The sequence below is a fragment of the Copadichromis virginalis genome, linkage group LG14 (assembly GCF_057382275.1).
Source record: "Copadichromis virginalis isolate Kocher_CV1m ecotype Utaka linkage group LG14, C_Virginalis_male_GT1.1, whole genome shotgun sequence".
NCBI classification, from domain to species: domain Eukaryota; kingdom Metazoa; phylum Chordata; class Actinopteri; order Cichliformes; family Cichlidae; genus Copadichromis; species Copadichromis virginalis.
The window spans coordinates 38,351,273-38,407,598 of record NC_140631.1 but is presented as its reverse complement, the minus strand read 5'-3'; the positions used below and the strand labels follow the sequence as shown (position 1 = coordinate 38,407,598).

The window sequence follows — 56,326 nt, the reverse complement described above, 5'->3', positions numbered from 1 at the left end:
GTGCGAGTTAAAAAAAAAACCATGGAGACGTGCTGAAGAGGATTTAAAAGTTTTTGATAAAATGTCAAATATAAAGAAAATGTAAAAGAAAGAGAGAAGGCAGGCAGAGGGGACAGCGGTGGAGTTAAAGACAGCAGCATCCTGTCAAGGAGCATGTCTGCACTTGTTGTGGAGGAGGAGAGGGAGGGAGGGACCGGAAGTTAGACAAACCCATCAAAATAAAAGCTAAAGCAAGAACAATGCAAACGCAAAAGTAAATTAAGCACAAATCATTGGATAGGTGACTCAGTCTGCACATAAAGTGAGCCCACATGTGGTGATTTCTATTATATGCACTAACTTTTGCTTTAATGTGTTTTTTTTACACAGACATTAATTTTTTTTTGAATCATTAATGATATTTGTTAAAATAAGTGTTAAAATACATCTTAGTGATTTTATTTTTATGCAAGTCAACTAGAAAGTTTTAGAGTCCAATTTTGCTTAACTTAGTTACTGAATGCGAAAGAGGCATGACACTCACAGATCCTTGGATTGAAATAGGAAAATTCTGTCACAGAAAAGATGGGAAATCTTTTTAAAATATCATATTTGGCAAACAGATAAGGGGGCTTTCTATTAGATTTGAGTGGTGATTGTACACCAGTGTCCAAGAGGGAAGGTGTGTGTTTGGAGGCGGTGATTGGGACTATACAGGTGAGAGGGGGGATATTAAATGTAGGGACTATGATTGGGAAAAGGAAAGCAGATATATTGTGTGTCTGAGATGGTTTAGACAATTGCAGAGGAGGGATGGTGGATATATTGGACAAAAGATGTTGAAGATGAAGTGAAGGAAGACATGCAGAGATGGAAGTAAGCTCCCTGACAGGAGAAGCCGAAAGAGAAAGATGTGTTTATTTTGGTTGTATTGTGTGGAGTTTATTGTGAAAGGCTAGACCGGATGTTTGACCGATCGCGTTTTAAACGCCGAGACGGACCAGCTCAGACGGAAAACCCTGACAGACAGCAAGCCAGGCAGAACGTAGTCCCGCTACCTGCCCGCTTCACCTCATCTTCATCAATATTATTGTTTTGACGACGTAACCCGAGACAAAAAGAGATTTAAAAAAATTCACCGACTCCATTCACAGCGGGACACCTGGGATGGAGTGACACGGCTTCCTCCGGGCGGACTTTAAACATCTCCGGAGCCTTCTCACCGGCGCATCCACGGTTTCTTTCGGCAGCTTTTATTCCGTCTTATGGCCACCTGTTACCGTCAGGTTCAGACCTGCAGACAGCCTCGCCGCGGATCTTCAGAAAACCTCCACCAAGTAAGCGCTTTCCGCCGGATTTCTCTCTGCAGAAGTTGGCAGCGCAAAGTTGCATCATCTGCCCAGCTGTGGGGATCAGGAGTGCGCTTTAGACTTCACCTGAACGAGCCCGTTTACTTCAAGCTCCTTTCAGATTTTATACTCAAACAGTGCATTTTACACAGAGTTTTATTTTCTTGTGCAGTGAGCTGATGTTCGCGTTGCTCTGACAGAGACAAGCCCCGACATGTCAGAGCACGAAAAGCTAACAACGTGGCGGTAAAAACATAAATATAAGCTAATTTTGTTTCGCGGTAGTGCGGACAGGTTCGTAAAGTCAACGCTGTTTTTTTTGTTTCTGTGTTTTTTTCCTCTCGTGGATTTTATTTTTAAATTGTCAGTGTTGACTCTGTGCCCGGAAATGAACAACATTGGGTGCATTTGTGGCGACAAAATATTAAATAAACGGTTTTGTTGAGTTTTGTTCGTGCCCCGCTTTCTGCTCGGTGACAGCGAACATCGAAGTGTTCCGCCGTTAAATCAGCGCGCGCGTCCCTGTTCTTCGCTGTGTGAGTTCGCGAGCGCGCTTCCTCGTGCACGGGCGGCACGGATTTGTTTACAAACACAGGTCTCGTGCTCCGAAAATGGAGCCGCTGGTGCCTCCTAGCGGCCTACAGCAGAATATACCGGAGGAAAAATCAGAGGCGCCAAAAATAGATCTGTGGTTTTTTATTTTATTTTTTTTAAATCTTCAGTTTACTTGTTTTTACACCGTCCAGCTGCCTCTGTGCGCTCAACAAACTAAAATGATTATTGTCTGACGTATTTTTAGTTGTTATAATAAATTAATTTACACAGTCTTGTATATTTGCACCTTTAAAAACAACGTAACCTCTAAAAACCAGTAAAAACCTTTTAAAACAATGAAAACTAAAATAACTTTGGATATTTATAAAAATGGGCAAAATAATAAAAAATCTATATATAGGAGAGGTCTTAATTTTGAGTTAAGCTTTAGTGCCTGTGTTTATGGAGACTGGGGTGTGTGTTATACTTTCTGATGAATGGCAGCCATAACAAAAACCAAAACCAACGCTGAAACCAATAAAAACAGAACTAAAACTTTAAACTGTAAAAACACAACTGAATTGAAAATTAACACAAAATTTTAAAACTTCTGTCTTCCTTAATTAGGCTACAACTGATATGGCCAGAGCACAGACCATACAGAGCGCTGGAGAAACCCCTGCTGGAGGAAACTCCTCTCTTCCGTGTCACAACACCTGCCGAGTGGAGCTGCCTTGCCCCCTCCACACCTGGCCTGGGATGCTCAATAGTACGACCACCACCCCCTCCTCCTCCGGGACCAGCACTGGTGCCATACACATCCACCACTATCACCATCACCACCATCACCTGCAGCCCATGCAGGCTCTCTATGTGTCGTACCCGCTGTCGTACTCCCACCCAGACGACAACGACGACCCCCGAGTTCACCAGCAGTTACCCGCAGCATCGCCTCCCAACCGGAGGGATTTGAGGTGCAGAGGTGCACCTGCACCCGGTGACGTCTCAGGAGAGCGTTCAGGTAATATTGAATATTTACAGTTTTGCACACAGTGAGTTGTAGCATGGTGTAATATTAAAACTACGTGGGGTAGTTCTACTTGTTTTGACAGGCTGGCAGAAAAGAAGGTTAATGTAACACCAAGCCCGAGTGCGGTGTTAATCATTACCCTTTCAGCCACAGCCAGAGTGATTCCAACAGAGTAAATGTGGAACATAGTATGTTTGTGTGAAGCCATGTGGGGCACATTCTGTCAGGGATATAGCACAAATACAACAACTCTTGTTCAACAACTCAGGGAAGCTAAACTTTGTCTTGTGCAGTACACTTGCAGCTTTAATTGAAGCTTTATTTCTTTTAATTTGTGGTAGTTTTTAACATATTCCAGAAAAGAAAAAGTCTCTGTCTTACAGTGTAACAGATCAAAATGTCAGAATCTGTCTCAGTTTGTCTCGGCTGGTCAGGTGAGCCTTAGCAAATCTGATTTTAAAAGCCGCTGCAGCAGGAAGCAAGCTGCATGTATACACAACGAGCAGTAGCGGTTGTGATCAGATGTGACTCAGCCACAACCACACGCAAGTGTTTGCCTTCCAGACCCCCACCCTTAAGTAAACACCAGCGTTATCAGTTAGCAGGAGAGTATCGGTTGGTTGTGTTTACTGGAGCCGTGGCTTTATTTACTTGACATGAGTTCGTTTGGGCAGCGCTGATGAGTGGGGACAGGTGGAGGGTAGAGATGAGATGTGCTCCAGCTGTCGCAGGGATCAACATGTGGTCCCTCTTTGGCAGAGTGACCTTGAGGCCAGCTGGCCTTTATGCTGATCTTTCAAGAAGCTGCCCAAGGCGCCACAGACGCCTCAAACTGCTCAGAGTTTATGGCGCAAGGCCGGATTCATTCCAGGGGACATTAGAGTCGCTGCCACTTTGTAATATTAGTAAAAAGGGCTCTGAAAGCTCATTGTGCTGCTGTCGCTCTGAATAAGGTGTCTGTGATAAGATGTTGATTTGTGCCTGAGGCTGTTTAAGACATTCAGCCCTCCGCTTCAGAAAGAAAATTACCTCTCCGGGCGATTCAGGAATCAGGTGAAGTAAGCCCAAGAGTCTGTATCCTGGAGGATAATTTATCAGAAAGGTGAATTCAGGTGAGGTTGCAGAAGTGGCTCAGCAGGTTTGACTTTAACCCATGCTGTTGTGACAGGGCTGTAGCAATGTAAACAAATATCTTACCATCCTCCTCCTCCTCCTCTCTCAGCTGTAGTTCAGCTGTGCATGCAGGCATGTTGAGACATGTCCCCGCCTGCAATAAAGAAACAATCTGCAGTTTCCTCCTCATGAGAGGCTCAGCCCGGCAGCACAGAGTCAGGTCAGCCTGTCAGTGTGTCACCAGCAGGAAATGAGGCCAAAGAGTCAAAGCTGCAGGGATTTATTCAGTTAGGTTTTTTTTTATTATTATTTTAAAAAAACAGCTTTACAAAAGTCGGTTTATCAGATTAAAAGTTTGCTAAGCAGGCTTATGAGTCAATCACTAAGCCAGTTAATGGGCAAGTGGATTTGTTATTCAGTGAGTGGGTAAGTTGATTATTCAGCTATCTGCACAGAAACCGAGTTAATCAATTAGTCGTAAAGCTGTAATAATTATTGAGCCACCATCAGTCAGCCAATTATTTAATAAACCAGAGGGTCAGACTGTTTTCACACATGAACGTTGGATGATTCCTGGTCAGGATGCTTTACAGCAGGAAGTAGTCCGCTTCAAATGTTCTGTCGCTGCAGGAAGTACTTTAGGTGAGAGAGACACCTGAATAGCTGCTATTCACACATCACCGCAATCAAACATTACACAGATTTTTTTTCTTTATCTTTTACCAGGAAGCTGACAGGTTAAAGACCGGACAATGTGCCAGATTTTTATGCTTTCAGGTGATGTCTAGGAAAGTTTGTGGCCGCGAGTCTTAAAATGGTTTACTCATTAGTTAATTGCTCCAAAGCTCGCAGCGAGTCATCAAGGTGAGATAGTTTGCTTTGCCGTACAATGCGCTCCTTTGCGGTCACGTCATTCGCGGGCTCGTGTGCAGCGCATTTGCTTAGGTTGTGTATTTGTTAAGGAAACAATGTTTCAGAGCTTCCAGCGCAGTCAGCGGAAATTCAGTAAACTAGATAGTTCCCAGTTCCCTGTTTTGCTCTTCTCTGTTTCGGTTCATCTGCAGGTATCTGTTTCTTATACGGGTGTTATAAAAGTAAAGACACTGCATTACAGACGTCCACGGTATCATGTCACGGGACATCCTCCCATAACGTTATGGCCATATTAGCCTGATGAGTGCTGTACTGCTTAAAGATCATTAGAAATGGTGGTTTTGGAGGCTTGTTGCATCCCAAGTTTATAGATATTAGTGAAATATTAATAACAGAACTAAAGTAGGTAGAGTTATCCAGCTCACCATTAAGCCTTCTGCCTCCCCCGTCGGTGTGTCTTTAGGTTTAGTCTGAGGTTTTTAATGCCACCCCCTCTTCACCTCACCCACCCCTTCTGTCTCTAGTGGCTCCCACACTTAACTGGTCAAGGGGGTCTCTCTGTCACCTTGTCACCCCGTCAGCCTATCAGACGGACAGGTTCATCTAGAAACCCGCCCCCTTTCCTCTAGGTCATCCTATCACAGCTCAGCCCCCTGTGCTGTCTTCCAATCACACGCAGATGTCTCCAGGAGTGCTGCCTCAGAGTTACCTTGGCAACAAGCCAGGGTTTTCCTGTTTGTGTTTTTTTTTTTTTTTTTTTTTCTCCTCGCCGCTCTCTCTTTTCTCTCTTCCTCTCTCTCTCTCTCTCTCGCCGTCTCACTCCGTCTCTCTCTGTCTAGTCACCTGCATCTTTAAAGGATAAGTTATAATCCTCCTAGCAAAGTGGATGCTTCGGTTGCCGGGGGCGCCACTGGCGCTCGGCGTTGTGCCGGTGACAGGGTTGTTTCAAAGAAGCTGTGTGATTGGACAAAGTAGAAAACAAGCCGGGGAACCAAAGGTGTGCCGTAGGGAGGTCACAGAGGGCATCTGTTCAGCTTTTAGAGACGAGTTATTCAAATTAAAGAGGCTGAAATCTAAAATCGAAGCCAGCAGATGATTAACTTTTAATTAGTTCATCTGCATCAAAATTAAAAGACTGAGGTAGTTAAAGTATTTATCCGGTTACGATGCTTTCCACACTATGAAAAAGGATTTAAGAAACACTTAAACCAAAATGCACAAAGTAAGTACAGATATGTAAATGAAAAGAATAAGATGATATATATCGAGTTTTCTTAAAGTCATAATATCTCAAACAGATTCAGGTCTGATTTTAGTTTGGATTGTCACGACGGAGGAATCAGACTGGAGGCTCAGGTATCTGCTTGTCCAAGAAAACAAAACAAAAATCATTCTGTAAACACAACAAACACACAAAAGCTCTCTATGCCAGACTTATTAAGCAGATTAAGAGATTACTCTCCCAAGTTCCATGAAGAGGAAGATAAGTCACTCCATCAGCCTCCTCCTTAAGAAATTTGTATGTTTGTCGGTCTGTGTGAGAAAACGAAACATTTCTTTTTAGCCTGATTTACTCTCGGAGGTCAAGAAAATCCACCTCCTCGGCCTCTTTTCCCACTGAAATGCATAAAATTTAAATTATTATGATTCCCCTGTATGTAATTTTTAATCCGGTTTTCCTCTGTGGAGGAGTTCAGTGTCTGTGTGGGCACACATCCCCTCTGACTTAACCTGTCTGCACAAGGAGGCCATTAATGTATGCTGCTTGTTGACAATCAATTGATGATAATCAGAAACTCTGCAGGAGCTTCTGGCCGTTCACACGTGAACATTTCTTCTCACTTGAGAGGCAGATGGAGTTCATGGGGAAGGTAAAAATAAATTCTTATATGCAGTTTTCTTTTCTTCTGCAGACTCGAGCAGACAGGAGCTCCAGCAGCCCTCCAGCCGGCTGCGACCTCAGTCTAACATGTTGCCCCGAAATGAGCGGCCATCCTGGGCTTCGCCTCGCCGCAGAGCTCCTGGGGGAGAAGCAGTGCAGGAGCAGGAGATCAGGAGGGTGGCGAACCAGCTGAGGACAATTGGAGATGAGCTGAACGTCACGCTCCTCCGCAGAGCGGTAAGGAGGGTGACGGGAAATAACTGGGCTCAGTTTTAACCTTTAACCCTAAAGTCGCTGAGCTGTTTTGGCGACTGCAATGGGTTTTTTTTTTCAGTGTGGAGTTGATGGTGACGTAAGTGCGAAGTGCTTTCTAGTCCTTGAAAGCAGCGCAGTTACATTGATTCTTTCCCCCGCCCTGCTCTTTCATTGTTATCAGGTTTATAAGTGGATGTGAGTTCAATGAGTAATTGCACGTGTGCATGAGAGCGAAGAGAGATCGATATTTGTGAGTGCGAACGAGTGGATCAATTACAACTGTGTGCGCTCCTATCTCCATCTTTTATTCATTGTTTGCTCCTGTTCATTAGTTATCTGTTTTCTATCTGGGCAGCAGGGAAGGACCCAAAGTTAGTCGCTGTTAGCAGATCATGTCAGATTTTAAAAGTAAAAGCCCTTAGTTGTTTCAATACATTTTTGCCATGAAGGAGCATCCACACAGGAAGTGACTTAGAGCAACCTGGTGCCCAAAGACTCTGTAGTGACGGAGTTTCAGCAACTACAAGGGAGCAGGTGTAAAATAATGAATGCTGCGAGGCCATAGTTAAACTTTTCTCACCTTTTGAAGCGAGTGAGGCGAGGGAAGCAGTTGTAGCAAAGGATACTGTTGATACATGAGGGTGTGGCAGGTACGTTAGATGGTAGCCTAGGCAACAGCTGCTCCATAAGAAGTTGCTTTATGTGTGCACTAAATGCCACTGTTAGTTGAAGTTAGGGGGGCAGGGATACCTCAGTAGGTAGAGTGGTTGCACCATGATCGGAAGGTTGGGGGTTCAACTCCACTGAATGGCTACCCTGAGGTACGCCGGGCGCTGCCCACTGCTTCACTGGGTGAATGGGTTTAATGCAGAGGAGTAATTTCCCTACGGGGACTAACACATACACATTACACATTACATTACACGTTACAATGTGCTTTAAAATATGCAATTTTTTCAAAATAAAAGCCACTGTTAGTTGAAGAAAGTAATGAGAAAGATCAGGTATTTCATATTTTCAAAATAAAATCCATTATTTTGTTAAACTGTTGTTGTTTTCAAAATAAAAGCCTTCAGTTATATATGGGAAGTTATTAGGATGCTTTAATTCTGCTGGATTTTTCAAATTACAAGTCCCTTGTAGATATCAAACCCTCGGAATGGTCATAATTATGTCAGATTTTCACAATAAGAGCCCCAAGTTAGTTATAAATGAAGAATAAAAGCACAATAAAGGCCTTGTGTCTAGTATTTGTTTTTTTCAGCTGCAGGTAAGAAACTAAGACCTGCAATAGCAGCAATCCTGAGGTTTCTCCAGAATTTGCATCATCTAGCTCTTTCTTCTTTCGCTCCTTTCATTCAGAAATTAGGTCACACATGGAGCTCTTTAATCCTTTTTTTTCTTCCTTTTGTCTGAATGACAGCGTTCTCCTCCCTTTACTGTCTGTTTCTTTTGATTGTTATTTCTTTATCTCGCTCCCTCTCCGGCCCCGCCCTGCCTCTGTGCTCTACATCGCGTGAGGAGTCGGCAGTGACCTCCTCCTCCTCCCTCCCACCTCCTCTCCCCTCTCACTCCCTCACCATCCCGCCTTTTGCACACAAACAAAGATGACGTCACCTCCTCCTGGCTCGCACTCAGACATGAGTTGCTCACTTTATGAGGATGTAGCCACCCACCCGCCTCCCCGCGTACTCCTCCTTGCAGACAAGTGCAGCAGGTTTCAGGGTTTGCTTCTCGTGTAACTGTCTGCCGCTCTGTCTTCACACTGAGAGAGATACTTCAGTCTCTGGGGGAAACTGAGGAAACTGTGCGTGTTGTTTATGATCTAGTCAGTTTTTCTGAACGAGCACTTTGAAACAAAAGCAATGAGGAAAGGGAGGAAGGAGGGATGGAGGTTGCAAAGGAAGCATATAGGGAGGTGTAACCACAACCACAGCCACAGAGGTTCATCGTCCTCCACACAGGAACACTCTTGTTTTCCTCGTGTTCGGGCTCAGCGCTCCTCATTATTAGTCTTTCTCTCCATTTATCTCTTTCTGGCCACTTCTTGTTTCAGAAGCATATATTTATTAATATTTTAAAAACATGAAAAACAAATCAAAAAGCAGGAAAAGGCACCTTTCATAGCTCAACATGGAAACATCTAAATGCATCTATATTTTTTTTTTTTGTCCATTCAAGAATTAATAAGAGATATTTTTCCTTTAGTAGATGTTATTCTTTGTCACAGTGGGGTTGACGTATGTGTCTTTTCTGGTTACTTCTCTTCCTAGGAGTAAGACAATGGCACATTTATGTTCAATCATGTGACATTTGTGTCCAATAACACGGTGACTTTGTCAGATTAGGCGATTACAGCGTCACGAGTACTTGCCATGTCACGACGGGGCTACCTGTGCAGGATAAGCGGTTTCTGAGCAGCATCCACTGAGCCTGAGTTAACCTTTGCACCTAAGAAGTTAAAAATGGGATTAAATAACTGGGCAGATGTTTGCAGCTGATATGATTTGAGTAAATCAAGGTTAAACATGATTCTGGTATATAAACGTTCTCTTCATTCAGAGAGGTGTCTGCACAGTTTTCTTCATAATCTTCAACCAATGTAGCATCTCTGAAAGTTCATAAATGATCAGCTGACATCGTTTATATAGTTTCAATCACTTTGTTGTTGCTGCTGCTCCTCCGTGTGTCAACAAGGGCATCTGGAGACAACATTGACTTGCATGAAGCTGCAGCCATGTGATTAAGTGTCTTCTATGAGCTGTTTCGGGGTCATTTTGTCAATGCATGCGCATTTTTAGCATCTAAAAAGGTCAGTTGTTGAATAATGAAATGTTGTTGAATCTTATTTGGACTTCATTTGGTCTTTTCCTTCTCCCTCCAGCACGGCGGCCCTCACTGGCACGACTTCAGAGACGTCTGCCGAGGCCTCCTCAGCTTCATCACCCAGACTCTCAGCACTCTCTACAGGCTCACATAGACTTGCTGTAGCGAACAAGACAACCCGGACTGGCTGCTGCTCTTCATCGTCACTCACACCTGGAGGTGCGACTGAAAACATCCGTTGAACAAAAGAGGCGTTGGGAAGATGAAAGCGGCAGCTGGATCGGGCTGCTTCCTGTGGAAACTGGATCCTGCCTGTCCGTCTGACTGCCTGTCAGTCAGCCCGTCTGCTGGTACGGACCGCTGCTGATGGACTGACCTGTATATTTTGTAAAATTGTTATTATTATTTTTTCTCAATGTCGTGTCTCGGGGCTCAGCTCTTTATGTAGCAGGTGTGACTCAGCTCGTGTGAGTCGGAGTGTATGTGTGTGTGCACACATGGAAGATGTGGGTCAAACAGAAGCTGTGAGGTCCTTAGAAAAGTTTAAAGCCACTAGAAGTGTATGAGGTATGTGAACCTCTGAGCCTTAGCCCTAATTCCAACCCCGTGCTGTCAGAGTTTGGGATTTGTGATGCTCTTCCAGGGTTAAAGTACAGAAATGATATTTAAAATTAGGATGGTAAATCTTTTGATTTTAATATCAGCTGGAGGATGCAAAATCATTTCAGTTTCAATAGACTGCATCTCTCCAGCTCTTCCCTCTGAATATATAAAAAATTGTGTTTTTCTGCTGCGGTGTTCAGCATTACAGGACTGTCAAAGGCACGATTTGACCCTCGTCTGATGTGTGCGTGTTGCCGTTGTGTCTTTATCGTGCAACCTGTGTCCCTCTTCTTATAAACTGTGAAAACTGGGCGCTGTGGTTGCATCGCAGGGAAAAACAAAACGGAGCGGAGCACAGACCGAACCTTTCTCTCAATCTGCTTCATGTCAGTGTACAATGTGCCTTTCTGCTTGGCGCTCTGTTGAGGTCTAATCTCCAACACCAGGACAATCAGCCCCCCCCCCCACACACACACACACAGAGTGAATAAAACACACTTAATGTTGGAGTGGCTTGTTTGCAGTCACTGGATTCGAGCGTTCACATTACATTCAAACGTTCCAGCTTCACTCGCTCGCCCGCCTGTGTTGACAGTGTTCATAGTTACTTGATCAACTGTAAATATTCTTTTGGAAGATGAAACTTATCCCAATCCAAAGGTTTGGATGGAGAGTTGGAAGATGTTTTGTTTTTTATGTTGTAACTGTAGAGTCTGAATTTAAATCCAGTGGATTTGGGAAGATATCAGCAAAAGAGAAATATATGATTTGGATCTTTATGATTGTTGGAAAGTATTCGATGATGTTTGTCAGGTGAGCCCTCTGGTTGTGGGATTATTTTCATTGTAGTTTAAAAAGCGGGGGGAGGGGGGGGGGTCGATTGCTCGTATTAAGAGCATAATTTATTTTGAAAAGTAGCCTAGCTGTAGCATGGTTTTTGTTTGGGGTTTTTTATGTTATTGTTTTTGTTTTTTTTCACACATTCCTGATCAAAAACTTTAATTTAAGCGCTACTTGAGTTGAAACAGTTAAAAAACGGACTGATTTAGAAATCACCCACAGTGAAAACACTCATTCATGCAGAAACACTCTCAGCAGTACTGTGTTAGAAAGCATTACAAACGGCCTCACTCACACTCTGTTCTCTGCTGTCTTTGGCCACGAAGCAAATGTGAAAAATGAGACGTGAGGAGCATTACTGAACCATGTGAAAGCCACATTTGTGAATATGAAATGAGATGGGGAAGAAATGGTACCAAAAAGTTTCCCTTTAGCCTCTTTTAAAGCACAAAGAAGAAGAAATCTGCCGTCGCAGGCTCATAGCAATACTCAGTGTTTAGCAGCTTGAATCGACTGGGGCGAACCAAACGGACGCCGAGTCGTCTGTGACGATTTTCTTTGTAAATTTATTTCCAAAACCGTGTGATTTCTGTTTTTATTCGACAGCTGTAGTGCTGCTGGTGCTACACATGCTCAAGAATGCAGATTGATGTACTGTAACGTACTTTGGATTAAAGTGCCCACTTATCGGTTTTCCTTTTATTTCAGGAAACGTGGGGCCTTTCAGCCTGTCTGAAACGCCGCTCTCACTCGGCCGTTTTCTACGTTTTTAGCACGGGGCCTTGTTTTTAAGACTTTTGAAAGCCTTTGTGTATAAAGTCGTAATGATACCACAGCCTGTAGAAGTTCAGCTGACTCTGAGCTGAGCAGAGGTTAAACCGCTCGCTCCGTAGACTCTCCTTCACAGCCTGTATATTTATATTTGTTCGGCCTTTTGCTCGCAGTGCTTTTAGCCGTGTTTGCCGTCATCAGAGCGGCCGGTGAACTCTGCGAGCTCGTAGCTGATGTTTCTCCTGGTTTAGCGCTCGCCTCTTTCCTACCAGCAAAGCTCAGTGTCGGTCGGCCAGTCACATGCAGTTTGTATTTGCTGTTTTCAACTTTTTTTCTATTGTAAAATTTCTACATGAATTTTGTACTTTTTTTGTTTTTATACAATAAAGATAAGAATAAATATTTTTCCGTGTTTGGAGTTTGATTTCTAAGTTTTATCAGGAAAGTGGGATGAATGATGTGTCCTTCAGGTCCTATGCTGTTTTCTAGTTTCACATTTTTACTCTTTGACTCTGCTAGAGTAGCTTTGCATGATTCAGTTCAAAATAATCCACATTTGTGTTATACTACACCTTTCCTCAGGCCTTTAGTTCATTACCTGTTTCACACAAGTGATTTTAACTCCAGGAGCTCCAGAGCTAAAAGTAAAAACATAAAATTCTCTTGAGTCTAAAGCCTGAGCTTCTAACTCACAGGGTTTACTTCTTTATGCAGTACTGTGCAAAAGTCTTTAGCCCCCTGTAGTTTCTTAATACTTTAGTATGAAAATCGAAATAATGTGCAGGGATTTTTTTTTTGAAACATCTGCAAACATACACAAAAGTACAGTTTATGAGACAAAAACACAAAAGTACATTTCCAACAAGCCTGAAAGCCGATACTTGGTATGACCCTCTTTATTCTCCAGGCATCTTTCTCTACATTTATTTAATTATTCTGCAGAAATAGGTCTCCAGGATTCTTAAAGGACATTCAAAGCTCTTTGGCTGCCTTTTGTTCTGCTCTTTGTCAGGATGATCTCACACTTTTTATAATAACGATGAGGTCCGGGCTCTGGGGAGGCCAAATAATGGCTGACCATTCTGTTTTCTTCTATCCTCACATGCTTTTACTCCCCTGGCAGTGTGTTTGGGATAACTATCATACTGAAATATGATTACGTTTCCAATCAGATGCTTTTCCAGAGGATCCTGCATCTGATTTTACAGTCAAATTTGATGCTACTTTTCTTTATTCATATTTCCATCAGTTTTGATAGAGGTTTGGCTGCATGTAGACAGTCACTGTTGTACCTCTCACCTGACCTCCCAAATTACTTGAATCAAAAATTTGCAATGTGGATTCATAACTCCAGAAGACCTGTTGGCACTGAGCCTCAAGCCTATCCCAGCTGCCGTAGGGTGAGAGGTGGCATACACACCACCAGATAAACCTACCTCACTAACTGTATGTCTTTATACTGTGGGAGGAAACCAGAGTACTCACCCACGCAGACAACATGTAAACTCTCCACAGGAAGGACCTGTTGACCACTGCACCACCGTGCTTGGGGGTGGGAAGAGTTTTAAATGATTTCTTTGCGAAGTTGACTGTCACATGTAGACACAACACAGGCTCATCGCTGGAGTTTGGTTCTTGTAAAAATGTTTTAATGATTCATTGGTTAGTGTGCATTGGCTTAACAAACAAAACAACATCCCCCTGGAAATTGTCAGGTACAAGGACTGGACTGAAAATGAGTGAACAAGCAGCCAAATGTCTAAACAACTATTATTCAAGAACAGTTTAAGACTGAGGAGAAAGTCTGGCCCCTTGGAGGCAAAATGTAAAGAAATGAGGGGTGGCTTGAGAACTTTGTTCATATCTGTTCCCAGATTTTAGGATTTGTCTGTTTTCATGCAACTGACAGATTATTAAGCTGCTGTTTGTTCAGCTTTAATTATCACCTTACAATGATTTCATACTGCCTTTAAGGTCTAAAGATAAAGACTGTCTGCAGGCTTATTAGCTTAAAGCTAATACATAAAGGGTGCCGAGGTGTGTACGTTGGCAGATGCTCACTTAATTCTCTCTCGTGGTGATGTAATGTAAGAAAATACATTTAAAGCTAATAATAAATCCGTTTAAATAACCAGCGTCGCACTAATATTAGCAGGAAGCCCAGCTGGAAGCTTGTAGTTTCATTTTGATTTGTGGGATGACATCACTCTGGTGATACAGGCGAGGACAGCAGCACCGTTTTAGGATGTTGTTCATCAGATGTTTACAGATGTTGGTGCTCTGTGGCAGCGGGTGGTGGACATCTGGAGCAGATTAGCAGACATGAGGTCGAGACCCTCGCTGCTCACAGACACACCACAAGTGTTTACAGCGATTATCAATGCAACAATCTGACACCAGATCAGGACTGAAATACGTACGCAGGCACATGTTTGGGGGCTTCTAAAGAGGCCATGTGTGACTCCTCTGTCATTTAATGTTTACTCTGAGATATTGATATTAAATTTACTTCATCAGTTAACAGTTTTAGGATTGTTTGCTGTGTGGTTGATTCATTTTTTAAAGATGTAATAGAGTGCAATTTTTCTTTAGACTTCCTCTTAGCAGTGCACTGTTGATGTAACAGGCTAGCTTTAGTTAAAGAACAGTGTGTAAACTCAGTGCATGAGAAAAATAAAAGCCATTTTATTTATAGAAACCTTATTTTATTTAACCATTATTTAAGTCATATTTAAAGACAAAGGAAAAATAAAATAAGAGACAACACATCCATCTGATTTCTGGGCGCTGGAGCCTCTCCTGGCTCTCTGTATGTTAGCCCTTGTGATTGGCTGGCGGCCTGTCCAGGCTGCATTCACCTGGACTGGGATAGCTCATGTGGTAGGTGCTACATTAGGGCTGTTGGCTTCAGATCCACTGTTCAGTTTGTTTGTTTGTTCCCTGCGTGCACTCCAGCTTCCTCCCACAGTCCAAAGACATGCAATTAACTGCTAAAAGAGTTCTGGTGAGCCTTTACACTGTTCAGCCACACTAACACTGGAAGCCACGATGACTGAAACAATGTTTATGACACTCCTAATTATTGATTTAAGCATAGTTCTTTATATTTCCGTGAATCTTATGACGTAGCACATTTTTCTGTTAAATCAAGATATTTTAAGGTTGTTAAGCCGACCTGTGGAACATCAGGACATGTTTTACGAATTTATGAGACTAAATGGATAAAGAAAAAATATTTGGGCGATCAACTAGAATTAGAAATGACTGTTAGTTGGAGTCTTGATACATTTTACATAATCCACAAAAGACACAACTTTATCAGAGACAGACCTGCTGCTGAGCCCACACACACACACACACACACACACACACACACACACACACACACACACACACACACACTGTCTGTTACTGAGTCAACAGGCAGCACTGGAACTAGATAGCCTCACTAAAAACTGCTCAGCACAAAGAGCCAATCACTTAGCTCTGAGAGTAAAACTCGGGATGTGATTGGCTGCCACAATAGGCACTTGGTTTTTGCTGCTAAGTGGAGGCCGAAACGGAGAGAGTGACCACACAGCAGGAGCACCGGGCTGGGATTTAACTGTGTGTGTGGGGGGAGAAGAAGAAAAAGAAGAAGGAGGAGGAGAGGACAGAAAGAAGGAGGCTGAGAGAAGAAGGGGATGGAGAGAAAGAGATAAAGTGCAGTGGAGTCAGCATGTAGTCCTGAGAGCACGGAGAGTGAAATGAATGTGTGTGTTGGTAGATAAGAGTTTAGGTTTAATTAAAGGGGCAGAATGAGCTTAAAGGGACCTTCCATAATTAATCTGCTTTGCTAATCCCGGGAAAAGAGCAGCACCCGTGCTGCCTAATCGCCCCTCTGGTTTCATCACAAGGGTCGGCTTGTTTTGGTGCTCTATAGCCCTCAATCAGACAAAAACACGACACCACTCAAAAGTACACGGAGTTACTCCATACGTGGGTATTTTTCCGCACCCGGACTCAACCTCGTTCTCTTTTCATTCTCCTCGTTCTGCGTTGAACTTGCAGTGAACCCCGTGTGTGAATAGATCCGGTCCCATCTTAATTTAAAAATATGTTCATTTCTGCAGCAGGAGCCAAGAACAAGTGTGAGTCAAGGGATAGAAATATCCCCGTCTTGAGTTCTGACAGAATCAGACTAATACCAATTTGACATGACGGCTTTTATGTGGGGCAAGTTACAGCTGCCCGAGATTCTTGTTTACTTTTTCATAAAACCCCTTGAATGAGTTAGAGCTGTTCTACAAACGCAGATACAAGTCCCACATTAGTCTTACTGTAAAATACCTTAAAAATACACTTTCCTTTACAGGATTTGTGTACATTTTACACAACAAATTACAGTGAACTCAGTGGTTTAAAAGTTTGGATGTTGAGCCACAACATTAACTCTTTACCCATTGAAGCTTTCCTTTAAGACCTTCTTATAGACAAAATGACTGGGTTCACATCAGACGTTAGTGAGGCCGATCTCTACTATTCTAATAGTCACCAAACCACAACTTCAATGATATAGGATAAGGTATCAAAACTCATCTTTAAGGGTACAACAGAGGTTGTCAGATGTCGTCTTTATGTGTGAAAGAGTATTTTGGGTATTTTACAGGAAAGGAGACACAAATGATACTGTAAATAATTTTAAGTAGTGTTTTGCAGAAAAACACTTTCCAATCTTACATCATAAGTGTGCTATGCTTTTTGGGGTGCAGGCCATATTGAGTGAATTACCCTTTTATTGTTTTTAAACCTTTATTTTTTTACACAATAGATTTTCTATTATTTAGTTGAGGTTAGACAAGGGGAAGCCACTCCATAACACAACCCACGTCTCAAAAAGTACTTTACAGCGTACTGCAAGATGAGAAAATATTGTTTGTTTTTCCTGCTAAATTACCAGGAAATTAGGCAGTACTAATATTTAAGATATAGTTATTTGTTTGTTTTCTGTAAAAACCTGACTTGTTATTCCCTTGTTCTAATGTACCTACCTTTAGGTATTTGTATGCAATTTCAAATAAAATACACTGGAATTCTTTTTAATTACTGAGGAATTATGGCCTTTAGTCAGAGGCTGTATTAGAAAGTGTTACCAAAGGAAAAAGGCAACCAAAACGAGGACGAGCCTGAGGTAACTTTCACTCTTTATGATTTAAACAAGACTTCACATTATATTTGCTTTAAAATAAGAAAGGTCATTTATCGCAGACCATGTCTGACAGCCTCATTTGCATGCAAAGGTTCACAGTATCATGATGATGTGCACTTATCTGGTGAACGTGCTGCATCAGTTATAATCTGCACTGCTTTCAGAGATCACCGACATGCAGCAGTCAGCACTCACCGAGGTGAGCCAGGATCAAAACATAAGTCACTTTTTCCACTGAGCATCAGGTTTCACAGGTATGAGGGCAGCAGCATAAACACCACACCTAGGGGCTGATGTAATGATGCTGCCTGTCTGTGCTAATGCTGTTGTTGCTGCCCTGTTTTGGGGCATAAGAGAGGAAATGCTGCGACTTTATGTCACGTCTCATTTGAATGGCAGCCACCGCCCTTTCCTATTTCTTTGCTGTGCTGTGACATACTCACTACACCACCATGTTTGGCTGGATGAGTCACATGTCAGGCGATGGGAGGCTATGACCAAATACAGTCATACACTCTGCGAGACATCATGTGTTATTGGTGTTGTCGGTTGTCTCTCCCCTTCAGATAAACCACACTGATATCAGCCCTGAATGTAGCCTGCGTGTGATTTCTCTCTCATGCCGATGCAACGCTGCAGCTCAAGTCCTGGACTTTAAAATGTCCCCAGCAGCAAAGGAAGGAGAATCATCAGTACAGTTTGGTGGAAGATTTAATAAAAAGCAGACACGAGAAGCTGAAACATTTTACTACACAATGTTTTATTAACAAATGTAAAAAAACAAAAAATCTTCCTGCTGTTCGTGTATCAGATTTTGGGGTGAAATGGATCCAACTGTGAAAAAAATAAAAAGAAAGAAAAGAAACTGAACGAGTAGAACAAGCGCTGCCATAAATAATCAGACAGGACAAACTGAAGTTTGCCTGTAAGCCGGCGTAGCCTGACACGTTCAGTTTGGTCCAAAGTAGTCCACCACGCCGTTGCCTTTACGACCGTCGAAGAAGAAGAAGTTGCGGTGAGGAGCGTCTCTCTGAGAGAGAGCCTGAAGACAAAGAGGGGAGAAAAATGTTATGTTATGTTATTTAAAGAGGAACTACAGTGGCTGCTTGCAAAAGTTCGGCCTCTCGTCGAATCTGCGAGAAATAAAACCTCCACGTGCTTCGTCGGCAGGATGAAATACTCTACTGCAGCTAACCAAGTTTCAATGCCGGGGTTTAACTTGACTAGAGCCTGTCACACTTCTGTCAGTTCATAAATGGACTTAATGTTTCTGTGTACAAGAGAAATCAGTCAGATTCACTGTGAGAGACATCAGTCTGGCTGTTGCAGCAGGTTTCATCATCATCATCATCATCATCCAGACAGCAGGTTGGCCTTGTGCCAATATAACGCAGCCTGATTCTGAACTGTCTGTCCTCTCCCCCCCCCGGCCTGTCTAACACACTCACCCTGAAATGAACTCGCCCATTTGTGTCGCCCTGCGCTCACCCCAGAAAGAAAAACAGGTTTCTAATCTTAACTGCGCCTATCTGAAATGTTTTTAAGTAAAAAAAAACAAACAGGCAACATGTTGACTGTTGGGTTTAACCACAAGAGTCGCTGGTAAGCAAAAATCACACTAAAGACTTAGAAAGCTCCCTGACTTCACTTATAAAAAATAAAATACAATATCAATTTAAATCCAGCTGATCTTCCCTTAAAGACTGTCGCTTTGAGCAGCCCTGCAACTCTTTCGGCTGTCCTTCCCTTCATGCCCCGGATTTGCTTTTTGCGTTTGATCTCCTCCCAGGCGTTGAGTTTGGGAATAGGACAAAGTCACAGAGAGTCAAATCTGGCAACTAGGGCATCTGACGAGTGGAGACTGACACAGTTCAGGAGCTTTAGCCTGAACGTCTCCATCGGGATGTGACAGCAGAGCTTCCTGATTCTGATCTGGATGTTATATTAGAAACATGCAGGCATCAAATCACTATAGCATCATTGACTATAACATTATTCCCATAATCCCTCCAAATTCTGGAGGAAGTATGGGAGTTTGACCATCTAATCTACACATTCTTTGGGAACTTCAGGAATGCTGAAAACTGGGCGACCCCTGGGACACCTGTGGGCTGTGGTGTACGAAGTTTGAGAGCTGATCCAAATTTGTTACGAGCTGTTGGGTCCCTGTATACTCAAAGTGAGAACTGAGAACATCTGGTGCACAGTCAAGCACATTTTCAGTGAGTTTTGGACTCCTTGAGCTGCCCTTTGTCCTCAGATCTGTTCATTATATTTATGGACAGGACCTTAAGGCGTAGCTCGAGTGATCAGTGTGTGTCAGAGAGTGGGTAACAGAGCAAGGTGGACCGGGGTGATGTCAGCAGAGAAACATGAAAGTCAGGTCAGTTTCCAATATTCCATAAATTTTTTCCACATATGCAATTCTGGGGCAGGAGGACTAGATCCTATCCCAGCTGCCATAGGGCGAGAAGCAGGGTACACCCTGGACAGGTGGCCAGGCTGACCCAGGGCGAACACAGAGAGACAGACAACCATTCCCAGCTCTGGGCAATTTAGAATCACCTATGAACCTAACCTCACCAACTGCATGTCTTTGGACTGTGGATGGGAGCCAGAGCACCTCAGTGCTGCAGTTTGAGGTTCACGGTGAAGTCTGAGAGTTCACAGAACAAGACTTCCACAGAGGGATCTAAACATGGAGGCTGTGCTGCCCAAGGAGGAGGGGTTGAAGAGGAGATCAGCTGAATTTAAGTATTGTTGATTATCAGCAAACTGATTCATGTAGAAACAAAGAAAAGAGTGATTGCTCTGTAAGATATTTCGCTGCATAGATTTTGGCACAATTTCAAGGAGCTTTTGTTATTTTTAATAAACTGATTAGCCTGAGGGAATTAAAACAACAGAACAAGCTTGATTGTTACCCTGAGATTACAGCATGTAGGAAAGGTGTTGGTGTCACCGTTCAGTCGCTTTTCTTCCCACTAACAGCTTTCATTAGGCTCTTTTATGAATGGGGTCATTACGGCTTCAGCTTGAGAACAGTACAAATCATCTCTCCATTTAAACGGCTGCTGCCAGAGCGTCACACCGAGCTGCACTGTGGTCACAGCGAAAATCGCTTCTGCACCGAGCAGAGCCGCCGCCGCTTCTCTGGATCCAACCCAGCGACCAGCCGAGTGGCCACATGTCAGCTGACACACCAGACCTGCCGTCTTCATCACAAAGTCACCGACTGAATACCGTTAGACGCTTCAGAGGGGATGACATCAGCCCTTTCACAACGTTTCCTGAAGCTGCAAGATTCATACAATTCTGTGTGCAATTTGCACACTGCCCCAAAAATCTTCATGTTTACATCCTCACCTTAACAACTTCCTGTCCCAGAACTCCTCCCACGACTGCACACACTGGAGACATCTCAGAGAAGCAGTAGCTGAGGATAAACAGTGCAAGGAAACATTAACCACTAAATAGAAAGTGTAACGCTAAGGAAGTGACTAACTAAGTAACTAAAAAAAGAGCACAAGAGCCACAAAACAAAGAAAAAAAAAATGTTCCATAGTCTCATCTGCCAGCTGATTTATTTGTCTTGCTATGGCTGATGTGAACTAAATAAACGTCTTTTCACTCACACTAGAAGCATGTGTGTTTGGGTAAATCGGTTTGCCATCGCCCCCTCCCCCAGGTGATGTTATTTTGTCTCAAAACACTGGTGAGAAATTGATTAGAGAGACTTTGAGAAAAGCTAACATTAATGTGCTTCTTCCTGCCATCAGGGTGGATGTGAGGATGTAGTAGTGGATTAATGAGCTTGTGTTTATAAGCCAAAAACTGGCAACCCACCGTGTCGAAAATCAAAAGCAGTGAAGGTGAAATTACAGCCAGGAAACTCATCTGCAGACTGAGAGCAGCTAACAGTCGGCCTTTAATCAGAGCCAGCTGCTGAGTCTTCATCGGCCCTCGTGCCCGTGTGTGCCACGTTTTTTAAAGTTGAATTTTCCTGTTAGAACAGCTGATAACAGCCATGCAAGCCATCCACAAGCCCTGACATTAAAACCACATCTATACTGCTGTGTGTGTACATGTATGCTGTCTGGGATTGTCTGGGTTGGAGTCTAAAGACTTTGAAAGCTTGGCTAACAATTCAGACTTTTTTCTGGGATCAGTAACGTGAACTTCTTATTGTGATTTCCAGCTCAGTAATTTTATCCTTGAACTACTAGACTAGCTTCTCATGAACACTGGGCCTTGGTGGCTTCTGAAAAGCATTTTTTATAGCAGACAAAAAGGATTTCACAGGTATTCTACATACAGCGAGCTCATTATTTGAAATTTTGATCATCTTTAATATGAACATCCGCCCATGTGGCAGTAAATATGTGACAGGAAATATGGAAAAGCAAACACCTTCAATGTTATTCAGAGATTTTATGTTGTGGTGGATCGCTGTTTATGCTAACATTAAACTGCAACTAGTGCCTCTAATTCTCTGATCTCTGCAGAGATCACACACTACTGTAAAGGAATAAAGGAATAAAGGCTGCATGCACAGTTATGGTCCTGTTTAGAGATTTAACTTTCCTTAAGGTCACAGAAGAGATGCATGGAGAGGCATTATGGCCGACAAGAGGGTCAAAGTGAGGAAGGTGGCTTCGACCTTCTAAAAAAAGTACATTCATCTTGATTATATAAAATAATGTCTATCAGGGGAAGTTTGGTGTGTTTGTGTTTGAAAGAGCAGATGATCTATTCTGAATCGACTTATTTAAAGTCACCTGATGAAGTCGTCATTCAGGAGGTCGCTGTTCAATGACAGGGACTCGAGGACGTCGTCACGGATTTGCCTCAAGAGTTGACTGTCTTCTGGAAAGGACTGCGGGTCGGGGTCACGGCCTTTGTCTGTACGAAACTTCAGCAGAACTGTGGAGAGCAGCAGACGGGAGGAAAGAAATGACAGTTGAGACGCAGGAAAGAAGTTTGAACCATTTAACTAAGGCAATATTTTCCACATAATCTATTGCACTATTGCCATTTATAATTACATCACGCTTTTAAGTGACTTCCACAGTGAATTATCATCTTATGGAAAGACAACATCTCCCCTGCTGCTCCCTTTGAACCAGGATAACATCAGTATGTGGTTGCACCATCAACCATTTCATCCGATTAGGCCCACGTTTCCCCCACATCAAATTAAGAGCGCGCAGTCACAGACTCCTGCGTGCAACACACATCCACCTGCACAGGATCACAGAGGAAGTATTAAGTCTGCCTCTCAGAGCGAGAAAGATGAAGAAAAAAAAAACCCCAAACCTTTCCTGTGTCGGCTTTAGGACCGATTGAGAAATTAAAAATCAAAAGAACAAACTATTTGGTCATGTGCAATATTTCAAACAACAACCGACTTCTCCAGCTGCACCACACAGATGCACACATCAACACCTCGCCCCCGTATTTCCTGTTCGTCCATTAACTCAAAACCACATGAGGAAGTCAAGTCCTCCCACGGCCATTTCCACCAGCGTGGCACACCGCACACACAGTACATGCTCACATGTAGCAGCGATGAATCATTCTCACACCTCGGCTCTGCCCTTTATCAGTGAAACTTTGTTAGTAGAAAGTTACAGGCTGGTACAAATGGCATCACGCTCGGGAAGGAAATCAAACTGAATTTCATAACACGATATAATAATGTGAACATGGATGGAACAAAGATACCATCTCTGAACATACACAGGCAGCGGTGATACCATCGCAGATTAGAGTGGAGGGGAAATGCTCGAGATGGTCCTTAATGCCAAATCCTGCACATTCAGATCAAAAACAATGGACAGAGTGAGAATCATGTTCATCTTGCAGAGGTAGGCAGGTGGATATTTATTAGCACAACTAAATCTTTCCTTTATTACATGTACACCTCAGATTTAAGACACGAAAAATGTGTGTTATCTCCATATTAGCACCTACAACTAAACCTGTTTGTGTCCACGGCACACCAAACACATTAAAACAACATATCGGTGGCATTATCTACGTAAAACAGCCTCGACATCATCCAGCAAGCTCTTCTTTTATTCATTGGTTTTTACTTTTGCAGAAAGTGAAAGTGAAAAATAACATTTCCACTCTGAAATTGACTAAAACAAATAAATGAGACTGTTTTAACAAACAAACCACAAACAGAGCACATCAGTTTAGTTCACATGAAACTCCAGAAATCTCTCCATCATCAGGACCTCTAACACAAAAACTGGTGAGGTTTGAACGTAACATCCATGTAGGTATTCTAATGCCCTCAGACGGTTTCTCAGCAGGGAAAGGCTGAAGTGCTCGCAGGGATGAGTTGCTGCCCTGAGTGGAGGACTTCACGAGTGAGGGGAGCGGGATTCCGACAGGTGGATTTGGGCAGCGTCAGCAGTGATGAGGATGTTGTGGTGAAAACAGAGCTGAGTGTAAAAGCAAAGCTGCTGATTGGTCGGCAGTCTACGTTACTTTCCTGACCACGAGCTCTGGGTAGTGACCGAAGACAGGGACCACGGAAACGAGCTTTCTGATTGGTTCGGGCCTCTCCCTAACAGATAGGGTGATGAGGAGATCACATTAAAGAGAGCTAGCTGAGGTGGTTCTGGGGATGTCTCCTGGGCACCTAAGGTGTTCGAGGCATATCTTACTACACATGGAGGACACACTGGAGTGATTATCTGTCAAGTGTGGATGGACGGTGGTTTTCTAATGGTGCTAAGTCAAACAGCACTCTGCAGAAGGAAAAGTACTCATATTTATTTATTTATCTTTTGCACCCACACCACTAATATATACTTTGCCTCCTGTGAAATCTCTTATAAGGGACATTTGGTTTCCACGTGCCTCTTTACCTTGATTGACGCATTGTTTTGCATTAGCTAACGATCCAACAGACAACATACTTGGGTGGAGCGCTACTGACATCCTTGCTTCAGCTGAAATCATAAGAAATGTAGAATTTATGACACATTTTCTGTTGTCTTTAGTTTGCTCATCACAAGAAAGCAATGCCTTTTCCCGTTATTAACCTCCCCGCTGTCAGTTGGGGCCTTTGATGTGTCACGCAGTCGACAGTTGTGCAAACCGACGAGTTCTTGATGACAGGAGCTTTTTAAAGGATTGCGTTAGAGTACTTTGTATGAGTCCATATAAAGTACTGATACCCTTTGTGCTGTTATGTTGTGCATTCATGATGCACCGCTGTCACAAAATTCCACGGCACAGTCTCTATTTGAGAACCACTGAGCTAACTTAATGAAACAGCTTACACTGGAGCTTGAATTCAAAATCGCATCCTTTGAAGTCTGAAATACTTTCTGCACAAAATACAAAATGCCTCACACACAAGTTTCAGCCATGTTGCAAAAACCTTGGCTGAATGGCCAATTTTATTTGAATTTACGCTTCTCCCAGTTCTTGGATGCATGGGGCTGATATTTAAATGATAATTTTAGGAAAGAAAAACAATTCAGAAATCTCTGTGAGGCTGATTTTAATAGTAATTAAAGCCTTAGTTTCAGATAAAAGTTTTTTTTTTTTAAAAAAAGGAGGAAACGCTTGTGTTCAAGTGTCATCTTATCTTCTGCTGGTCATTTTTTTCCCTCTGACTACATCTTAAATAAAAAGAGGAATTAAAGAGATCATAAAAGCAAAGACAAAGGCATACACCCTACACACGGTTCACATCTCTCGACTGTTCCTTCCTAGTGAGACAGGAAGCAGTTATAACAGAGGAAGAGCCACTTCCTCATTGGTGGTACCAAACAACCACCACAACTTCCAATTATAGCAACAGCAGACGAATAATAACACTGCCTCCCATCTCGCCTTCACAAAACAAAAAAACAACAACTAGGTGGTGTTTCCACTCAGAAATTAGCCTGAAACTCAGCAGACTGAAGACAGGGCGAGGCTGCAGCGGGTAGGTGGGTTTCAGATGGGGTGTTATTAGACTAAAGGCCATGACAGCTGGCAAAAACTAAAATTAACCAGACAAGACTGCCTCAATGCAAAATCCACCGGAACGAGATGAGAAACTGAGGAGCAGGTTGACCGTTTAGTAAGCAAATAAAGCAGACAGCCACTGTCACATGACTGCATGTGGCTGCTGTGAGTGGGTGTGAAACAGTCTTAAAGGGAATCTCTAATGCTCTTTTTCAGAACCTTATTTTTGGGCTCTAACAGAGTAGCTTTGCATGATTCACTGGTCAAAATAGTTATCTTATACCAATCCTTAGTGCCGGCTTGGCCAACTCCAGGCCTCGAGGGCCGGTGTCCTGCAGGTCGTAGATCTCACCCTGGGTCTACACACCTGAATCAAATGATTAGTTCATTAACAGGCCTCTGGATAGCTGCAAGATATGATGAGAAGGTCATTTAGCCATTTAAATCAGCTGTGATGGACACATCGAAAACCTGCAGGACACCGGCTCTCGAGGCCTGGGTTTGGACACCACTGGCTTAGAGGATGCGTTGAGGAGCTGCACTGTCTGAAACGAGCCCCTTTAGCCCCTCCGTTTTTAAGTCAACTTTCTTCTGATTGGCTGCCAAACACAAGTGGGTGGAGCTTTTGCACTCACAGTCAGAACTGTGTGCCTGAGATGATCAAATTAGAGATTATGATCTTTGAAACAATAGATCATGAGCTCAAATCCCAGCCAGGCTATGCATCCAGTAAAGATCCCCAAGCTGAGATCCAGTGCTAAAGTCTACCTCAGAACATGAGCAAGATATACATAACTGAAGCAGCTCAGGTATCATCCAACTTAAAGTCTGCGTCAGGTTTTGAGGTACCAGGATATATCGATGTAGGGTGGGCTACTGGACAAAGGTATGCACGGATGAGGACTGATGATTTGACAATTACAAAGGCCAGAGCCCCCCAACCCCCGACAGTAACCTCAAACTCCAGAGGAGCTCTTTGCCTGGTTTGAGAACGCCCCTCCCCCTTCACCCACCTCACCACCCCCTCCCTAAAGGAACATGAGGTCAGAAGGAGACTGACCTCATGTCAATTCCATCAAAATGAAACTGATGTAATGAGAGGGGTTAACAATAGGTTTGTGCTTTGAGTAAAACTGTTCTACAGCTTGAATATGAAAGCATTATGTGTGTGTTCCACTTAAAAACGTCTTTGATTAAAACACACTTAGATGTTTAAACTCTGAAATCATTCCAGGTCAGTATTTAAAAGCTTATTAATAAAATACCAGTTTTATTAATTTTATTTAGTCTAGTCTATGAAAGCATTAGTCAACAATGTTAACTGACTATTGCAAAAAATAAAATGAATACAAATAAAATGCTGATAATAGAGGGTAACTGCAAACTCTGTAACTCTCAGCAGCTCCCTTATTCACAGGGGATCTCCACAGCAGGTAGCTCAGCATATTTGATTTGGCAGATTTTTACGCTGCATGCCCTTATCGACGCAGCCCCATGGGGAAATTCTACGAAACGTTTTGAACGTAGCGCATTGTGGTTAATATTTGTGATCAATTCAACCAGTGAAATTTCCCATAAACTGTGGTTTAGCGTATTTATGCACACAAGTGTTTTCTGAGTTAACACCTTTAATAGTTGTCTTTGTATTTCCTGTTCTGATATGCTTGTTGTCGTGCGGTGTAGGTGTCGGGCCGCTCTCTGTTCTACGCTCAGTGCACATGACTGGCCATGGACAGCTTGTGATGGAAACTAGCGTGCAGAGTGTGGGAATGGTGCAGGGCCAGGTGACAGGAGGGACAATAACAACTCTGTGGAGAAGGTCATCAGACACACATAAATAACCTGAAAAACAGGAAGGTAAATTTATCTCATGGATCAAAATTTGGGGCCACGGTTACGGAGCATTTAACAGAAACGATTCCAATATATCATTTGGAGCAGGATACCATCGCTGTGTTTTAAGAATACTCTTTATTTTCCAACAGTTACCGAATATATTTGACAAAATCTAAAGCTACTGTGTTTTATCTAGAAGACAATCTTGCTCAAATCCCACTGGCGTTTATATTTAGATGACATTTCCCACGCTTTACGGACATGACCTTCCACGCATGTGCGGTGATATTTCATCAGCTAAACTGGAACAGTGATTTTTGCATGTTCATGGTATGTGTTTCAGTCTAGCTGCAGGACCCTACGCTTTTTCAGTTTCCATTTTCTATACTTATTTAAACCCTTCAGGATTCTTTATGTTATTTGCCCAAATCGATGCATGGGAAATCTTGCCTGCCACAGAAATGCAACAAATATTCAGCTCTTTTATGCAATTCACATGTACGTGCTAATGAAACAACATCACCTAAAGGTGAATTAAAATTAAATTAAATGTAAAAAACCTTTGCAACTTCTTCACAAAATCTTTAAAGGCTAAAGCTTTAGAGAAAAGTGTTCATACACATGAGAAATAATTATACAGAATTCAAATGGTCATTTTTAAAGACAAAGTTTAAAAGTAGTACATGCCAGAAACTGTTAAACAGACTTCGAAAAAATCGTTATAATTTTCTGTAACATGTTGATATTCTGATTATAATTTCACTTAATTCACAAACTGAAAAATGATCAGCTGTTACTACAACAGATTTTCTAAAAATGATGCTGGAAAGTTTATTTTTACATTTAAAAACTCAATCATCCCACATTTGGAAACAAAAAATGACTTTATGTACCTTGGAGCAGGAAGTAGTCCACTGGTGTTCGCTTGAGACCGGCTTTGGCCTTCTCGCTTGTCCAGTCGACCGCCAGAGCCTCCTTCAGAGTGCAAAAACTGGCCGTCTGATTGGTTGGAGAAGATCAATATGGAGTGAATAGGTTTTGAACTGATTTGTTCGTTCCTTGTTTTTAGGACAAATATAAAGCAATTTATATGATGACAACCTCCTATTTAATAGAACGCTAATTTTAAACATTTAACATCGATAATGTTCTTTTTCTATGTTTTTTTCCAGTTTCAAGTTTAATTCCTCAAAAAACAAGTAATGAATGTGTCTGATACTGTTATTGCTAATGTGATATCATATAAGCCCTTTTTAAAAACATAAATTAGAAAGAGAATACAAAAGAAAGATCGATTTTAGTTTGAGCCTTTGAGAAAGAAAGAACTAAAAATGAGGGTAAGTGCTGTTATATTCAATATTCCTTCTCTTAACTAAAGGCAAGATTGCTAATACATCTCCTTGTTTAAGTTAAAAAACATCTTTGTTTATGTCAGTTCTTTCAGTCTACACAGTTAAGACGAATAAACCTGTGATACGGTGAAAGCTGATAATTGTGCACGTACTTTTTTCACCATGGTGGTCTCGTTGGGGTCGACTTTGGCTTTCTTTGCCTTCGGGCCGTCGTTGGACTCACCGCTGGGTTTTACTACTTTGGGTTTCTCCCTTTAAAGAAGAAACAAGAAGAAGAAAGTAAAAATGAAGGTTTCTTAATATGTCTGAGGCTATGTTACAATACACAAAACGACCAGCTTTATTCTCAACAACTGGGAATAGAACCTGCCCCCATCGCACTTACTCGACATAGTTGTGTGCCTGTCCCAGGTTGCAGAACATGTAACCGTAGTAACCGTAGACATCTCCACAGAACACTTTGATGTTGTGTTTGGAGCAGAGCTGGTCAACGCGTATCATCAGGTCTCTGGAGCAGCCTGTCAGACACACCTGAGGGACAAAAAATTCCCAAACAAACACAAAGTGTTAAAGGCTCGTTAGGGATTCAGATATTGAAATAATTTAATTCAATTCAGTTGTATTTATACAGCACCAAATCACAACAACAGTCGTGTCAAGGCGCTTTATATTGTAAGTTAATCATATGACCCCCTATGAGCAAGCACTTTGGTGACAGTAGGAAGGAAAAACTCCCTTTTAACAGGAAGAAACCTCCGGCAGAACCAGGCTCAGGGAGGGGCCATCTGCTGTGATTGGTTGGGAGAGAGAAGGAAGACAGGATAAAGACATGCTCTGCAAGAGAGCCATAATGAGATCAACATATGTACAATTAATCCCAGTGAGTAAAAAGGTTTACCTAAATGCTGTTTCAGACAGTTTTTTCTACCCTTGGCTCTGTGTGATGACACTGAGTGCAGATATCCCTAATAAGGTCATCTCGAGCATATTTAAACCATCTGTTTGTGAGGGGCAGCCAATCAGAATAGAGGTTGTTTAAAGGGGAAGGAGTTGGAACAGCTTGTTTCAGACAGAGGACGAACTGGAGGCTGCACCAGTATGAGATAAGGATTAGGATTATTATGATCTTTGAGTCATGCAAAGATACTTTAGTAAACACACTGCGGTGGAAATGAGCATGATAGGTCCCCTTTAATACAAATCCTACAGTTTGCAAACATGAGGTTGAAAGTGTAGACTCCTTTTCATGTGACCTTTTATTATTATTATTTTTTTAAATCCCGTTCTACTAATATCAAGTCTTTTCTCCCACTCAAAAAATTCTCGTTTTCCCAGTCTTATCTTGATCTCAATCATCAGAACCTGAAGGCTAACGAGCAAATCTTTCCAGTTACAGATAACAAAGCAGTTTTTCTTCAGGGCAGACCGAGCAGTTTCGTAACGCTCTCAGACGGAGACACAAACAACTTTCAAGTCGTATGATCATGGTTACTGTTACATTTTATTGAAAACTTGACATTTACTCTAAAATCTCTACACTTTTTTTGCACTAGTTGAAACATACGACTTTAACTCCCACTCCACAGTCGTTGGGAGTTTTGTCTTTGCACTGTTAATTATTTTTATTCCGTCCTAGAAAACCTCCTCTGTGACGGTATACCTTTAAACAAACGTGAATATTTATGAGAGATTAAAGAAAACATTTTTGTTTTATTAAAATGAGACACACAGGCTGAGCAGAATAAAGGAAAATTCTTAAAGTTACTTTATATTCAGCATGAACTTCTACCCTCTTTTGCATCCTGTTTGGCTGTTTTTGTGTTTTGTGCACTTCTTTCCTTAACGGGTGCAACTTGCACACCATAAATTCAGACCTATGCCCCAGTAAGCTGCTCTGGAAAAAACATGACACCACGTCAGCTGCTTATTCCTTTCTACACCGGGCTTCAAAAGAAATACGCTGGATTTCCCATTGATATAAACATTCTATGAAAAACATCTATTAATCCCAGAATTAAAAGACTCTTTGTGTACTATATTTAATGAATTTGTGTCAAATCTGACCTCCATACTATAAATACTTTCTGAGGTTCAGGCTCTTGAAGAACACAGGGGTGCGTGGAAATTTTTGTCATAAGTCATCTTATTTTCGTCCACACAACTTCATCTCTATGTCAGACATTAAATTACTGTAGTTATAGATAAAATCTTACAGTAATTAGATTGTGACACTTGGAGCAAGTTAAAGTTAATTAAGAAACTAAATTCTGACCCAACCGTATGCACTGCAAGGGCTTACAACTCTCGCAATTTTCATTGTGTGAAGGTAAAATTTAAATGATGAAGCTGTTATACAATAAATAAATAAAATAAAATCAGCTGATTCTGAGGACATTTCTCAGATTTACGGGTTTCGCGTGGAAAGACCCAACTGCTTAGAAACATTTGGTCCCAAAAGAAGTTATTTTACTTAAAAATCACCTGTAATCCCCCTTTAAAAAACAAAAAAAAGCAAAAAACACCTGAAACTTTCACTGCATGTTCATTCCTGGAACAACAGAGATGCTGAACAGCAGCTGGTGAGCTGCCAAAACACTCGAGACACACCTACTGCAGCAGTTTACCACCGAGTGAAACGAGATTAAAGTCATTAAAGTGACACAGTGTACTATATTAAAGCCAGGCTGACTGATGGTGTTTTTGATGTCTTTGTGTTGGTGTTGCTACGGGATCATCGCTGAACTGACCAATCACGTTGATGCGACACCACAGAGGCATCCTTAGGGAAAAAAAATACTAAAGCAGGCACTTACCTGCACTTCATAGTAATCTAAAATAACCAGCACCACCTATAATACTGAATGAATATAAAACACTACATGTAACTCAAGCCCTGGTTGTTTGTTTGGCGTATTTTTTATTTATTTAGTCATTAATTTTTTTATGGTTAACTGGATTTTATGTTTTAGGCACCTCATTATTTGAGTCTCTTGCAGCAGAGGAAGTGTAGGTTGTGGTGGGTGAAAGGGTTAAACAAATGATTTCCACCCACAACACTTGAGTTGGTGTCCCTTGTGAAACCAGAAGCAAAAGCAGAATTATTATTTTAGACCCAGTGGAATCATCATAAAAAATATTTTCAGTTTTAGGTTTCGGTTTGGGTGGCTCAAAAAACAAAAACACCACCTTTTTACAGTGTTAGTCATGTATTAAAATGTCTTTCTGTGTTTGAAGCACCAAAGCCAAACTTCCTGGAGCGATGATGATATGAAGTTGCTGAAGTTGTAGAAAAAACACCAACATCTCTGTGTGGCGAGAGACGCAGTGGGCTATGATATAACCAGAGTGGGCTCATGTATGACTGTAAACAACTGACCGGTGGGCAGGGTCTACCTTATCCAACTGACCCAGTCCAGAACACCCAAAACACCCTAAACCCACAGATAAGACGGCTGCCGACACCCCCTCATCGCACCGGGCAGGCCGGGGCTACAGGACCAGTGTTTTTAAAACACTCTCTGGAGATTTGAGGAGTCTCGAGATAAATAATTGTTATCATTTACACACCCACACTATGACAAGCTGTACAGTACAACACATTATCTGCAAGACGGCCGATAGCTGAAAACACAACACAGCAATTAAAACGAAACGTCCCCATTTCACCTCTAATAGAAAGAGCAACAACAGGCGCGAGCAGCTGCACAAACTGCTTTCATAATGGGAATCTTCGTATGAGTAACCTGGCATGTTAGTCTTCTAGACATTCGGCGTAGTGTTGTGTCAAAAAACGGAGGTGAAAATAAACTTTACTCTCTAAACGAACATAGTCAGAAAATATGCAAAAACTTCAGCTTCAAACTGCAAAAAATGGTTCACGAAAACAATTTCAATAAACCCGAGAAAAAACGAGACTAAAGCGCCCCCTGGGGGTCGCGCCATAGACAAACAAAATCAAACACACACACGCTCTGGTGAGCCATTGTATGGAAACATAAAGCGTTTTTGAATACTTCCAGCATTAATTACTTTTCAGTGTTTAACTGAGGCATAATGATAGCAGTTATACATTTCACAGTATGCACTGTTGCACAGGTCAGAGTGCTTTTACAAAGTGAAACGCCCCACACTAGCCTGGATTTCCCTTTCAGGATAAATGGCAGATAAACTCTGAGGAGCTAAATAAGAGTTAAATCAAACACCAACGATAGCTGGTGGTTTCCAGGTCTCAGCAAATGCACGACCTCTTACTGCTCACAAACAAGCTGCATGCAGCCAAACCAGTGTCCAAAGAAGACGTTTATGTTTTTCATATTAGATAACCACGGGTATTTTAATGTGCGCCTGTGTTTTCACTGTAACAGAGTAGGGCTGAACGATATATCGCATTTGCGATAATATCGCGACATGATCAAGTGCAATTTTCTAACCGCAAAGGCTGCGATTATACTCTGGACATGTCCAAATTCATGGGCTGCATCCTCCTGAGGCCGCATTTGTAGACCGATTACGTCACAGCGACGCGCCGAAGGCTGTCCAAATTACTACCATATCCCAGAATTCATAGCGCGGCCCAGCCAAACTCCAGTTTCCAACAATGGCGGCCGCTACTAAGTTTTAAAATTACTCATACTAATCTTTCTGGGTCACAAAATAAACTTAACATATTTTCAGGCGAGAAAGTAGTTGTGTAAACATCAAATATCTGCTCGGTTTATCAAGATATCCCATATTTGCAAAAGTGCTTCGACGTTTTCAGAGGCGTCTGCTACCCACCAGCTCGACAGCTAGCCGGGAGCTCGAGGGTTACTGATGCGGCCGAGAACGGCACAACTCCCGGCACATCATTTTCAGATCACCGCGGAGTTTCGCTGCTCGGGTTAAACGTAATATATAAGTCACTTAGACAACCTAAAAATGTTATTGTTGGGCTTTTTTCAGTGTTTTGTTTGTTCGTGAGTAAATCGGTTTGGTTGAGATTAAAGTTATTAGATTAGATAAAATAAAACTTTATTAATCCCCCGGGTGGGTTCCTCCTTGGTTTTCACACAGCTGACTAAACGTCAAACAGAAAACTTATTAAACAGAAGTATGAGACAGTCGAGAATTTACGCCAGTGTCTGGTTATATTTTAGATAGCAAGAAGCAGACGGCCGAGTTTATTAAACTCCACCGAGACAGCGGTGACGCTAATCAGAAGGCTAGACCGTCCAATCGTTCAGCCCTATAACAGAGGACCTTTGTTCACATCCAAATACAGAAAATGTAGAAAAATGAAGTTACGAGCAGAGACGCATGCAGGACCAAACACATAGCTGTTAAAAGCGTCTTTGTGGAATAATAACAGGGAGGTAAAAATAAGAACTTCTGAGAACACGACTGGGTTTGTTCTGCCTCATAATTGGCCTTTGGGAAATGAAGCATGATTCGTCGGCATACAGATTAGGCAGTGAGTCTAAGCCAGTGTTTTACCTTTACATTAATCAAATACCATTTCACGTACATTTAAGTCCACTTAAATAAAAATAAAATAGTTACAGATTCTCCTTTGAGGCAAGGCTGAAATCTTTTTTGTAGAAATGTTTTATATATAAGAGCAGCATCAGAAATAACCACGAGAGGCTCGCTGTAGCCAGATGTTTCAGTTCGGCTGAACACTGAAGAGTTTGGGCCACTGGGAGAGGAAACACCTCTTGCACGCTTGAAAAACCTTGGATTACATTTCAAAGGTCGATGTTTGAGGAGGTTTTTTTAAACAAGAAACTCTGGTGAATTTTGGTGCCTGCCCCAAACCGAGCCGAGGGAAATGACCAGCATCTATCTTTTAACCATTTTGTTAATTGTGAGTTTTATTTACTCGTGCACAACGCTGCATTTTATTGATCAAACTGTCAGATATAACAGGAAAACCCTGTAAAATTAGCAGCACAGATTTATTGTCTTTAAAGGAAAAAAATGCAGATAATTATATTTTTTTAGCAATACATAAATAAAAAAAAGGGTAAAGGATACATTTCAGATTTATCAGCGTGTGTGTTAGTTATGACGTGCGATTTTTCCTTTTCTTTCCTACTTGAAACCAAAGAGTCTGAATTGTAAACACTGTCGGCAGCTCTCTGCAGGCACACAGATGGACACTGTGTGCTTTTCTATTGTATTCATCCCTCAGTAATTGGGCTTCTCAGATGAAAACTGCGACCACACTCCAACTGCTCCGCTTTAATCACCCTCCATCTTCCCGCTGAGCCACACACAGATACATCAGTGGAAGCAGATAAAAGCAGCAGAGACCCCCTTCTGTTTTCCACCTTTTTTTAATCATTTCTTTCTATTTTTTGTTTCACCTTCTCTTCTTTAAAAGTTTCGTCCTCCCTCCATCTGTCCTACTAACATCCTTCTCAACCTGTCCTCACTCTTTTTTGTCTTACTGCTCCCACCCTCGTCTTCCTCCTGTACTACTTTCCCTCCTCCTGACACTCATTTAGCACCCCCGGAGGGAGGAAGACTGCCGACGATTCTGGCTCAACGGGAGGGGAAAAAATCTGTTATTCTTCTGATAGTGTTCAAATGAATTCTCGCCGTCAGCTGACAAAACTTAGATCGCGCCTAAGCAATGAAACCGAATGTAAAATGCAATAATTCATTTGTTTTTCCTGACAACAACACAAAAATACTGTCACAGTATTTAGCACCAGCTACTCACTACATCATATTTTACACGATGAACTCAAAGAGGGAAGTAAATTTCTATTACAAGGAAAACAGAAATGTAATATCTTAATCCTGAGCTCCTACACTATGAAAAAGGTAATTATTATTACTCCTTTGTTAAAAGTATCTCCTGATCCTGGTGATGCAGTCAGAAAATTCAACTAGGTCTTGATCTGGAACCAGTTTTCATGATCTCCTGGTAATGGCGTGCGCGCCAGAGCCCACCTAGCGTAGGGTGAAAGGCACCCAGGACAAGTAGCAATCAGGAAGACAACCAGGAAGCAGGACGACCCGGAGAAACTCACACAGGCAAAGGAAGAACATGCAAACTCCACACAGAAGTGCCCGAGCCAGCCAGCTGCCGGATTCAAACCCACAACCTCCATGCTGCACCGCTGCGTCACCGCTCCGACACTCTAAATGAAAACACTGAACTGAAATAAAATAAAGACTCCAAGAAATCAAAAGCTAATAAAAAGAAAACAACTGTAAGAACTCCTCCTTTAACTGAAATAAATATGCGTGACAATATTTAGGGCTCCATTCCAAACGGCATTAAACCATCACAGGTGACTCAGACTAAATAAACAGGAATGAGACGCACCACCTGATCTTATGTTATGTATCATGCAATAACGTGTCCTGTGCTGCTTTTTGATTAGAAAGTTTGATTTTCAAATCAGCAAAGAGACCGACTGACCGACTCGCTGACCCGGACATCCTTCTGCCGGCTCACTGAGTGAACGACGCTGTTAAAAAATCCATTCGCTTAGTTTAGTCTTTTTATTCCTTGTTTGCCCTTTTCCCTAGAGCTTCAGGGCTTCCCCTGTTACCCCCGTGTTTAATGTTGCAACAGTTTGAAGTGTGGGTAATTCCCTCAGGCAAAGTCTACACAAACAAGGAAAGTCTGCTCACCGTGGTTTGACAGGTGGGTACTTTAAGTCAGTGTGGTCTTAGTGAAAGGTGGGTTAGGGTTGGGGGGGTTAATGTGGCCCTTCTTCCTTCCAGACTCTCGGGTTTTAAGTTGTTCAGTTTCAGGTTTAATCTCCTCACATACACAGCAGCATGGCTGTGTTTATAATCTGCATATAATTATATATTAATTATATCAGTGCAGCATCTAATTCTAAACGTCACTATTTTCACTGGCTGGACAATGAAGCTCATGTCATTACCACACCTTGCAGACATTATCTCACCGCAGGTGTTTCAGTGCACCACATGGTCTGATAGCGCCACCTAGTGGTCAACCTGTGAGGTGCAGTCAGTCAACACACTGCTGAAAAATGTAACAGGACATTTTTTAATCAGAGTTCTTCTTCTGGGATATCGATCTGGTCGGTTAAGCAGCAGGGCGGGTTTTTAATCAGTTTCAGCTGTTTCGGGGTCACTGAAATTAACAGCAGGTGCACTGGAGGGGCAACAATGAGACGATCCTCAAAACAGGAATGGTTTTACAGGTGGAGAAATTTTCTCCCTCCTCATCTTTTCTGACTGTTTTGCATTTGGTTAGGGTCAGTGTGAAGACTGGTAGCATGAGGCGATACTGGACGCCTATAGAGGTTGCACAGGTAGGCCACCTCCTCCAGGATTACTTATTGTTACTGCTGTGTTATTGCTGTGTCTCCCAGCACAGTCTCAAGAACATGGAGGACATTCTGGGAGACAAACAGTTATTCCGAGAGAGCTGCACAGGACCGTAGAAAGCCCGTAACCAAGAAGCAGGATCGGTATCTGTTCCTTTAGGTGAGGAGGAAGAGGATGAGCGCTGTCAGAGCTATAAAGTGACCTCCAATGGGCCACTGGTGTGAATTCTGACCAAACAGACAAAAACAGACTTCAAGAGGCTGGCCTGACAACCAGGTGTCATTTTTAACTGGAATTTACTTTAAAACAGCAGCTCTGAGGTAAGCATGTCTCATTGGTTTAAATTTCTGTTGCCTCACCTCCTTATCTTGCACCTCTGGTGACGAGAGGGGAGTCAGCGAAGAAAGGAGTCAGCATGTTAAACTCACCGCATCGAACTGGAGGAAGAAGTCGTCTGGTTTGTCTTCGATTCTGTCTGGGTCAGCGTGCACTTTCACCATTGGGTTGAGGTTCTGCGCTCGCTCCAGAGAGGCCTTGGCACGATTCTGACCCTGAGCCGTGACTGGAACCAAGAACTGAGCTCGGCATGACTCCTCCGACACCTGGAAGACACCCCGACAGGGAGCGCACAGCTGGATGAGGCTCTTACTGCAACTGTTACTGCTGTTGTGCTCACATAACAGATCTCCTTTTAGACTAAATACACACAGACAGGTGTTAATTTATATTTATGATCATAAATTATCTATCATATTTTTACTCCACTTTTCCCTCATGTAGTGTCAGAGAACAAGGAACAAGAAGACAGAAGTGTGCAACTTTTATTATAAAATCATCACAGAACAGCTAAATTACAATGTTCAGTTTTACTTTCCCACAAAATGTGAATTCCCGCTGACAGATTGCACATTTGGTGTTTGATGTAATTTGATACAAACACGCTTAATAATACGAGCCTGTCGTCAGATTATCAGAGGAACATTTTTTTATATGAATTTTGATGTTTTTGAAAGAAACAACAACAAAAACTGCTTAAATAAACCCTGATCAGTCTTGTCTTATTGGCCTGGAACTGGAAAAATGCACAGAGTGGGGTTGAGGTTGGAGGGTATCAGACAAATACTGAACAGAAGATATCTTCTATGGCAAGATGTGGAAATGTTCAAAGTGAATATTAGTTATTTACATCCTTTCTGTCAAAAACTAATTCAGTTTCTCTGGATGCAACATTTCAGTAGGAGAAACAAGTACCAAAACAACTGTTCTTTTTCTATCTGGGGATTACCTGTACAAAAAAAGGTTTGCATTTTGACGCACTGTATTTCATCTTTTGTTGTACTTAAAACATTTTTCATTTGTTGTTATTTTAATACTTAAATGCACTTTTTATCAATAGCTTTGAAAAGATCCATCTACTGGAACCACCTAGTGTGCATTTTTAGTACTGCAAATCTAAAGGTCTCACATACTATTCCACTGTTTTATTGGATTTGAGTAAATGTGTTTTGTTTGAAAAATGTGTAAAAGAATTCCTGCTGCTCTTGATGTGACATCTCTAATCAGGGATAACGATGAAGAGTGCTTACCTGTTCATGGTCCAGCAAGGTGAGTCCTTTAACGCCAGCTAAGATTAAGTTCTTGGCCACTTCAGCCCCGAGACCACCCAAACCTGCCAGGAGCACTCGAGACCCTCGCAACCTGGAATACAGACAGAATTTAAAAACCAGTTTAAGTACTGCTTACTGTGTGGTTTCAGAAGTAATTGTGTGCTGATTGGAAGAAAATCAATATGAAATGTTCTGTAAACATTTTGACTACATTAAAGAGATTCTTAAAAAAACATTCAGACAGAATAAAACGAGCAGCTGTTACAAATAACGCATATTGAGCCGTTTGAGAGTGAAACTAAAGCTTGATTTTGTGAGATTCAGCAGCCTTTTTGAAGCTTTAATATCACGTGAGCATTAACTGAAATATATCCTTAAACAGTTAATTCACATGTAATAATTCCAGTTTGAACAAGAAGTCTGTGCCGATATTATTTACATCATCTGTTTGAATGAAGCAATCACAGAAATTACCTACTCAGCTAATTATCAATATTTTCAAGTAAGATCGCATAACACATTTATTATTCATTAGTAAATTATATAATTTAATCGTGGCTTTTTGTAAAAGATAGATTTCTTTAACGATGTACTCGAGTTAGTACAGCAAGTCAAAGCTCCGGCTGCACCGATTAGCCTCCCGAGCTAACTGACCTCTTCTGGGCATCCAGTCCCCACAGTCGGATCTGGCGGTCGTACTGTGCCGCTTCCTCCTCACTAATAACCGGGTCCTCCTTCTCGATCATATCGATCACTTCAATTCGTTCCAATGAAGGTAAATCCGGGGTAAATTAATATTTTGTGCAGCTACAGATGGAGCTGTTTCAAATGCCGCGACGGTCCCGCTGAACAGGCGCTAGCTGATGACGTCGACAGAACAAAACAATAGATGACTTTTTTTTAACGAAGTCCTTTTCTAACGAACTTTTTTTTGAGGATATGTATTTTTTCTTATTCGTAGTTTCACATGTTGTAAATAGAATGCTATATTTATATTAATTTCACTTAATAATAATAATAAAAATATATGTCGCTTTAACTTTTAATGAGTTCAGTATTAGAAATATAGATATAGAAACATATACATATATCGCCGTGCTGCGATTTAGCGTATGCATTGGTCACTGAGCCCTTAAATTTTAAACTTGAAAGCGTACGTAATTAAGTAAGTTTCAGCTTTGTCACGTAACTGTGCAGGATATTGGGGCAGATTTTTCCCTGGGTATTGCCTTAAAATCAGACTGCCCGCAGAGTGTCGAGAATTTAAGAACATATTGAACCTTTGTGTTATAATGACCCTAACAAGTACGAGGCCACGGGAGAAAATGGGATGTAGAATGACCAATCTTTTTATTCACTAACACGAAATATTATACGAAAGATAATACAGCGACCTAAGAATAAAATACAGTGAATGAAATTGACTTCAAGCCATCGTAAATAACAAGGAGAAATACATCGATCTAGTACGAACATTAAAAAAATATATACGTTTTGAAATCGTTAATAATCGAATAAGATTACTTGGGGAGACGGTTTACCTGCAAGTCAACATCCAGGCCACATTTTACCCTGTAAATTTGCCATTCGTTGATTTCCGTGAGGAGCGTACGCTATTCGTCATGATGTCACTCTCGGGAAGGCCAGCCCCTTTTCTCCTTGGAGAAGACGGTCGGCCATTTTAGGTTCATCAGTCGTCATTTCACATCGCTACAGTAGGACGGAGAACGTCAGGACTCAATATTTCTCTTACAACTGTAGTGGAGAATTGCCTACTATGAACTGAAACTCTTCCTAAAATCAAAACAATTAGATCCTAGTGTGAAGTGACGCATAAGCCAGTAGTTTCCAGTGTCGAGTTGTAATTTTTTGCACCTCAATGTAGCTAGAGGAAATGGCTGTGGAAAGCATGACTGTCCATCCAAACTCCCCAACTACCAACCACGAACACAACAGTCTCCTGACTGACGAAAGGTCGAGTAATTCTACAGTCATATTTAAATGAAATTATTTATTTGTCCTGTGCTTTTACACAAAAAGCCCGGGGTTTCTTTTTCCTTTTTTTCTGTCAGAGGGATTAAATTCGCCTTTTCTGGAAAACGAGTACAGAGGTAACGCCATGTTGATACGACAACGCCAACTGGGAGGCCAAAAAAACTTCTGGGATAACGCTGTTCCCTGTGTTTTATTTACGTTTATCACAATCAACGAGCAATCGACTCGAGCCAGCCTGTCTCAAGGAAAAGAGATGAGGTTGAAACGGCTGATAAATCATACTTTAAGCGACCATACTTAACAATTCGACGATTGATCACGGCGCCTTGGTTAACTAATCACCCTCTCTTAAAAAACTTAACTAATTAGTTCAATTAATCGTGTGTGTTTGGTATCAGTAGCGATCACAGCGGTAAAAGGAAAAAACAAACATTAAACTGGTGGGTTTTTTTGCTAACGGTGAGGCCTACTCAGGCTAGCAGCGTTAGCATGTTAGCTGGTGTTACTAACGTATGCTGTTGGCAACAACAGAGAAAGGCTAAGCTAAGGGCTAATACTTATGTTGACTTGTGATTTTTAAGGTCGTCGATATTTCTAATGGCTGCTGTTTTTTAAGTAGCCCAACTTTAAGTTATTTGATCACTATCGTCGATTATTATCGGTTCAAATGCATTTGTGCCGTTGGCGGAGCGTAGCGCTTAATTGCACCCTTGGCGTTACGCACTTAAAATTGTCATCGTCTCATTAATTGCAAATAAGAAAAACCCTTTAGCTCCCCTTATGAACGCCCTCAAACATTTAAGTTTAATTGTCGTTAAATTTAGATTTTTTTTCGTTTTACTGTAGTTATGGATGTATTTTAACTAACATGCCATTTTTATTCACAGTCGTGCCCACACTGACTCGTCCCCAACATCCCCCCGAAGTCCCCCCACCTCCCCCAAAATGTGTAAAACGTCTGCAAAGCATCCCAAAAGTGTTTAAAGTCAAACACAAAAGTTCCCTTCTCCACTGTCCCCAGTTGGCAAAATTTGCTGTACCCGGTTGGTCCCCCACTTTCCAATCCCCACAAACTCCCACTTAGTGTCCCCGAAAGTTTAGCGAGAAGCTTTATTTTTTTGTTGTTTTGAGTGCAAAATGTGAAGAAAGCCCGTCACAGTAAGTATTCCCCATTTTAAATGTGGCCCTTTGTGCTTATAGAGTTAAGTTATGGAGTCGAATATTGAGCTAATAATGTGCCATAATGCATGGTAAACCATTTGATCCGGAATAATCATGTGCTCTGCTAAACCTAAGCTGTCTGGTAGGAGGTTTGTTTGGAGATTTTACACTTTGGATATAAATGGAAACTGTCTGGTGTAACTAACATGGCGAACTGATCATGCACAGGACTGGACTTTATTGTGCTCAGCTTACAAATAACAAAGTAAATAACAGTTTTTCCTCTCCACAGCTCTGTACAGCTAAGCTTGTTTTGGTAGTATAGAGTATGCTTGAATGGGGTTTGCTGTTTTATGTTATTCCCTAAATTGGGAAGCAGCAGGTGATATGTGTGTGTAAGGGGGTATTTCAGAATTGCAGGGGGGCCAACAGCTTGTGCCCATAGCGATTCCCAGCCACCCCCTATTCACAACAACCTGCCTCCACAATACAGCCAAATCCCTGTGCTATGAAAGGGAGCCCTCCTTTGTAACAGGTCTGTGCAATCATACCAGTCATAAAGTAGGGGTCTGAGTTTGTGGTGTTTGATTAAAAGCTGATAGCTTTTTTAGGACAAATCATCTTATAGAGTCTATTAAAGTGTTTTAGATAATATGTCAAAAATGGACTGGACTGGGTTAGTTGGTATCTGATACTGCGTGTCTTTTTACATATTTCCAGAGAGAATAAGTGTAGTTTAATTCTGGCTCATGGTCCCGAGTACCAAATATGAAGACAGATTTTGTAGTTTATTCTGGATTGTGTCTTGTGAGCCATTAGCAGATAACTGATTTTTTTTTTCTGGCAGTGAATCCAGGTTTTATGAGCCCATTTTTAATAAAAGTGAGAGTTTACTAGGTCATCTGTGGATATCTTTGCACTCTAAAACCTAAAAATCAGTCAAATCTGGAACAGCTACTAATGAAAGATGACCTTTGTACTCCTTGAAGCAGTCCCTTGGCAGGCTACATCTTGGCAGCAGCCAGGATTTGTGGTGGAAGTTGGACTTTGCTGTAGACAGTTTTCATTCTTTAAGCTAACGTGTTTGTGGCATTCTCTCTTTTTTTATTAATATATTTGCTGTTTTGAGGGGAGAAATTGGGCTCTGATGATTAAGGCTGATTAATTTGCTTCCCCTGAGAAAGCCGGTGAGCTGAGGATGTGGTGCATACTACACGTACAGTGGAGTTGACATTTTGCCTCAAAAGCAGATCAGCTGTCTTCCACCACCTGCTCCATCTTAGCTCACTGTGGGCTCAGAGGAGGACAAAACCTGCCTTTGAGAGTCTGATACTGAATGGCAGTAGTCTTCTCAGTGAATCAGTTAACTCCTGTTCACATCATCCAGAGCTCAGACCTCTCCCTGACTGCTGGACACAGTGCTTGTCAGCCTACTTTGGGTGTTGGCCTTTAGGGAGGTACTAATATTTTTTCTTTTCTTTGTTACTAACATTTTTGTGTCAACATTTTATGACGTGTCTTGCACAGTTTTGACGTAACAGAGTGCCACATGGTTTTTCTTTTCCTTTTGTGGGCCGGCCCAGAAGTTGGCATCGATCTGGCTCCCTCAGCTAAAAGCCAGTAGGAAGTTTCCACGGGCTTCTAGATTGTGGCAGGAAATGTGCTCTGTGGGAAATAAAAGTTTATGATAAATACATATTTTGTTCGGCAATTTAATCTGAGATTAAGACCCATTACTGCAACACTCTGTTGCAAGTTCTTGTTGTTGTTTTGAGAGATGGCCAAACATAAACACGTTAAAGTACTCAACCTTCTCTGAGGTAGTCCTCAGTAACAGCAGACATCAAACAGCAGGAACTGTCTGTTTATTTTTTTTTTTCTACACCAGATGGATGTCCTTCATATTAGAAGTTAAAATACATTCAAAAGAGGAAAAAAAAGGCCTTATAGGGTATTTTTTTACTCTGGCAGTGTTCCAGCTGTGGTGGCTAAAATCTGTCTGCGTACAGACAAAAACACAAACACTTGGCATATTGCGCAGACTTCCTTTGTGGTTACTTCTGCTGCTGTAGGAGTGATGATTGCATTTTATCTGTGTATGATAACACACGCACAGAGGCTCACAAGGTGAAAACACACCAGTATTGCTGTCGTGAGTGTTAATAATAGAAGCACAGTATTACATATACACATGACCTAATTTGAAGTCTGAAATTGTTCGTGCTCGTCACGTTATGAGATTAAATCCAAAGGAAAGGTGTTGATGCTTTCTGGAAGCTGTGTAGACGATGTAGAAAGTTCGCCTTGAATACACAGTATTTTAGTTCACCATTCAGCGTGTTTTTATCTATCCTTCTGTTTGGATGACCTAGATAATATGTCAATAAGCAGCTGTGCAGTCTAACCTCACTGCAGGAGCGTTTGAGTTTGTTTTTTAATCTTGAGTGCGATTATATATCCCTCCCAGTGTATGCATAAAGTGTTGTGTTTGACATTTTAGTGTTTCCTTCACCTGGCTTATATGATTGAAAGGTCATCTTATTCTTATGGCAATCCCAGGTACTTATTATGTGCAGTCTTTACAGGAATGCAAGTGTATACAAATACAAAATCATTAACTTTAACATCAACCTGCCATAGATTTCAAATTCTGCAGTTAAATTTACATTTACCCATCTTACGGTGTGACAGACTGTCCATCAGAATACACCGTATAACCTTGTAAATCTTCAGCATCAGAAATTTTCCTGGCAGAAAGTGGTGCGTGCTACAGATTAATAGTCTCTTTTAGAATTATATACAACCATCAGCTCGTGTTTCATATCACAGTCACATGGCAGCAGTGTAAGCAGAGACCCCCAGACCCCCCCCAGCCAGATCCTCCAGCTCTCCAAGGGGACACGGAGGGGTTCCTGAGCCAGTTGAGAGACATGATCTCTCCAGCATGTCCTGTATCTATCCCAGGGTCTCCTCTCAGCGGCATACCCAGGATACAAAAATACAACAAACAGTAAACAAGGATCTAGATTAATTTGACCGATAATTTTCTGAAAAGTCTGAAATCGCAACGGCTCAATCGGGAAAAAATGGCACCATCTATGATATTAGCAGCAGATTATGATCGATGACTCGTTCTTGAATTGTGCGTGTATCCCTGTATCTTCAATTTTCAAATTCGCCGAGCCTCTGTACTCGTTTTCGCCGATTTACCCCCAGCTGCGTGTATAAAGTCGTTCTTGCTTCCTCCTCTTTGTTTGTATAATTTTATTGTGCATTTATCTTTGTAAAATTTTGTGACCATAATATTAAAGATGGCTTTCTTTTCATATACAGGGCAGAAGATGGAGAGCTGGAGGAGGGTGAGTTGGAAGATGATGGGGGAGAAATGGAGGAGGAAGAAATGGCAGGAGGTGTGTCAGCAGTCGGTCCAGGTGGAGACGGTGAAGAAGTGGGTGGAGGTGAAGGAGGCCACGAAGGGTCGGCGGAGCGGCCTCGGCGAAGTAGGGAGCGCCACGCTAGCAGCGGTTCAGACGACGAGAGAGCCCACCGTCGTAAGAGGAAGCGGAAGAAGGAGCGGGAAAGAGAAAAGAGGAGGTCCAAGAAGAAACGCAAATCACGACATAAAGTAAGAATTGTAGTAAACGCAGAGATGAAAACACCCGTTTTCTGGCTTAACCCAAAAATATCAACTCTAACATTTGTCCCTTTTTCTCTCAGCGTCATGCGTCCTCGGATGATGACCACTCAGACTACAGTGATGAGTCTGACTACAGTCCCAGTGAGAAAAGGAAATATAGAGAGTACAGCCCCCAGTACGGTTCTGTAAGTCTGAAAAGAAAACTTTCCCAACACACATGTTACGTGTGCATAATATAATGTGAACATTGTGAAAGTATTCTCAGTTTATCAATGTCTTATCTCTCTCTAGTCTCGTGGGAGCTACGGTGGCGCAAAGAGGGGTGGTTACATGAAGATGGAGAAACAGGGTTACGGAGGTTACGATGACTACGAAGATGACAACTTTGAGGGAGAGGAAGATGAAGACATGGGGGATGACGACTACGATGACTTCACCAAGGAGCTCAACCAGTACCGAAAGGCCAAGGAGGGAGGAGGCGGCCGTGGTGGGCGAGGTAATTTCACGGCAGTTTGAAAAATAGACTTTTTAAACATATTCTGCTGTATGCTGAATATGTGCTCAGCTGACAAGTCAACACGGTTTCATAGCAAGACTGTACACGGAAAAATCAAACCTAAGATCCAACGTTGTGACAAGGCCAGCTGTCTTTTCTAGGGATGTTTTCAAACAAGGAAAGAGAAAAATGTATCACTGTGTTATCAAAGTTCACTATTTTACCTGCACCACAGTTGAATTTGCACTCGAGCATATTTGCATACATACACACAACTTCTCTTATCAATACAAATTTCAGATAAGTTGCTGACAGGTGGAATCCCACTTTTGTAGCTTATTCTTACTTCTCTCTTTGTCTTCGTGCAGGGGCCAGAGGTCGTATGAAGAACCACAGAGGCCGTGGATTAATGAGAGGAGGGAGGAGGGGAAGAGGAGGAGGCAGAGGAAGAGGAGGGCGAGGCGGAGGAGGAAAGATGGGAGGAGATGATGATGGAGACGGCTACGGAGATGAAATGGAGGTGAGGATTAGAGCTCAGAATTATATTTTGCTCCAAGTTCACAAAGAGTCAGTTAAATGACAATAATAATCCTTGTCCTTACAGTATGGAGATGATGACTACGACATGGGTGATGATGACTATGATGACTACTCGAAAGAGCTCAACCAGTACAAGAAGTCCAAAGACAGAGGCAGAGGTTTGTTTTTCGTCTCTTCCTTCCGTTTCCTTTTATTTAAATTTGACCTACGTTGTTTGTTTTTTCTTGTTTTCATATGTTATTGAGATAATTGTGTGTGCACGTATTAAATATGGACAAAGACTCAAATAATGCCATCAGTGTATGTGCAAGTGTTTCTGTGAGCCAAAAACTGAGGTACCAGACTGTTCTAAACACTCAGTTTCAGTATTCCTTTTAAAATCTTTCATCCTGTTGATGTCATAGAAGCTAGATGTCCATACTATGGCACACAGTTTGTGAGGCCAATCAGCAGAAAGTTGCATTAAAGGGAGGGTTAAGGGAGCTAAAATGGCTAAAACTAGGATTTATGCAAAATTAATGGGGAAATATATCCTTTTTTTTGCCCAAAAGTTCACTCACACTGTCTCTTGATTTCTCCACCAGGTGGTAAAGGGGGCCGCGGGCGAGGCAGAGGTAAAGGAGGGCGTGGCATGATTAGAGGAGCAAAGGGTCGAAACAGAGGGAGAGGAAGAGGAGACATGGGGAATGATGACAACGGAGACATGGACAACGGGGTAAAACTTTCATAATTATTATGAGCTCAGGTTAAGCGCCCTGATCTGGTAACAAACTGGACAGTACAGCTAATTTGTATTTGCTTGTTGTGTGGGGTGGGTTCAGGATGGTGTTGGAGGTGATGGACCGGGAATGGGGAGGAGGAATCAGAATGAAAAGCACCAGGACAAGAAAGGAAAGGCCATCTGCAAGTACTACATCGAGGGGAGATGCACTTGGGTAGGATGGCACAAATATCAATAATATGTATTATTAATGCTCTTTTATTGTATACATACAGTTAAGTTCACTTTTCAAAGTGCACATATACAAATTTTGTATTACATTAGTTCCAATCGGACATGCGCACATCTCCTTTGAGGTTGCATTAGGAAGGGCATCCGGCGCACATCTCTGCCAAATCAAACATGCAGAGTTGCCCGCTGTGCTGAAAGTAACTTTCTAACAGTTTTTCATGATTTCATACCTCAAACGCAAACACATTTTTAAAATAGTATTTTAGAGTTTTATAAAGATGTTTTAGAAAAAAATTTACACTCAACTATACTGTTTAGCACACTAGCTACCTCCTACCTGGATAAAAATATAACTGTTTCCAGTGGAAATTTCAACGTTTGGTGCCAGGAATCTATAGCTTAATGCAAATATTATAAAAGGCTTTATACTAATATAAACTCTTATAGCAGCATGTAATAACCACAGCTGCAAGATAATGCAGAGGAAATGTCTTCTGTGTTGTTTATTTTGGTCTACAAATTATCTGTTGGCTGCTGTCTCAGCCCTGACATCCATAACACACACTTTTTTCCCATACAACAGGGCGACCACTGTAACTTCAGCCATGACATTGAGCTGCCAAAGAAGAAGGAGTTGTGCAAGTTCTACATCACTGGATTCTGTGCCCGAGCTGACCACTGTCCTTACATGCATGATATCCTTTGCTGTTGACCACATGGAGAGCCTATTTATCAGTATAGATAAGGCAGTCTGGAGTTGTGGATCAGAACCAGTTTTTCCAATCAAATTAAACTTGAATCTCTGACTAGTAAGTCAAGTTAAGAGTCAAGCTGGCAATATTTACCAGTATGAAGTTGCATAAGTGAAATCAATCCAGGGTTTACACCTGTTTATTCGGGCCACCAGGCCAAAGTTGACCCTTTGCTCGATATGTGCACCAGTGTTTTGTTTCAGGGTTTGTTTTTTAAAAGCTCCAATCGTTAAAATGACCATTTAGTTTTCATATTAGTTTTAACAACCATTAACACTATGAAGCAAAGATGAACTAGCAAATTGTTTTATCCAATAATCAGGGTAAATGATGTATTGTTGTATGTGAGTGAGGTTAAATATGATGCAGTGCTGTATCAGTCGTCGTACCCACTTTGTCTGATGTTGACACAGCTGATAATGTGACACGAGTGTTCCTCCTTGACTCCTGTGCTACGTGAATTCCCCTGTAAGCTGTTCCACACCACAGGGAAGTGTGTCAATGGTGACGAGTGTATGTTCTCCCACGAGGAACTCAATGATGATACTCGGGAGCTGCTTAACAAGGTAGGAACCTCCGACCTCGAAGACAGTCACCTCGTTTATCTTCTGTAAACTCTCACAATATTAAGTGTATATAAGTTAGATTTTTGTCACTCGCACAGTCTGCCAGTTTAAGTTGACAGACTGTTGTTTTTGTTTGCCTTCAGTTGTGTTTCTTTAAGATTCACCCAGCAGAGTATTTTTCTTGGTTTTGTAGATGCTGGCAGAGGATGCAGAAGCTGGAGCTGAGGACGAAAAAGAGGTGGAGGAGCTGAAGAAGCAAGGAATTAACCCGCTTCCTAAGCCCCCTCCTGGAGTCGGCCTCCTTCCAACCCCTCCCCGGCCCGTTCCTGTTGAAACCAACACAGGTGGTGTGGATTTTGCTGGGCCTCCAGCTGGTGACTTTGGGGGTCTTCCTGGACCTAATCAGGTGCCCATGGCTGTCAAAGGTCCCCCAGGACCAGGGCCTGTTCCTGTCCCTGGTCCCTGCGTCGGTCCACCTGTCCACGGTCCTGATGGAAGTCCCTTCCAAGGTGGCCCGCCGAATCCCCCTGGCCTTCCTCCTCCTCCCCACATGGGTCCCCCACCTCCTGCTGGTGGAGGAGGAGGAGGAGGAGGCATGGGGAAGAAGATCCCCTCGTTGTTTGAGATTAAAGTTCAGCCCACAGGACAGCTGGCCCAGAAACTCGCAGTTAGGTAAGAGATCAGAAATGCAAAGAATTAAAGTGAGTATTTGTATAATCCGCATCCTGACTTTGTCTGTAAGAAGATCCAAGTTCTCAGTTTTTGGAATGTAGGAATACTGTCTGAGGTTTTTACTCTGAGAACTGAAAACGTTTTCTGAACATCTGTGAAATTGCGTTAAGGCTGAGAAGCATCTGCTTAGATTCACAACAGCTCAAAGGTTCCTCCCAAAACCCGCGGGCCCTGAGTGTTGAGTAGACAAAGGATTTTCAGTGCAATAATTATTTTAGTGTTTGGTTATTGGTTTTGTCAGACTTCTAGGAAATGCACAACTAGCAGAGAATAATGTGTAACAGGAACTAGTATCTACATTTTTTTAATTAACTCTAAATAATTTAAAAAAAATGTTTGCTTTGAGAGTCACTATCCGAATTCTAAATCACACTCCCGCTTTTGTATTAGAAGCCAGGGCCCCAGTACCAACCAGGGTCAGACCCCAACACCTGGACCTCAAGGGCCCCCTGGTGCCCCTCCTCCCAGATTCCCTGCCCCTCCAGGTATGATGCCCCCTGACATGCAGAACATGGGCCCCAACCTTGGAATGAACCAGGGCCCTCCCAACATGGGACCCGGTGGACCACCAATGATGGGAGGATTTCCACCAGGAGAGGGCCCTCCACATGGAGGTGCTATGCCTCCAGGTCCTCCTCAGGGAGGAGGAAACTTCTACAATAACTTCTACAATCAGCAAGAGGGTATGAAGATGGAGGGTGTGGTTCAAGAAGGTGAGATCATTTTATACTAAATACCAAAATAGAGTTGGAGCAGCTTACTTCAAACAATAGTGGCTCTTAAACTTATGAGAATGTTGTCTGTTCCCTATCAGGTGACAGTTACCAGGGTTTTTCCGGTATGGACGAGAGAGGAGGCACAGGAACATTTGGAAATCAGTCAGGCAACCAGGAAGGCCCTGCTAATGGAGCCACAGCCAATCAGGGGGGGATTTCTGTGCCTGACTTTCTGCCACCTGCTCAGCGCGTCCTCTTCATGAGGATCCAACAGAAGCAGCAAGAGGAAGAGGAAAGAGCTCGCAGGATGGCTGAGGGAGGAGCAGAAAAAAGCAGAGACACTGAAGGTAGAGGAACAGCACCTGCATCTGTGTATAAATGATTCCTGTGGCATAGTGAGATGTAGCATCCTTTGCAAGTATTCCTCTTTCCGTATGACTGTCTAAGAACAGGAGAAACCTGTAAAACCAAAGACTTAAGACTTAAAACCATTTTGTGTGTAACAGAAATGAGACGGAGGTGACCCTTTCAGTGATTGCTTAGAGTTGACCAAAATGTCAAATCCCTCTTTTCCTAGGTGACTCAGGGAACTGGTATTCTAGCGAGGATGAGGATGGCGGTGGGAGCGTGACTTCCATCCTGAAGACCCTCCGTCAGCAGACCCAGGCTCCTCAAAAATCTGACGTGCATCCGAGCGACCCACGCCTTGTGAAAGCCTCTCCTTCCCACCCTCCGGCTCGCCCAGCAGACCCCCGCTTAGCTCGGGATCCACGCTTGGCACGTGCTGCTGAGTCAGCTCAAATCTCTGACCCCACCCACTCCACACTCGCTCCATCGTCATCTGGACCACCTGCAGACCCCAGGCTAGCTAGGCTAGCTGCTGCTGCCTCAGCAGGATCTGCCTCCCATTCGCCTCCAGCTGCTAAGCCTGAACCTCCCCTGGTCTATAAGCCCCCTCCGCTCACGACCCCGGCAGTGGATGAGGAGGAGACTGAGCGGGTTCTACGGGACAAGCCCGTGCCGATTCCTCTGGATCCGCTCATGGGTATGGCTCTGAAAGACCCACGTTCCCAGTTGCAGCAGTTCAGCCACATCAAGAAGGATATTGTTCTTCACATGCCAGCATTCGCTAAAACGATCACCTGGTCTCCTGAAGATCTGCTTCCGCTCCCTATTCCCAAGCAGGACCTGCTTCCTCTACCCCCGGGCATCCCTCCCGTGTCCACCCTTGACTCACGTCTGTCCCGCGGTCAGCAGCAGCAGTTACACACGCCACTCACTCACTCGCAACCTCCTTCCGTACAGCCTCCTCCTTCCTTAGACGCCCCTGCTCCCTCCTCCTCAGCTTCTACCCTCCCAGAATTTGAATTTCTGTCTCGCATCCTGAAGAATGTTAACTCCAGCACGTCCCAGACTCCTTCTCCTCCTCATTTACCCACACCCCCTACCACTATGCCAGTTATGGGTCAACCTCAGTCCATGCCTGCAGCTTCTATAGAAAAGCCTGTTGACCCCCGTGTTGCCCGCAAAGTCCCCTCTGATCCCCGTCTCCAGCCACCGAAGTCGGCACTGAAGCAGCCATCAGAACCTGTGCCCCCTCCGTCCACATCTCCTGCACCAACATCTAGTTCTTCTCCACCTGCCATCGCTCCCTATGACCCACGGTTGCTCTCCTCAGTTGGGGCAGGGCGCAGTGTAGGGGCCGGGACACCAGGGGGTGCCAGTGTGCTGAGCAGCATTAGTCTGTATGACCCTCGGACTAACAAACCAGGCAGCCCTGGTACCAGCAGTGGCGCTAACAACTCTCCTAACTCAGCCAGCCAAACTGAGTCCAAACTCAGTGACTCCACAACGAGTAAACCTAAATCCAAGGAGCCCCTCTTTGTTCGGAAGTCTGCATTGGACCAACCTGAGCCAGAGAAAAGTACAGAGCAAGGCACGGATAGATACAACAGCTATAACAGGCCCCGGCCCAAACCTGCGCCCTCACCTAACTCCACAGCTCAGGGCGGGCCTGCTGCAGCTGGGGTGGCTGCAGCTGGAGGTCAGGGTGCTCCTGGATCTGCTGCAGACCAGGCGCCTGCAGGGGTCCATAACCTACCAGTATCCTCTTTATTTGGTGTTGTGAAGCAGGCTAGTAAGCCTGGCGGGACAAGCAGCCCCTTTGGGGGAAACAGCCCTGCACAGTCTGATCAGGCGGCCGCAGAGCAGGACAACGGCTCCCTGAAGGAAGTTTTCAAAGGCTTTGACCCCACAGCCTCTCCCTTCTGCCAGTGACACTGATCCTGGGACCCTGACGCCCCAGATGTGGCAGCTGGGTGTGGATTGTTTCAGGTTTTTGGACACTGAAAATGTCAGTGCAAAGAGAAACGTGCACTGTGGCAACTGCCTGTAAGACGAGTTTTGATAAGATTGGCAGCAGACATATTACACACAGACACACACACCCAAACACAGTGTTTCAGATTCTATAAAAGACTCTCGGGTAGCGTTTAAAGTGAAATCTCTATTTTAAACAGACTTATTGATGTATAAATAGATGTATTCTCTCATCTCAGTGCTTAATGAAAATGATTATCCTGACAACAGACACACATTTATATGGAATGAAACTTTAGGCATCACATGTGTTTAAATCTCCTTTTATTTAAGTTTCTCACATCCTTCTGTTTCATATTTCTTCTCTTCTTAAAGCTGATGTGCTCGTGTATATATGCATATTTTCTGGTTAGTTACAGATGGCTGTGCTCTTTGTAACAAATTAAAAGCTTTTTTTATATCTGATTTTCCCAACAATATATTGTTTATTTTTGGTGTTTCTTTAAACAGAATCAAGAGCACTGAGGCAACTTACTTTACACCTGTCAAAAACTAAATGCCCTCCACATCACTGCCTTTGCTTTCATCCACTGTCCTCTGTCTTTGGCGTCACATCAAACTAAAGCATTTTTTTTTCTTTCCACGTTACTTTTTTTCTGCAGAAATGACTGAAATGGTCTTTATTCTACTTAAATGCTTTTTTAAGTATTTTTCTACTCCTTTGCACTGTCAGCTTGTGTCTCTGAGGCTTGTATTTATATTTTGAGTGGCTGTAACCCTTCAGGCTGTTCATGTACAGCTCCATTTCAGGTGTTTAGCTCTTACAGGTGACAGGCTCTTTAATCACTACACAACCGTTGAAGCCCCTAATTCTCACAGATTTTGCCTTTACTCCAGTCTTGTTGCTGTGAGGAGAAACAGACTTTCACTTGAACATTTATTTTTATCGGTTTGTGAATATGGAGAGCACTTAAGCTCTAGTTTCCATAAAGCTTAAGGGGGCGTTAGGAAAAAGCAGGAAACAGGTTTAGCTGCTCAGACTGATGACTGACTCTGTCACTTCGCTCTCCAATGGCACATTTGGTTAGCGGTTAGTTATCCATTGAATCATGTCCTTTTATCTCTGCTGCCAAAACTGGTTTTGTCAAAGTTATTTCCATGTATTTCCTCCTAATTACATTTGAATTTGGACCACTGAATTAAAAGTCATCTACATCTCAGCGTTTAGTTTCTTTGTTTTGTTTTATTAGCTGTTCTGAATAGAGAAGTTTTCTGCCTTGCATTCTCAATTGAAATGCTTGGCTGGTGGCACCATGACAATCATAAACTACATTTGGACCTAAAATTCAGACGACTTGTACGTGTCGCACTCATCTGTGCCCCCTCCTGCTTTTCATCTGAACCATGCCAACCAAAATAAATGAAACAAACTAAAAAAAATGTTTGAAAAAGTGGACGTGTAATTGTGGAAATGTTCACGGTTTGGACTCGCAGCTTAGATGAGAGTGCAAGTCTTCTCTCCAGAACGTCTGCCATAAACGCCATGAACTGTGTGAATTAGAAGTGAATCCAGCGTCTGAATCAGGGTGAGGGAAAGCGGTTGTTCCTGTTTGTTGTAAGGGGGGAGCGGTTTCATTGCCAGTCTCGTTGGCGAATCTGTACGTGAGCGGTCAGTTGTGGCGGGTTCAGATGTTTTTGACCTCCAGAAAGTGAAGATTGTACAACAGCTCTCAGGATCGTGTTCGTCCATCTTGTGTATAAACGTTTTAATTTATTTTTTTATACTTGAGTAAATATACTTCCTCACTTGTAAATTTTGAGCTGAATCATTTTGTATGTCAGAGATTACCACTCACCTCAGTGGGGCGTCGGCGCGCTGCAGCAGTGTGAGGAGAGGAACGACGTTCACGTCTGGTTTTGTGTATGAAGATTCAGATAAGAAAAACTCACTATTATGTCGTCCTCCCTGCCAGTCCATTTAAAAGCCTGTCAGGAGGCTGAGTGTCAGCTATAGCAAGTGTGAAAGTTGTTTGTTTTTTCCTTTATGGATTTCTTTTTGTTTGGTTCCTTTTTTTTCCTCACTATGTAAATTTGACCAGTATCCAGTTCCCGTCTTTGGAGGACTGGAGTTTTCTAACTGTACACTGTAGGTGAGGTTGTAAGTATTTAAATAAAATTAATACATGATCAACCAGTTTCAAGTATTTCCTGTGTTGTCAGTACCTCGGATGATTCATTTGACGCATTTTTGTTTTCTGTCAAAGTCTCTAAGTAATTCATTGAAGTCACGATTGTTCAGCCGGATGAAGGTTGTGAGCGCTGAGCTGTCTGTCTGTGTCTCCAGTCAAATCAGATTATCTAAAAACGCCCTTTGGCCTGCTTTTCAGATGTATTTTTCACAAGCAGGCTGTCATTTTTTTTTATCTTGTTCTTTTATATATTTAGACCTGAACCGTGCAGTTCTTGGCTCGGCCCCTGTGGATTTGGATCAGTACCTCAGCAGCACACAGGCTGTTTCCTGGTTAAGTACGATCCACTACTGACTCACTTCCTGCTACCCTCCCATCCTGCAGCGCTGGCTCCAGGAAGACAAACTATTCATCCCGAACCTCAAAGGTTTCCTATCACACACGCGAGCGCACATGTTCTCCTCTGCCAGTTTGGTTCTACGTGTTGTACCCGCCTGTGACCTTCAGCACAGCACAACACAATGTTATACGAGGTTATCCAATAGCTAATTAAAATGATTATTACCTTTATTTAATTAGGAAGTCTCAGACATTAAATCTCGTATGTCTTCCTTGGCCAAACGAAGTAACGTAAAACACCAAATCTACAACATCATAAATTCAACTTTAAATTCTAAGGTTTTAGAAATGGGAAAATATTAGTATTGTCTAAAGATTAGGTAGAAACAAAGTATGACATTACAAAATTATTTAACAGAAACTACAGGGCAGTGATTATCAGTTGTACAGTACTTTTTGTAAGGCGTTGGACAAACATGGAGTCGGCAAATGTCTCAGCAAATTCACCCCACGGTGATGTTCAGGCCTCGGCTGGCTCATGACGACAAAATTAGAAAAAGAATGAACAAGTGGGGCTTGTTTGGACGTGTTTCCAGCTCACGTTTGCAAAGTTGTATCTGAACAAACCAAAAGACTTCAGGAGCACGGCAGACCAAAGTGGAGATGTTTGACAATGATGCACAGCATCAACTAAAGAACCCAGAACATCAGCACAAACACCTCAAGCCAACTGCCAGCACGCTGTTGGAGGGGTGATGATTTGGGCTGGTTTTGCAGCCACGAGGCTTAAGCACCTTACAGTCACCGAGTCGACAGTGAACTACTCTGTTTACCAAAGTAATCTAGAGTGAAATGTGAGGCCGTCTGGCAGGTTGGTTGCTCTGCTCTGCAGAAGGACAATGATCCCAAGTGTGTGCAGACCCCTGAGGAACAACGTTTTAGAAGTCAAGATTTTTCATTCTTGACAATAAAATATATTTCATGGTAAGACAGTTATGATTTAAACCATTGTATTGTTTTATCAGAAAATATTTTAGCATGGTTATAAATAAAAACATCATAATTTAATGTGACAAAGCGCTTTTAAAACTGTAAAGACTGCCCTGATTAGGTCACATTTATCTTTGACTTGGGTCTTTCTTAATTTGGCCTGAGGAGGCTGTGGTGCAGATGTTTATCAAAATTTGGGACATCTGCACGTGAACTTCAATAAACTTTGGTTTGTATTGTAATATCTATTCTCAACTTCTTCTCCATTATAATTTATTTATAAAACATCAAAACAGCTAAATAGGTTTACATTTTTAGTAATGACAAAACTGAAAGTAAAGTAAAGACAGTCTGGAAAACCCACTAAATTTAAAACAAACAAAAAAAAGAAATCACAAAAACATTCTTCACTCTTCAGCACAGCTGAAGTTTTCCAGATAAGATCCGTGGGATGGAATATGGTGATCCAGACTTCTGAGAACATGCAACCTCATTGCTGAAATAGGGAAATGTGGAGCGCTGTCATCTGCTTTTAGTATGATGCGTTGGGTTTTTTTGTATTGTTAAGTGGATGACCTGTACTGATAGTGGTGTTTTCCCAGAGTTCCCTCACACTCTGAGTTGTGCGTTCG

At 42.4% G+C, this 56,326-nt stretch overlaps 3 protein-coding genes and 1 long non-coding RNA gene across 6 annotated transcripts; 2 read left to right on the top strand and 2 right to left on the bottom strand.

Moving 5' to 3' along the window:
- The first annotated feature begins 955 nt into the window (after positions 1–955).
- bbc3 (BCL2 binding component 3) lies at positions 956–12,460 on the top strand. The gene is made up of 4 exons (XM_085430830.1): positions 956–1,316; positions 2,490–2,883; positions 6,792–6,997; positions 9,900–12,460. Exons 1-4 carry the CDS (start codon positions 1,245–1,247, stop codon positions 9,993–9,995), a joined length of 768 nt encoding a protein of 255 aa, XP_085286956.1. The 5' UTR covers positions 956–1,244; the 3' UTR covers positions 9,996–12,460.
- A 5,522-nt stretch (positions 12,461–17,982) lies between these two features.
- sae1 (SUMO1 activating enzyme subunit 1) lies at positions 17,983–39,187 on the bottom strand. The gene is made up of 9 exons (XM_085430829.1): positions 38,965–39,187; positions 38,290–38,401; positions 37,132–37,305; positions 28,791–28,936; positions 28,558–28,657; positions 27,947–28,052; positions 22,022–22,166; positions 20,610–20,679; positions 17,983–18,285 (listed from the first exon to the last, which is right to left on the bottom strand). The coding sequence occupies exons 1-9, from the start codon at positions 39,054–39,056 to the stop codon at positions 18,193–18,195; spliced, it is 1,038 nt and encodes a 345-aa protein (XP_085286955.1). The 5' UTR covers positions 39,057–39,187; the 3' UTR covers positions 17,983–18,192.
- Positions 39,188–39,878: 691 nt separating this feature from the next.
- On the top strand, positions 39,879–54,371 carry zc3h4 (zinc finger CCCH-type containing 4). 3 transcript variants are annotated; one of them, XM_085430827.1, is made up of 14 exons: positions 39,879–40,284; positions 44,800–45,091; positions 45,184–45,288; positions 45,395–45,599; positions 45,968–46,119; positions 46,204–46,297; positions 46,724–46,854; positions 46,961–47,074; positions 47,675–47,786; positions 48,300–48,409; positions 48,603–49,081; positions 49,535–49,854; positions 49,956–50,204; positions 50,435–54,371. In XM_085430827.1, the coding sequence occupies exons 1-14, from the start codon at positions 40,205–40,207 to the stop codon at positions 52,132–52,134; spliced, it is 4,143 nt and encodes a 1,380-aa protein (XP_085286953.1). In that variant the 5' UTR covers positions 39,879–40,204; the 3' UTR covers positions 52,135–54,371. The 3 variants fall into 3 exon arrangements, with proteins under 3 accessions (XP_085286953.1, XP_085286952.1, XP_085286954.1); XM_085430826.1 differs by having other exon boundaries at positions 49,532–49,854; XM_085430828.1 differs by lacking the exon at positions 39,879–40,284 and adding an exon at positions 41,065–41,463 and having other exon boundaries at positions 49,532–49,854.
- Positions 41,760–48,607, bottom strand: LOC146694578 (uncharacterized). The gene is made up of 3 exons (XR_014914910.1): positions 48,237–48,607; positions 45,946–46,100; positions 41,760–43,131 (listed from the first exon to the last, which is right to left on the bottom strand). It is a non-coding gene; the product is annotated as an uncharacterized LOC146694578 (long non-coding RNA).
- Positions 54,372–56,326: the final 1,955 nt, after the last annotated feature.

Excerpts from the sequence above, each read along its gene's own strand:
- bbc3 (XM_085430830.1), top strand. The coding sequence starts at position 1,245 with ATGGCCACCTGTTACCGTCAGGTTCAGACCTGCAGACAGCCTCGCCGC. Across the intron at positions 1,317-2,489 it reads CTTCAGAAAACCTCCACCAA|GCTACAACTGATATGGCCAG; the intron begins GTAAGCGCTTTC and ends TTCCTTAATTAG. Across the intron at positions 2,884-6,791 it reads CGTCTCAGGAGAGCGTTCAG|ACTCGAGCAGACAGGAGCTC; the intron begins GTAATATTGAAT and ends TTTCTTCTGCAG.
- sae1 (XM_085430829.1), bottom strand. The coding sequence starts at position 39,056 with ATGATCGAGAAGGAGGACCCGGTTATTAGTGAGGAGGAAGCGGCACAG. Across the intron at positions 28,937-37,131 it reads TCTTCCTCCAGTTCGATGCG|GTGTGTCTGACAGGCTGCTC; the intron begins GTGAGTTTAACA and ends TTTGTCCCTCAG. Across the intron at positions 18,286-20,609 it reads TGGGACAGGAAGTTGTTAAG|GCTCTCTCTCAGAGAGACGC; the intron begins GTGAGGATGTAA and ends CTTTGTCTTCAG.
- zc3h4 (XM_085430826.1), top strand. The coding sequence starts at position 40,205 with ATGGCTGTGGAAAGCATGACTGTCCATCCAAACTCCCCAACTACCAAC. Across the intron at positions 40,285-44,799 it reads AGTCTCCTGACTGACGAAAG|GGCAGAAGATGGAGAGCTGG; the intron begins GTCGAGTAATTC and ends TTTCATATACAG. Across the intron at positions 45,600-45,967 it reads AGGCGGCCGTGGTGGGCGAG|GGGCCAGAGGTCGTATGAAG; the intron begins GTAATTTCACGG and ends GTCTTCGTGCAG.